Raw genomic sequence first — 72089 nt, 5'->3', positions numbered from 1 at the left:
TTTCACAGCAGCACTAATTTTTTTTTCTTCAAGAAGTTCTCTTGATCTGTCCTATCCACTATTTGCTTGTTAGTTCTGCACCATCATCTGGCTTCTATAAAATCCTGAGACTCACTAAGAACCTTTCCTTCCTCTATAGATTTCCTGTCCCTACATCCTTAGACACCATTCCCTTTGCATCATCTTCTCATTTTCTTTACAAAAGGTTCCTATCCTTCTAACATTATTAACATTATTGAAAGGCTAGGGGTCACATTTGTCTCTGAAGAGACCCTTTTCATACTTTCTCTTCCTGCAGTATAAAAAGTTTTTTTCATCTATTCAGCCCCTAATTCTAGAGATCTGCACTAGCTCACTTTCCCCAAATTCAGAGTTATTTAAGTAGTTTGTGGAAATTTTTGAAGCCTCACAATTCAAACTATTATACCTGCTGAAACATTTTGCAATTTAGACAATGGAGGGTGAATTGTCTAGGATTGAAAGCATTCAGGTGATTTGTTCCTCCAAAGAAGAAGTGATTATTGAGCTTGAATAAAAGCAAAAAAGAAAAAGGAAAGGAAAAATAGACTCTTAATTGCTTAATCACTTTATTTTTCAAATAATTTATTCATCATGATGTAATTTTCTTAAGCAAAGAACTTGAGTTATTTTACAATATATTAATAATCCCTCTGTTGAAATATGTTACCCATTTGGAAAACTCTGGTTACAATTTAAAAGCAGTACAATATACGCTCGCTTTTATTACTTTATTACCATACATTTTTCTCTGATATTATTTTTCTGTGACATAGGGAAGGGTGAAAAGCACCTAATATACTTTTTCTATTACTTAAAAATCTGCAGAACCTGGGGTAAGTCTTCATCAGTTGTTAGCTAATTTGACGTTCATAAGTTCCTAGTTCTTAAGCTGAATCTGTTACTCACAGTCTTGTCTTTTTTTAATTCGTGGTGTATTTGGCTTTAATTCATTTGTTACTTGGGGGGGTGTGAGTTTGTGTGCATGGTTTCTTTCTGCTCCACACTGGTATCATCAAACCGTGATCTTCTGGATCTCAGCCTCTTTTGTTGTTGCTGTTGTTGTTATTGTTGGTGGTGGTGGCCGTGGGGCCTGAACTCTGGGCGCTTGTCCTTCTTCAGTTCTTGACCTCTTCAGCTCTTCAGTTCAAACTCTACCACTTTAGCCACAGCGTCACTTCTGGCTTTTTCTGCTTATGTGGTGCTGAGGAATCGAACCCAGAGCCTCATGCATGCAAGGCAAGCACTCTACCATTGAGCTACTGTCCCATCCCTCATATTATTATTTTAATATATTTTTGCACCATTATCTCCTTCATGTTTTAGAGAGCAAAAGCTGTTCATGTTGTCCATCTTGGCCTCCCAAACACTTAGTAACATACATACACACATACACACATATACATAAATAATTATAAAATACTTTATAACAAAAACAGAATTCAATTTTTTCTAATACATTTATCCACCTAGACTCACAAAACATCTGGTACTCAATCGTTGCTATTGTTTTATTACTCTCCGAAGTTCTCCATCTACAATTATTCTGTGTTCATTTAATAATTGATATGCCATTAAGCGGCACCATTATGTTTCCCCAAATGATTTCTCACATGCTTGAACTATTATTGGTAGTAGATAATGAAGGGGCATACTTACAAACACTGTTATTTGAGTATCAGTCTACCAACTGTCCTTCCTGCTACTGTAGTAGATGAAATTAACTTTGACTCTACAAACTAAAGAAACCCAAGTTAAAGTCCTGTTATCAGAACATTTTCTCAAAGGAATTGTTTTTATGTGAGTTCCAAAGAGGCAAGGACATTTATGAGACCAACCGGAAGCCTCCATAAGAAAGATCAATAAATCCTACTTCTAGAGCTAAGGAGGGATGTAATATTTGCTAATGACTTGTAAACACATTGCATCAAATGGAGTGACAGATGTCTGAGCAAATCCCTTGTGCATGTGACTGGGAGAATATGCTAGAGGGAACCCCAGGCTGCTGCCAGCATCTAGAGTTAATGTCATTTGGTGAGGACACGTTTAAAAACCACACACATCATCATTAGATCTGTTGTGCTAGGCCAGGACAATGCTAACCACGGGTTTGAACTCAACTGCCATCCGCTTGTTACAGCAACCAGATGGAATGCCATAATTAAAAAATCTCACCTCCATTTCTTTGTATAAATGCGCTGCAGTTCCATCTGCATAAGGAAGCATGTTCAGGTTTGACAAGGACTGCATGTGACTCGTGACTCATTATAATGCTTTCTCTTGGACATCCTTTCCACAATCACAGGAAGTCTTATTTCTGCAGAAAGAATGGTCACTATGAGAAGTGATGCTCAGACAGGGGCGTGATACTCAATGAAGAATGTAAGGGGAGGCTAAATTCAGACAGAGCACAGGTCAGAAGGTTGTGGAGCTATGAACCAAGAAACGAATGGAAATCCTTCCTTCCTCATCATCTCTATTTCATTCCCACATCACAACTAGCTCAGTTACCAACAATAGTTGTATTGCTAATTGCACCCAAGACCCAATCCAACTAGAACCTAAGGAGAAAGGAGCTTCTGTTATTGTCCAGCCCTGACTAGATGGTAGGACGTTGAGCAATGTGAACGAAGTAGGCTGATGACTCAAAGGAAGGAAAGGCTAGGACTGGATTAGGTTCAGTATGTGCCATCAATGTTTATCTGATGGTCTAAAAAGATAATTATGTGTGATGACTAATTGTATTGGAAAACTTGCCTGGGCCATGGTGCTTAGACATTTGGGAAAGATTTTTCTGGATGTTTCTACAAAAATATTTTTGGAAGAGATAAACTTCAGATCAGTTCACTTTGAGTAAAGTAGCTTAACTTCTATAATATTGGAACTCATTACCTGAAGACTTTAATAGAAACAAAACTAACCATCCCTGAGCTATTGTCTGCTGATGTATCTTGCAGATGTGGACTTACCAACTCACAGGTATGTGAGCCTTTCCCTTTAAATATCTTTCTCTTTCATATAGACAACACACACACACAGAGTACATATAATTATATATTTATGCACACAAGTGATACATATGCTTATATAAAATAAATTCTCTTGCATGTAATATGTTAATGTACTATTGTATATAATTTAATATTTCATTAGCGTGTATACATACACACATATATGTATATGTGTAATATATGCATACATATTTGTATGTATATGTACATAAACAGATATAAACATACCTGCATACATATATATGAGAAAGACAATATTTGTTCTGTTTTTCTAGAGAATTCTCATAAAATATGTATGTTTGTCGGAAATGTTTTCTGTCCCTCTAGATAAAAAACTAAAATGTGCCAAACTCTGCATTACACATCTCTAACAATGTCCCATAATGAAATCTTGCTTCCTTGGTTTTTGACAACCATAAAGTTATCTTTAGTTTTAACCATGGTTTTCCAAAGGAATTATATCTCAATCTGATAACTCTTTCCCCATCAACTTAATGTCAGATATTGGGTGGACTTGTGGACTACTCTACTGACTTCTTATACTCTTTTGTTGGTAAGTAAGTTGTGTCACAATATCAGGTGATACGTAATTGTTTGATTGCTAGTTGATTCAGCACATAAGTCATGTCTCTGTGAGAAAGTACTGTTCAATATGAATCCCCAATAATTTGGTTTATGGTAACGAATCAGGCAGGTTTGGAAACAAACATATTTTGAACTTTATTTCACTTCTTAACTGAATTGGATAATACTTTCATAGTACAGGGAGAAAATTTCCTCAGGGAAGATTTTTTTCTTGTGATTATAAATGCAACAGAACAGATATAACCCATTTTTCTATTTAACTTAGATTATTAAAATCTTTGTACTACTCTCTTTTAATCTAGAAAAGAAGGTATATTTTGAATTCTGTGTTTAAATATACAAATAGTAACTATTTTAGGTTTTTCCCCCCATATATGCACATCTAGATTCTGCTATTATAGCTGAAAAGTAGCCATTTGCACTCTTAAAACAAATGAGTATAGCTGTACTCTAATAAAACATTATTTACAAAATAAGTGCAAAGGAATACTTACTCTATGATCATACTTTCCTATCCCTTAAGCCTCTCACCTAGATACAAAAATCAAACAACTTAGCTCTTGGTTTCTAAGGTTTGCTGATTTCATTATATATTCATTATATTCATTTTATATATATATATATATATATATATATATATTTGACTATGGTTAACTCTAACCAATCAATAGATCTTTGATCCTATGATTTATATGGTGAGCGTCATTGCCTGGGTTCTACTGTAAAGATATCATACACATAAGCAACTTCAAGAGAATAGATAATTGTATGCTATAATAAAATAATTAAGAGGGGCTGAGAAGGTGGCTCAGTAGTAGAGTGCTTGCCTTGCATGCATGAAGCCCTGGGTTCGATTCCTTATTACCACATAAGCAGAAAAAGCCAGGAGTGGCGCTGTGGCTCAAGTGGTAGAGCACTAGCCTTGAGCTGAAGAGCTGAGGGACAGCGCCCAGGCCCAGAGTTCAGGCCCCACGACTGGCAAAAAAAAAAAAAAAAAATTAAGAACTGCTGGTTTCTGACCATTTATTATCTCTGTTTCTAATATGTTAATTGTTAGCTATGCAATCTAATGTTAAAATATTATAGTACAAATTTTTAAAATCTAGCTCCTGTGAGCAGAAACAAGCTGACAGTAATACATCACTGCTGGAGTTAAGAAGTAACCTAATATCTGGGTCCACACCCAGGAAGCCGTTCCATGGTAACTATGGGATGGAATCATGAAAGACATTAAGTGGAATATTCAGATAACAACAGGAGTGTAGGGGTAGCGTTTTCCTTACACAAAGTTACATTTAGAGTTGTCTACTGAATTTGAAGACATATTCTGAACTGAATACGTGATAATATCATTTTGGTAACAGACTGGCTAGAAAGAGATTTTCTGAATTGACAAGATAATTAGAATTTATAACAGTGTTTCTATGAGAAAATAGCTCTCATGTTCTAAATAACCAACTTAAGGACCTTTTGAGAACACTTTATAATTTGTAGGCTACCTGTTCATAGACAAATACAAATTCACTTAAGAATGGCTAAATTATATTTTACTAAACTAGGATTAAATAGAATACATATTCATGATTTTGCCAAATGAATACACAAACCCATAATTTAGGGTTTATTTTTTTCTTGCAAATGGAAATTAATCCAAGTCAAATATGTGGTGTCCTGTGTCTTCTTCCTTTGCTCTTTGAGCCACCTGCATCATAGCTTGGATTGTTTATCTACTCCCAAAATCTTGCCATTGTATCACTCATAGACCTCATGATACTGTAAAATGGACCCCAAATCGATCCTTTGGAGAGCCAGGAAATTTGACTTTGTAGCTATGACTTCCTGCTGATGGTGTTAAACCAAATGTTCTCACATACATTCCAGTCTACATGATTCTCAAAAAGTGTGGTGGAAATAATCTGTTTAATTACACATATGAGATGCTAGCTTTACAGGAATAAAGACCTGGCCTTCATCTTTGTAGTCAGTAAGTGGCACAGAATTTATAGTGCATTACTACTGTCAGCTGTCCCTTTTTCCAGAAAACTTACTTAAGCCGGGCACCGGTGGCTCACGCCTGTAATCCTAGCTACTCAGGAGGCTGAGATCTGAGGATCGTGGCTCAAAGCCAGCCTGGGCAGGAAAGACTGTGAAACTCCTATCTCCAATAAACCACTAGAAAACTGGAAGTGGTGCTGTAGCTCAAGTGGTAGAGTGCTCGCCTTGAGCTAAAGAGCTGAGGGACAGCACCCAGGCTCAGAGTTCAAGCCCCATGACTGACAAAAAAAAAAAAAACACACACACACACCTTACTTAATCGGTGCTATGCATTGCTTCAGAAATCTTACAGAAAGGCCTATCAAACTAAATGCTTGTTAACATGAAGAAACAGTATCATTCAGAAATGGTAGAATCATATAATCATAAATGTTTCCATTTTCACATCATAACTCATCATCATCAGAGGAAATCTACTCATTTTACAGAAAATAAAAGCCCAGGACATGGAAGGCAACTGGTTAGTTTCCCAACTAGAAACTGGTTCTTGTTTAAAAAAAAGAAAAGAAAACCCCAAAATACTTTTATTTAGTTTTTTGTTGCTTGTTTTTTGTTTTGTTCTTGCAAGGAGGATTTCATTTACTTTATAATTATTATTTGTAAAGTGTAGACTATGATTATAACAATTTGCTTTTTGTTAGTAGAGACAAAGGAATTATTTGAAAATATATGAGCACATTTACAATTTTAAAGTCACTCTAACTTTTCCCCCTTATGCTAATTCTTATAGACCAGTGCTTATAAAATTATACAAAAAGAGCTTTTGATGAGAAGACAAGCCGTAGTCACTGACATACATCTAGGCCAAACATAATACCCACATACAAACTAACTTCTCCATGATCCATGGTGTATTTTTAAATTTTATTTCCTTCAGGTAGTTGTACACAGGAGTTGGCATTGGACAGAGCAGTTCATGAATGCAGTGCTTCTTGATCACTGTTAGGCCTTTCCACGGTCACCCACCCCTTCCCTCGCTTTGCTTACTTTTAGGTTAGGTACTGAAGTTTTGCCAGTTAACAAAGTGATTTATGTATACAGTGCATCTTGATCTGTGTCATCCCTTCAACATTTCCTCCCCTTCTCCCTACTCCTTGTCTTCTTTTTCTCAGTTCTATTGAATCCGCAACTCATTCTTGCCCGCATTCTATTCATTTCCCCCATTCATTCTTCTACCCCTCCACTCCTGACTCCCTCTCCCCTCCCCTCCCCCTCACAAGTACCCATTTCCTAGTACTCGTTTGATGGGCTTTTACTTAGTCTTTCTAAAGAACTATACGATTTGCATTCTCCATAGACTCTGTTAAATTTCATTTTATTTTATTAATCCATTTCTAACCACCTGGGTGCCAACCAGTGTGCTTACTTGTAGATTGATAGGAATATTCTAGCTCCCACTAATGAGGGAAACCATGCGTAGTGTTTTCTTACAATACCCCAGTAATACCATAGAAGACAAAAAAACTAATGGTTACCCCCAAATTATCATCAGTAACTTTTTTTTAAAAGAATAATCTTTCTGAACTCTAGGCCTAATACTCGCTCTATTTCCTTTCTCAGTGGTACACTACTACTTGAGCCATGCTTTCTGTCCTGCTCTCTGTGTTTTTTTTTTTTGAGACAGAGTTCCAAGTACTTTTCTCCTTGAACTGATTTCCAACTGTGATCCTCCAGTTCTAATACTACTCTTTATTAAATGAGAGTGAGGCTGTTGATCCAGACTGCATTTTGAGGAGCCAAGTTGCTGTTGTATAGTCATTGTTGTAGTTCTAGAACATTTCAAGACTTGTGGGTTAGGAAGCCATATTATCACCTGGAGCACTGGATTCAGTTTGATTTGCATATTGTTTGCATAGCCATGCTATTTTTATGTACTTTTAACTGAGGTAATTTATTTGCTTCATTGCTGTCATGGCAGACCTAAGTCATGACCAATTGCTAGTTTATTGAACTGATTTAACATGTCACTATTACTGGAAGAAGAGCTTGCTACCTGTTGTACATTCATTCCCTTGTTAATGAAACAGTCTCCTCCTCTCACCATTTTAAAACTTCCATCTTGAAATCACCCGGTATCCTATGTCACAATGTGTCTCCTGATGCCGAGGTTTGTAATCCACTAAGTGATAACTCTGGAACCCTTTAAGATATAGAAGGCAATCACTCAGAGACGGGTTTTCTTTAATGTATCCTTATTACTGCGCCATGTGACTATCCACTTTTATTAAAAATGAAATTAGTTTTTTTAAATATCTTTACAAAGATATTTTGTACAAAGGAGTTTCAGTTCCTCATGTCATTTTATAAGTACAGCGCATCTTGATCAACATAACCCCTTTCATGATTCCCTCCTGTATTTACTTTCTAATTGAAGTGTGTGGCCTACTATAGCAGCTGTGAGGGAAAATGTCATATTTAGAGTATGCGAGGACTTGAGAGAGAAGATAATAAATTCATCTCAAAAGCTTTCTGCCTTTGAAGAGGTGGTTCATAGCAGATCAACTAATACATAAAAAAGCTTACAGCATTTCAAGATTACAAGTCTGCTAGTGATATTAGGTGTTTTGGGGGGCATAATTGTTCTCACGTCTAAACAACTCTATTAAGCACAAAGACAAGAAGCATCTGTAAAGGCAGCAGAGAGCCAGCCTCTAGTCCCAATGATGGCAATAAAGGGATGGTGTATGTTCTCTGCAGAGTAGATATGCTGTAACGCAGGCAGCACTAGAGTCTGACAGAAGTAATTTATAAAAACAAACATTTGGAGTCAAGAGGAATACATTCATTGCACTGAAAGAACATGACACACACATTTGACTGGTTTTTTCCCCTCCATTCACAAGTCTTTTGATCAAATGAGAGGTGAATTATCATATCCTTTGAGTCCTTGCTGGTGTCAGTCATGAGAGAAAAATATGTCAGCATCTTGATGTGTTTTACAAACTGGAGAGACATTTATGGGATGAAAAGTAGCAAAGGCCCATCAATTCTCTGTGCTAGCATCTAATATCATAGGACACCACGGCAGCTGGCTCTCTCCCACCCTCCTGCTCTCCAAATACAAAGGACTCTTTTCATAAAATATCCCCTGTGTGTGTGTGTGTGTGTGTGTGTGTGTGTGTGTGTGTGTGTGGAAATTAATACTGCAAAGAATTCCTCACATAACTTCAGAGAGGCACTTTAAATGAGCTTGAAAAATAATTGCTCTAATATAAATGTATAAGTAATTTGCTGATCTCAAAACAAATGCCATATAGCAAACTTGGTGTACTATTATTTCAATATTTAAATCTGCTATATAAAAAAAATTGAAGTTCATCCATGACCCAGAATCTGTTGGGATCAACCTAAAGGATCAGCCTATTTAAATGAGGGCATTTAAATAGGTTCATTGCAGTATTGCTTACAGTAATGTAAATATACATGTCCATTTATGTAATATAGTACCATATAGTGGTTAACAAAGAAGTTAAAATATAGAAAAGACATAATGTAATAATGTAAGCCAAGCATGGGTGGTTCATGTCTGTAATCCTAGCAACTCAGGAAGCTGAGTTTGAGGATTGTGGTTCAAAGCCAACCCAGGCTGGAAAGGAGATTCTTATCTCCAATTAACCACCTACAAATCAGAAGTAAAGCTATGGCTTAAAGTGGTAGAGCATTCACCTTGAGCATAAAAGCTCAGAGACAGCACTCAGGCCTTGAGTTCAAGCCTTATGACCAGAAAAAAAAAATGACATAATGTAACTTCTATCACTAACTGATCAAAATAGATTTCATAGCCTTATACACTGTCGTGAAACTACAGCTATAAAATACTATTTATTTGCTGTTTTCTGTTTGTTACTGCTTATATATAATGATGATTTATTTATGGAACCAGTAACAGTGGTTCCTTACAAGATGCACTTGTTCACAATGCACTTGAGCCAGCTAGGAATTAGTCCTTGCAAAAGCATTCATGGTAATGTAGAATTTTAATCCAGAATTTCGTGTGGTGGCTTTACCTATAATCTTGGTAGATGGGAGGTAGAGGTAAGAGGATCATGGTCTAAGGCTAGCCTAGGACTGAAAAAAAGCAAAGGGACTAGAGATATGGTTCAAAAGATAAAATATTTGCCTAACAAGTGAAATGTTCTGAGTTCAATCCCAGCATTAATGACAAGAAGAAAGAAAAGGAAGGAAGGGGGGAGGGAGGGAGGGAGGTTGAAAGAGGGAGAAAGAAATTTAGTCAAGTTCCAGATATCCTTTTTTCCTAGCTACATCATCTTGGACACGTTAAATTACCTGAGATCGATCTTCCTGTACCTAACTTTCCTTATGGGAGAGATGGGAGTTGAAAGTTGGAGGCTTATATCAATTCTTAGATGTAGTATTATATCATCAATTTCAAATATCTCAAAATGGGTAAAATGAACTTCTATAAACAGAAGAACACTTCACATGTAAAGTGTTTATCAGAAGCACTTACTACATGTTGCTTGGTAAGTCTTGAAATCTTCATTTTATTCTTCTGAAAACTAATAAAATACCAGAGTGCAAAATAAAGAGATAACAGACATATTCAGTCCATTGATAGCTTCAGGACTATATTTCAGCAAATGGGCTCTAATGGCTTCCATTCCATATCTATACACAGGTGACCTGTTGTCTAGCCCTGCATTCAGTCAGCATTGGTGGAGTTAATTTCCTCTGGATTGTCTGTTGAAAATCCAAATTCCATCAACATCTGACATGGCTGCTCATGCATGCCACTAGAGACCCCTCAAGAAAATCAGCTTTATTAACTAACTACTAAAAATAGTATATAATCCAGAGCACACAAGAACTGCTACCCAGCACAGCTGTGTTTCCCTTGAACCATTTCAAAGATGCTCCAGAATCAATTAGCTCTACTAGTCTATTGTGTCTTATATTTCTATGGAAAGGTCAGGTTAAATTAATTAAGTTTAAATAACTACCACAGTCTGTGTGACACCACTGTCATCCTTCTAATCTAACAGTGTTCTGGGATGTCTGTGCTCCCTAGAATCACAGGCCCAGCAAAACAGGTCACATATTGGGGGCATCTGCTCTTGAATTGATTTCCTTGTGGATCCAAATTCCAAAGTCCACTGCACTTCTGAGACTCCACTTTAAGCTGCAGTGGATGTTTGAGTCCCAGGATGGCTAAGTGAAGGTTCAGATCCCTGGTAGCAAAGCAGAGTACTTGGCCAAGTGTCCTTGCATTCACACTGACCTTGTTCAGTGAACCTGAGGGTGGTGACATCCGAAGTAATAAACTTTACCTTCTTGCTGGGCAGGTCTCTTGAGGCAGGAGAATAAATCTGATCCCATGGTACTTAAAGCCCCCCAGGGGCTCCCCGTCATGGGGTTTTACTGCAAATGGATCATAGAAATTAAACTGAGCTTTAATTGTGTTAACAGTTGTTCTTAATCCTCCCTGGGAATGGGGAAAGGGTGGAAACAAATGCTTCTCTGCTTAATGGGCAAAGGAAGAAAGTAAACAATGATTCTTTGGAAGATTAGTGATCCAACAGAAAGCAATTAGACAAAGGAGAAACATTTAGACAGAAGCTAATGCTTAGTAGCTTGGAGCAGGTTGAAGAAGTGAAGAATTCTATTTCCACATTAGATGGAATCCTTTCAAAGCTTTTGTACTACTAAACAGGAAGACTGAGTTCTAATGATTCCAAGTAATGAAAAAATAAAATAAACTGAAATTTGAGAAGCTGTGTCCTAACACCTATGTTGTGTTCTACCTACAAATTCATAACTGAAAATGACATTGTGCTTCATATATTCCCAGCCCTGAGCAAAAGGCTTGACATAGTAGGTGCTCAATAAATATCTTGTTAAATATATATTTAATTTGATTAATTGTGTTACTAGAAAATTCTTGGGCAGACAGTTACTCTTTTATTTTTAAGGTGATATACAGAGGAGTGTGCTCCTTAGGTGACTGTAGTCATATAAGCTAGGTAAGGAGTGTCCCCACTTCCCTCATTTTCTCCCATAAATGGTACAGTTCATATCCAACCTAGTGACTAGTGAGTGTCACTGTTGCATTAGTTCACCCTTTGTCCCACCATTTCTGCTCTCCTCTTTACCTTCTCCAAACAGATAACCTTACCTACAAGACAAAAAAGTACAGAAGTCAAAAACAGTGACAAAGGGGGGAACACAAAAAGTAAAATAACCAAAAAACCTCTTGTTACCAATTCTTGGATTTCATTTCAATAAACATCATTTTATATGATCATATACACAAAGCTATTTAGCCTTTGTGATCCTCTCCTAAGAATATGTTCCTTTGGTCTCAATGTGAATGTTTGGAGTTCAGTTTAGTCTATCATGTCCAAGTGTAATGGTTTTTGTCTTTTTACTATGATTCGTGCTGACTTATAGAATTATACGCATATTCTAATTACAAATGAAGGGAAACCATGAAACTATATTGATTTATACCTGGCTTATTTTGCTTAGTATAGTTTTTTCCAAGTCTTTCCAGTTACTCTTTAGTGATCCTGAAATAATCACCCAAGTATTTGTTTATCCCATTTGGCCGGGGTGAATGGAGAAAAAGACTGGGAGGTTCTTCTTTTATATAAGGAAGGGATAGGACAGAAGAAATGGTCAATTGCCAAATTTAGAGTGTGAAGGTCTAGTTTTTTTCTTTTATAAGATCTTGTTTTGACAAATCACATACATTCTTTTATCCTTCTTCAGAACTTCTGTATTTTCGTTAGCATTTATGAGATGCAAGCCACATCTAGTCTTAACATCATAATGTAAAGTGTTGTTTTGTGTAAGTTTTTTTTTGAAACACTATAAGCACCACTTGAAAGTTTACCTATGATAAGGCATCATGCTAGATGTTTTCTTCGGATTTTAATTTCTCTTTTGCCCAGGACTAATATGCTGAAATCACATGTCAATGAGACATGAATGCACAAGTGCAGTTTGGCTTTGTAAATGCTTAGTCTTAACTTCCCACCTTCTCTCTTCTGTGGTGCTGGGGGATCTTGTTTTCTGGCCAGACCAGGCCTTCCAAATATGCCTGCCATGACCTGCAGTTATGATGGCAACAATGAGGGTGGCAGTGACAGAAAAGACACTGCTGCCACGAGTAGAAGAAACTAGATCATGCCACCCAGAGGAAAAGTCTGCCCAAAGGAGAGAGCCACGGGGCAGATTGGGTATCTTCAGAAAATGAGGCAGCAGCATGAGGCCTGGAAAGGTACTGGTGCTTAGAACATTGACGTGAACCGTTCAACATGGTGTTTAGGAATGCAACATTTGGCAACTTCCAGTGGGACAAATTAAAGCCCCCATGTAGTTTAATCATGGGTAGAAAGCGCCTAAGCTACAATGACTAGAGTGAGAGTCAAGGGAAATGGCAGAACTCCTGTGGAAACTCTGGTTTCATTCATAGCTCAGAGGAGTAAGGAAGAAGAACGGATAGGAAATGAGACATCCATTGACATACATGCTGGAAGTGCTAAGCAGAGCAACGAGGGCAGAAAAAGAAAGGAAAGACACTCGAATCAGAAAAGAAATAAGTAGCTTATTCATAGATGACATCTTGTTATAGGTAGAAAAATAATACATGTTCCAGGCAAGAAATTATTAGAAGTAATGAGTAAACTCAGGAAAGTGGCTATGTAAAAAATCCCCATGCAAAACTAAGTGGTGTTTCTCATATTTTTTTTTTAATTTTTATTTTTTATATTTTATTTTATTTTTGTGAACATACTGTACAGAGGGGTTACAATTACATGGGCAGGATAATGCATACATTTCTTACCAAGCATTGCAGCCTCCTCCTTTGTTTACCCTTCACCACCCTTCCCAGCCTCCCCCCCACCCCCTCCCCTCCAATCTTCCTCCCCTCCCTCCCAATGTTGTAAAGCTCGTTTTTGACATGACAACTTGTACTTCTCATTGTTGCAACAGGTCCACCTGAATCCTTAAATGACTTGTTTTTCCCCATCTCCTCCACAAGTTATACTGACATCAAATATAGTGAAAGCAGGGGTTATACTGTGGGGGAGGGACATACAAAGCAACAAAGAGATAATCTTATAAATGCTTAGAAACAAATGCATGAAAGAAAAAAACATTAAAATACATATCTAAGGGTTCATTTTCCTAACATCACATTATCTGACCTTTTCCGCTTGACTCATACATATACTAGATATTGCAAATAAGGGAAACCATGGGACCTATGTTTCTTTGGGCCTGGCTTACTTCACTTAATATAATTTTTTCCAAGTTTTTCCATTTCCTAACAAATGGGGCAATGTCTCTCATATATGTATATATAATATGTATTATATATATAGTATATGTGCTATATACTATATATATTATATAATATATTATATAGTATATAATATATTACATATATTATATAGTATATAGTATATATACACACACACACACACACACACACATATATATATATATATATATATACATAATAAGCAACCTTAAAATTAAGAAGAATCTCAGTTAAATGAGCATCAAATACAATGCAGGATTTTGGAACACGTTTAATTAAGTATCCACTGAGAACTACCAAAGGTTGCCATGAGGAACTGAACAAGTGAATGAAAAAATACCTCCATGTTCATGAGCAGGAAGGCTTTATATTGTTGGGCTGTTATCTAAAGCAGATCCAGGACAATCTCTCTCAGACGCCAAAAGAAAAGTAGAAAATCCCAGGAATGTAGAACTCAGTCCTAAGGTTTATACAGAGCCACAAAAAGACCACAAATAAAGAATAAAGCTTGAGACCTAGCACCTCTTGATTTCCAAAGTTACTACAAAGCTATAGTAACTCAAACGGTATAGTATAGTTATAAAGATAGACATGTGGATCAATGGAAACAATAAAGAGCCTATATAGTGTGATTGGCAAGTGAGTCTACATCAAATAAAAATGTTTCTCTGAAGAAAAGATTCAACCGTGAAAAAGCAACCTAAACATAGTTGTGTTGGTAGCATTAGTACGGCCTTGTTTGTGGTCATTTCGGTAAATGCCTAGAAGGGATTGCTGAGTCATAGGGGAGCTCTATGTTTAGTCTTTTGAAGACCCTCCATACTGCTTTCCAGAGTGGTTGAACAAGTTTACACTCCCACCAAAAGTATAGTAGCATTCCCTTTTGGCCATACCCCCTCCAGCATCTGTTGTTATTAGATTTCTTGATTATAGCCATTCTAACTGGGATGAGGTGACTATGTTTATCACAGCATTATTCACCATAGCTAAGATATGGAACCAACCCAGATGCCCCTCAGTAGATGAATGGATCAAGAAAATGTGGTATCTATACACAATGGAATTCTATGCCTTCATCAGAAAGAATGACATTGCCCCATTTGTTAGGAAATGGAAAGACTTGGAAAAAATTATATTAAGTGAAGTAAGCCAGGCCAAAGAAACATAGGTCTCATGGTTTCCCTTATTTGCAATTACTAGAATATGTCTGAGACAAGCAGAAACGGTCAGATAAGTTGATGTTAGGTGAAATGAACCCCAAGATAAGGACTCTAATATTTTTTTCTTTCTTGCTATTGTTTCTAACATATTTATAAGATATTTCTTTGTTGCTTTCTATGTCCCTACCCCCAGGGTTAACCCATGTTTTCATTGTATTTGATGTTGGGAAGGGGAAGAGCAAAAACAAATCATTTAAATAGGAATACAGGTGGACCCATTGCAACAATGAGATGTACAAGATGTTATGTCGAAAAATGAACTTTACAACTTTGGCCTGGGGAAAGGTGGAGGGAGGATGGGAAGGGATGGGAAGGGGAAACAAAGGAGGAGGCAACAATGCTTGACAAGAAATGTACTCTTTACCTTGCCCATGTAATTGTAACCCCTCTGTTCAGTATTTTCACAATAAAAAAAAGAGAAAGAGAAAAAAAAGAAAATGATACACACACAATTGCATTCTATACTTCCATCAGAAAGAATGACACCGCCCCATTTGTAAGGAAATGGAAGTACTTGGAAAAAATTATATTAAGTGAAATAAGTCAGGCCCAAAGAAACATAGGTCCCATGGTTTCCCTTATGTATAATAATTAGTACACATCTAGGATAATCTCAGCAGATGAGCACAATAGCTCAATAGTTACATATGGGATGATGCTAAGCAAAATGAACTCCAACACATGAACACAAGAGGTTTTTCTTTATTGCTGTTGTTCTCAGTGTACTGCATGATTTCCTTTTTCTTTTGCAGTTTTTCCCCCTATGGTTTATCTCCTGTTGTCACTGTATTTGGTTTTGGTACCCTGGGTATTGTATATATGTTTATCTGAACTAGGGAAGGGAAGGGGAACAACAAATTGGTGAGACAAAGGAGAAAGGGGAACCAATGCAACAGAGATACTGACAAGACGCTATGCTGGAAACGATCTTTATAACGTGAGAGGCGGAGAGAAAGAGAAAGAAAAATGAGGGAGGGGGTAACAAGTTCAACAAGAAATGTACTCATTATCTTATTTATGTAACTGTAACCCCTCTGTACATCACCTTGGCAATGAAATTAAAATTAAAAAAGCAACCTAAAAAGTGGAAGGAAAGAAAACCTTAGATACTGCATATTTGAGAAGTTAATATCTAACCTATTAAAAAAGTATAATTTAATGATAAAAAAGCAGACAAACAACTAACTAATCAAAGAAACAACAAAATCAAATGGATTCCTTTCGAACTAGGAAGTTGGGAGAGATGTAGGAATGGGTGACATTGATTAAGATGTATTGTATTCATACGCTGATAAGTTGAATTGAAACCCCCTGGTATAATTACTTAAAGATAATAAAAATGTTTAAGAGAAATGGGCAAAATCTTGAATAAAAGTTTCTCACAAGATGAAATGCATGACCAACAAGGGTATAAAAAGATACTCATTATCACTTATCAGAATGGAAGGGCAAGTCAAAAATTCAGTGAGCTATCATTTTACAATCATCAGGTTTTTAAATAGGTAAAGAAAAAATACTATTACTAGTAATGATGGAGAAAAATCTGAAGGCTTGTGCACCGTTAGCTGGAGAATAAAATGATGTATCTACCGTGGAACCAATGGGAAAATTTCCCTGACAAAAGAATGAAAAATAGATCAGCATATGATTCAACAATCCCACTCCAGGCAATAGATTCCCCCAAACCGAAATCAGCATTTTGAAGATAGATGTTTATACCCATGTTCATTTCAGCCCTTTTCCTAACACCAAAGACATGGAAACAACCTAAATATTCAGTAAATGAGTAGTAAAAAAAAGTCTAATGCCATGTACACTAAAGTGCCACTCAGCCATAAGAATGAAGTTCTGTAAAGATGCTACAAGATTGAAAACATAATTTTAATTCAAATAAACGTACCAAAAAAACAAATATTTTTACATAAATTATCTAAAACAGTCACTGTTATCAAAGCAGAAAGTAAAATGATTGTCAGAAGCCAAGGGTAGAGAAAAGTGGGTAGTTGCTAATCAACAAATAAAATGTAAAGTTTGACCACAAAATATGTTGAAACTTTGAAGCATTAAAACTCTGAACAATAAAACTCTGAACATTAAACTTTCAGTGAATAAGAAGACATGGTGTCATGTTCAAACGGTAGAATGATTGCGTAGAAAGTACAGGCCCTTGAGCTCAAACCAGTATCTCTCTCTCTCTCTCTCTCTCTGTCTCTCTCTCTCTCTCTCTCTCTCTCTCACACACACACACACACACACACACACACACACACACACACACACTGCATACTCAAGCGTTGAAGAGAGAAATTTTATAACCTGTATTTTACCATGCTAAAATATAAATGACAATTCTAAGTACTGAGAAGCATTACAGAGAACAGCATAGCATGTGAGAAGAGAAAGAACAGAGAGGTGACCTTAGATCTGCCACTTCCTAGCTCTATGCCTTTGAATAATTCTTTTCAACTCTATGATATTTGTTTTCCTATAAACAAACTTCAAAAATTTCTACTTTGTGTTGTCATTGTGATATCCAGTGCCATGATTGTGATATAGTATGTGCCATAATATGATAGATATATGTGTGTGCATATATAGGCTAAGCAGGCAATAACACATTGTATGTTATATGAACACCCAAATGTGTGTCTCAACCATTACATTATTGTCCTATCATCTATCTATCTACCCATAATACATATTCTTTTTCATTCCAAAAGCATTTAACATTGATAAATCCATTTGATGCAAAGGAATATAAACTTTATAAGAGAGAATCAGACTAAATTATATGTTACAGTGACCTTGATTCGACCTAGACATCTATCTTCTAGCAGGAAATCTATCAATTGGCAGGAAACAAGTAATTTGTGTTATTCTGTCTTGGATGCACATTAGAGCCATTCAACTGCAAATGCATGCTAAAATTGACTTGGGGGGAGAGCATGCCCTCTGATATTTATATTAACATCAGTGCTATACACTCAATTCTCCAAATTATATGGATCCAATTACATCTTTAGAACAAATGTGTTACCAAGACAGTAGTGGCTGAAAAACTTTTTGCAGCTGGGCTGTTGTTTATTGATGCTCTTGTCCTTTTGGACGTTTAGATTTGCAAGCTCTGCAAAATCTATTTCCCTCTGGCCATTTGGTCACCAGCAAATAACAATCATTTCATTTTTATCACAGAATGTGTAAAGTAAGGTTTTTGAGGCCTTGCAACAATTTAATATCACGAATGATATATAAAATCACCCTATTTGAAATTTCTACATTAAGCTGTATGCTTTTTAAATTCTAAAGATTGTGTTGATATTGCTGAAGACCAACAACATATTCTTATTGATGTATCTAGGTTGGCTTCACCATTTCCAAGAGACCTCATTCTTTCAAGAAGCCTAGGTTGACTTACCATTGGACACAGTGTTAGGAATATGCTTATAGTGAAAGTTCTTACCCTAAAGAATTTGCAACTCTATACAACATAAAATATGGAAAATAACAACTATAAACATGTTCAAATTAAAATAAGCATGCAAGCCTGCATTGTGAAAAGTAGTTATTCCCATACATATTGAATGATACCTCGATGTGAGTGCATTTCTATTCTGCATTTATCATGTGTATGTGTACATATTTATACCATTAATGATCGGGTCTAATTCTAAGGTACATATACACCAGTAGATTCAAAGAGGATGCCATGTTGCTGTAATTGTTCTGAAAGTTGTCACCAGGGATAGGCAGGGCTCCAGGACTTGGTGGATTCTTGGTGAGGGGTGGATGCGCAGAGGCAGGTCCATACCCCATAGCAAGTTTTATTAACAGCATTAATGAAAGTACACTCTCAACTTGGCAACCCAGGGAGCAATCAAGTGCCCTGGACACAGTTTTTCTGGGTCTTTAGTATAATCTCTTCATAGGTATGTAAATCGGATGTACATAATTCTTGAGCTGTCCTGGAATAGGAGCTAGGTTTTCCAGGAAGGGAAAGGGAGAGAGGAGGTGATCACCTTTCAATGTATGTTCAGAACCAAGGTGGTAAGGCTGTGCAGTGTAAGCCACTAACTTACTTACACTATTAAGGTCTTTGCCTGATCTTCGTACAGACTTCATACAGAAATGGTACAAAATGCCACAGGCTAGGGATCACAGAACTACCAGAGTGGCAATGTCATTGGGGTGTTACACCAGGATGGGGTGGAACTTAAGACTAGGTTGGAGCACTGAAAGCTCTCACTCATTTCTTGTGGATGACTAACTAGATACTATCTCCTTGCTTAAAACCCTCTCAGTGAAGGTGTAATGACTAAAGAGCCTTAACAGTGTAGCTCTTTTCTGTGCTAGTCATTCTCATTTCTCTGACAAGCATGTGAGTAGAATATCTTTAGAAGCCATGCACCATTGGCTCATGCCTATATCCTAGCTACTCAGAAGGCTATGATCTGATTTGGATCTAGCCCAAACAGAAAATCAGAGGGATCCCTCATTTACCAAGCAAAAAGCCAGAAGCGGGGATGTGGTAGTGGTGGTGCACCAGCCATGAGCATCAAAGTATAGTGCCAGGCCCTGAGTTAAAGATTCAATACTGGTCTACACACACACACACACACACACACACACACACACACACACACACACAGAGAGAGAGACAGAGAAAACATTAAAAGAGGAAGCACATATTTGAGCGTATAGTTTCTAAGGGATTAAGTCATAGTCAGTTGTCTCTGGCTTTCTACATCTGTAGCAAGGTGGTACTCTGGTGGCAGCAGAGTATAGCAGAAGCTGTTCACTTTGACTTAGTCAGGAAGTGGGTCAGGGATGAGGTTCCAAAACCCCCCTAGGCCACAGCCACAATGACCTAGTTTCTTCACCTAAACCACACTACCTTCAAGTTTCCCGAATTTCCCCAAAATAGCACCAACATTTGGGGACCAAATGTTCAACACATATGTCTGTGTGGGACATTTTGTATTTAAACCATAAAAAGAATATTGGAAAAGACCTCTGAAGAAGATGAAATTGTTAGCCTTCTAAATTTAACATGACAAGTGTGGGCAAAGGACCTGGCACAAGAGACCGCCATTGGTTTAAACACTAGACATGGCCCAGTATTGTTAAAATCCAACAGCAGCAGAGTTTGTACTGAGGATGAAGTCTCAGCAGTGAGGAGGAGTTTCAGGCAGATTAGCATAAGGTCCTGCAAGCTCATTGTAGGAATGGGCTTGTTAGAGTTCATCAAAGACTTGTCAAGCTGTTTTATGTATTAAGTAATATTTTTCTGTCCACTCTTTGGAGACAGAACAATCAGAATAAAAGAAAACCTATTAACAGGCACAGATATTGTTCAGAAAAAGAATGGCAGTAGTGGATGTGGTACCCAATCAGCTTCTAATTGTAGGTTGCAAAAGAAGGCATACACATCAACATTATTAAAGAAGTAGTGTTGTCCTGGAAAATGTTAACAGCTAAAATCATTCAGTTAAGTGAATAATTCATGCTTGGACATTTGTGATTCTGAGTATAGCCAACTTTGTCAATAGCGACAAGTTCATGTGTGTAGCCATTGCCCTACTAGTAAAGACACTCTTGACTATAAATATTATACAGATATCAGGATTCCTAAAGTTAGTCTTTGGAGGCATAGCTCAGCTGGTAGATGGCTAGTCAATGAGTGAAAGCAGCAAGTGCTGAGTTTGAGTCCCAGTCTTGGACCTAAAAAAAAAAAGAAGAAAAGAAGGAAAAAGCGAAATGAACCCCAAGAACAGACGTTTTTATCTTTGTTGCTGTTGTTTTTAATGTACTTATAATGTACTATGGGATTTTTTGTTTCTCTTTTATGTATGTATGTATATATATATATATATATATATATATATACATTTCTAATTTGGGGAGGGGAAGGGAAATAACAAAATGCTGAATTAAGGATATAGGTTGACCCATTGAAGCAATGAGATGTACAAGACACTATGTTGAAAATGAACTTTACAACATTGGGGGAGAGGGAGGAGATGGAGAGGTGGGAGGGAAGGGATGGTAGGGGAAAAGCAAAGAATGCGGTAACAATGCTTGATAGGAAATGTACTCATTACCTTACTCATGTAACTGTAACCCCCTGTACAGTATCTTTACAACAAAAATATATATTACAAAAGAAAAAGAACTCCTAAAGTTAGAAATAAGATAAATATTGCTGTTTCTTACCCAAATCATGTATTTTCCTTGTGCTAGTAGTAGGACTTGAACTCAGGGCCTGGGTGCTGTCCCTTTGTTCCTTCACTCAAGGCTGGCACTCTTTGATTTGAGCCTCATATTCTACTTATGGCTATTAGAGATAAAAGTCTGAAAGCCTCTATTGCCCATACTGGCTTTGAACCATGATTCTGAGATCTCAGATTCCTGAGTAGCTAGGATTGCAGGCATGAGCCACTAGCACCTGGTTCTGAGACATATATATGTACATTGTGTATAATTAGCAACAAGGGTATTTTTATTCAACCATCGCTCAATAGCCACACTGGGTATAAGGGTATACCTACCTTAAATTGAGTTTTATTCTTCATTTGTTGACACCAGAGTGAGGGCTTTCCCTTTGCCTCAGTGCCCAAACTGAAAACAGAATTATTGTATGATCTAAAACTTCTAGGAATCCAAAGGAATTTGAACCAATATATAGAAATCCATCTGTACTTCCATGATTTCAGCATTTTTCATAGTATCCAGAACAAGGAATCAACTAAGAAGAGTTCATCAGTGGATAAGTTGGTAAAGGAAACAAATGGAGCCGGAGCACATTTTGCTAAGTGACATGAGATAGAAACAGAAAGAGAAATCTGGCACGTACTCCTCCTTCACACTTGGAGGCTAAACAAGTTGATCCCAGACTAATGAGCACAATGATGAGTGGAAGCTGGTGGAAGAGGAGTTGGAGGAATAGACAAAGGACAGATACTGGATATCAAATGCATTTAGCCAGGAGGAAGAATCACTAATCTTCTATAGCACAGGGTAACTACTGTACACAACAGTGTTATAAATCGTTTAAATGGATGTGTTTGAAAATTCCCATCCCCATTAAATATGTTAGATGTTTAGGAGATAGAAATGCTAAATTGCTCCATTTGAACACTGTAAAGATACACTACACGATCGCACAATGACCTAAAATGTGTACAGTTATTACGCATCACTTAGAAGGAGCAAGAGAAAGTGTAACCCATTCATACAATGAAAGGGAATTCTGTCATGCGCAACAACATGGATGAAACTGGATCATTAACTAACCTAAGTCAGGTACAGAAAAGCCAATACATACGGTCTCACTTATATGTAGAATTTTAAAAGATCAATCACAGAAAAATAGAAAGTAAACATGGAACACCCAGGTCTGTAGGAGAGGTGAGGGGGAGGGGGTTATGGAAAGGAAAGATGTTGATCTGAAGATACAAAGTTTAATTTAGATGACCAGCTAACAGTATCACATTTCAAAATGGCTACAAGAGTTTTGAAACATTCTCACCACAAAAATAGATAATTTGGTGAGTCTGCGGATATAATGATTAACTCATTGAGATGTTTTTATCATGCATACATGCATGAAACTTCACAATATACTCATAAATACATAAAACTATTTGTCAATCAAAAGTAAATGTGAAATTTAATAAAGTAATTACTGGAGGCCTGAATGCCCAGACTTTCAAATTAATGCTGATGGAAAGGGGCTAAAACTTCATCCATAGCTTGATAGCATTTGGGTTATAGTGAAAAAAAAAAGTGAACTTTTTGTTGAACAAAACAACCTCAGCAATTTAAGTGTTCTTTAATTCTGCAGTTATAATTCCTATAGTATATATCTCTTCAGATTCTTCCAATCATGAAACACATACATACATACATACACACATACATACGCACACATACACACACACACACACACACACACACACACACACACACACACACACACATATATATATAAATATATATATACACACACTATGTGAAATGGATATTATGTGTACAGAGGAGGGATTTTTAAAGTCCATAACAGGATATAAAAATATCTATCTCCTTGAATTTTGTCATCCTTATTAACTTTTACCAATTTGAGGTTAATCTGTCTTCATTTAAGTAGAAGAAAATTTTTCTCTATTGCTAATTTGCAATTCTATATTTAAGAGATACTCACCTACTTTATTGAGCTTCATTTCAACAAGAAGCTTATTTAAATATAATCTTAGATTGACTTCAGGCTTAATTTCCTTTCTTACAAAACAAAACTCAAATCCTCACTCAAGGCACATGATAATAGCAAGTTACTCTACGACATAAAATAGTTATTTTTCTTCTCATATAGTAGTAAAACCTAGCCACATCATGCTGTTCTGTTAATTCCCACAATGATTGCTGCATTCCTGAGGACATGGAATTCTTTGCAAGCCAGTATTTAGCTAGTCAATTATGCATGATTATGCCAGAATATAGTTTAACAGTGCTTAGTCCAGTGAGTAGATTTTTGCTGACCTTCTGTTCTCTGATGAGTTTCTTCCATCTTGTCAGCAATAAGGTGACTTTTCAAATTCAACATACATGTCTTCACACAGGGTCGGGGATCATGTATGACAGGCTATTACAGTTGAAAAAGTTTGTGATCATTTGTATGAGAGATTATAGTACAGAAGAATAAATACAATAATTCAAATCCCTATTTTGATAACTGTGCATTAGGGAAGTTGGCAGTAAAATACATCTGCTTCTAAAGAAGAATTTTGAGTCATTCTAGTATTACATTAGTGTACACCATATCACCGCCCTGTCAAAATATGCCAACCTGTTAGCACTGAGAAATGGTGTGTAAACAGAAGGATGGAGTAATCCCTTTCTGTTGGCTTAATCTATGTGTTAATGAGGTTGTATAATGTGGCTCTGTGTCCCTCAAAGAAGCATTATGCAGCACACAACTTTTGCAGGAGGGAAGATGTGCATTTTAGGATGAAAAAAAATAATGAACTCTGAGTGAAATGGAGACAAAATAAATTTTGCTTTTTTCCATAATTCCTGTCAGCTGGTGCCAGAGCATTATAATGTTCCCTGTTTTAAGCAATCTACAGACTATGAGAGAGCATAAAGTTTCACCTCCAAAAATAAAGTCTAATTCAGGAAGGCAAAATTAGACTCTAGTGTCCCTGTAACAGATAGATATCATGTCCACAGCATAATAGGAATGCAGTCAGGAAAGCCTTACTGTGATCGAGAGAACTCTGCTCTATGCAGGTGAAGACATACTATATATCCAGTCACGTGTTTGCAAGCCAGAAAATGGGTTTTCTTTCTATTTGATTTACATGCGGGAAATAATATGCTTTGTCTTTTCATGATACTTTTCCATAACGATTTAAGATTAATGGCAGTGTTTTGAGAATTTACATAAGTGATCTTTTTTTCCTGATAGGGTTGTGAAACAATCCCTGAAAATGGGTACATTCAAAAGGAAACAGAAAGATGGAGAAAAAGAAGAAAGGAGAAAGTAAGATGCAAGTTTACTAGTAATATAAAGAAATGGAAGCCAGGCGCCAGTGGCTCACGCCTGTAATCCTATATACTCAGGAGGCTGAGATCTGAGGATTGTGGTTCATAGCCAGTCCAGGCAGGAAAGTCTGTGAGAATCTTATTTCCAGTTAACTACTAGCAAACTGAAAGTTCAAGAGGTAGAGTGCTAGCGTTGAGTTGAAGAACTGAGGGACAGCACTCAGGCCCAGAGTTCAAACCCATGACCGACAAAAAAAAAAAAAAGAAAAGAAAGGAAGAAAGGGAAGAAATAAATGACTATATTATTAATACACTGAAAATTGAAAAATATACACTGAAGATAATTCTACTATTAAAAATAATGATGAGGGGCTGGGAAAGTGGCTCAGTGGTAGAGCGCTTGCCTTGCATGCATGAGGCCCTGGGTTCGATTCCTCAGCTCCACATAAGCAAAAAGAAAAAAAAGCCAGAAATGGTGCTGTAGCTCAAGTGGTAGAGTGCTAGCCTTGAGTTGAAGAGCTGAGGGACAGCGCCCAGGCCAAGAGTTCAGGCCCCATGACCGGACCCAAAAAAAAATGATGAGAGGAATTGGCAGACAAATACAATCATAATAATACTTGTATATATGTTAAAAATGGAAATAGGTAACTGGAGGCAATGGATAAGTTTGGGAGAGATGGGGAGAAATTTAGAAGAGGTAACATGGATCAAGACACATTGTATTCATAAACTAACACATTAAATTGAAATCCCTTTGTATAGCTACTTTAAAACAGGCACAGGTGGCTCATGTCTGTAATCCTAGTTATTCAGGAGGTTGAGATCTGAGGGCTGCAGTTCAGAAACCAACTCAGGCAGGAAATTTTGAGACTCATCTCCAATTAACCACCAAAAGAAGGGGAAGTGGAGCTGTGGCTCAACTAGTGGAGTAATAGCCTTGAGCACAAAAGGTCAGGGACAGCACCCAAGGTTTGAGCTCAAGCCCCGAGACTGGTAACAACAACAACAACAATAACCATAACAATGAAGTAAATAAATAAGAAAATGAGTGTGAGTCCATGGAATACGGATACCTAGGGAGAACATTGTTAAAATTCCACTCCTGGCAGTCTTCTTTCTGCTATGTTGAGTGCTGTAGCTTTGCATAGGTATAAGCCAAAGAACCTTCTGAATTTTTGTTGTTCAGTGGTACTGCTTTGAACCCAAAGTCTCACACTTAATAGTAAGTTGGCACTCTGTCATTTGAATCACACCCTCAACACAAATTTGTGTTGGCTATTTTTGAGATAGATATTATTTTCTGCATGGGCACACATCTGTATTGCTTTCTGCTATCGTTAGTATAACAGACATTAGCCACTATGCCAGAATCCTTTCATTGAGATGGGGTTTCACAGACTTTTCTGCCCCAGCTGGCCTATAAGTGAGATCCTCTCATTCTCACCCTCCCACATGGCCTAGGTTGACAAGCACATATCACTTTGCCCAGTTAGGGGTTTGAAGGGGTCTGGCAAATGTTTCTGCCTGAACTGGCCTCAAACCAAGATCCTACAATTTCAGTCTCACAAGTAGCTATTACAGGTTCAGGTTTGAATCACCAGTGAGTGCCTAACTCAAAGAATTTTTATCTTGCATGAGATGCCATGGTCCAAAAGCAAACAGAAGCACTACAGAAAAAATAAATTTCCAAAATTATGCAAAGCAAAGGGAAAACGCATATATAACATTTCAACAAAGAACATAATGCATTAGAAGTCACCATATGCTAATAAACATTAATAGTATTATATAAGCCAATATTGTATCACATTTAGCTTATCATTTGCAGCTGCACTGTCCAATGTGATGGTCATGAATCACTGTTTAAATTTAAATTACAATTAAACATACTTTATACTGTTACTGTAAAGGTGATGTACAGAGGGTTTACACTTACATAAGTCAGGTAATAAGTACATTTCTTTTGAATAGTTTCACCTCTTCCTAAGTTTTCTCCCAGTTTTTTCTGCCCTTCCACTGCCCCCTTTACAAGCTGTATAGTTCATTTTCATCATAGTGTCTAGGGAGTATCACTACTGCATTTGTTCACCCTTTATTTGTTCACCTTTTCTGTGCTGCCCCTTACCCTCCCAAGATCAATAAACTTACACACAAGACAAAAGGTATAGAAACCAAAACAGCAACAAAGGAGACAACAGATAAACAAGAAGAAATCAAAATAACAAAAAACCCTCTTGTTTCCATTTCTTGGAGTTAATTTCAATAAGCATCATTTTATATGATGGCATGCATATAGTTATTAAGCCCTTCTGATCCTTACCTAAAAATATCCTTCTTTGGTCTCACTGTGTGAATGTTTAGAGTCCTGTATAATTTATCCTGTCCAAGTGTAATTTTTTGTCTTTTACAATCCAGTGTGTTTACGTGTAGATTTATAGGCACAGTGTAGTAACAACAAATGAGGGGAAACCAAGCAACCTGTTACTTTGGGTCTGGCTTACTTCACAATATAATTTTTTTCTAACGCATTCTATTTCCTTACAAATGGTGCAATGTCATTCGTTCTGATGGAAGCAAAGGATTCCACATTTTCTTTATTCACTGAGATGTATCTTGGTTGATTCCATATCTTTGATATGGTAAACAATGCTGCAATGAACATGATTTGCTGATATCTAAACATAATTTAAAGTTCGGTTTGTGAACTGATCTAGCCACATTTTAAGTATTCAGAAATCACATGTAGTGAATGTATTAGTAAGAATAAATCTAGAATATCATTGTTATTTCAGAAATATCTATTGAGTGCCTTTGCCCTACGTTTTAAGTCTTTTAATTTTGGACTAAAACATTAACTTTCGACACTAGGTGAAAGACTAAAAGGCATTAAAATAAGCCAATAAACTTTCAAATAATTTAAATGTGGACATCAAATTGGGTGTAACTCAAGTGGAATTTTTGTAAACACTTTAGGGCTAGAAATTACTTAAGTAGAGTCAATACACATTACTCTTAGATGTGATCCAAATGGAATCTTAAAGTCTTGGCACAGTAGGTCATGTTTATAAGTAGCTCCAGCTACTCAGGAAGTCAGACTCCCTTCTCAACAAATAAACCAGGCATAGTGGCATACACCTTTATTCCAGCTATGGTAGAAAGTGTAAATCAAAAAACTGAAAAACATAAAGACAAAAAGAACTTACCAAAGCAAAAAGAAATGGCAATTTGGCTCAAGTAGTAAAAGCAAAGAGATGAAACATTTTGAGAGATATAGAAAGCTTTTATGATTATTGTGATGCTCACATGCAATGAGCAAGAAAGGCTATGTGGAAATACAGATTGCGAAAACAGCAGTTGCCTAGCTCATGGATTAATTCTCAACATGGGCAGACAAAACAATCACCTGAAGGTCTAGTAAGACTCAACACTCACCCCTAGAGGCTGCCAATTCACTGATGCTAGTGTCTTCTAGATGCCCCAAAGTCATCTGCTGAGAGGTGGGGCCTGATGGGAGAAACTAAAGTCAGGAGGGCTCACTTTCCTGAATGGCCAATGGCTGCACTGGGCTCCCCGTTCTGCTCTTCCAACACTCAGTACTGTACCATTTAAGGATACATCCAGGGTCCAGACCCAGTACTCTATAATGCCTTGATCTTGGCCTTCCCAACATCTAAGTCTATGAGAAATAAATTTCTGTTCTTTTTAACATATTCAATCTCAGATGCTCTGTGATAGCAGTGCCAACAGATGAAGACAATTGATTCACAGTCTGGTCTTTGGGATCTTTAGAGGCTCCCAACTGATCCTAACAGGCAGCAAAGTTTGAGCAACGTTGATGTGGAATCCCTGCCCCTTACCTTAAGTCTAAGGATATAAGGACCTGGAAGTCATATTTTATTCAATATCTACATGATTCTAATGATTGATTTAAAGGACATGATGATAAAGGCACAGTGGTAAATTCTGTATTTGTTATAATGGGGAGAGGGGCGGGCACAAAGCAAAACAGAACATATAACTTCTGCTTTTGCCAAAGAAAAATAAGGAAGTCGATCTAAGAATGGTACTGGCAATATGGGTTTCCTGGTGGGCAGAGTTCATATAGCCCTTTTGGCTCCTGGGCCAGAGGAGACGTCTCTGCTAAGGTTGCAGCCTGCAGTAAACAACATCTGCATGGGGTCGCAGTTCAGTGGCAGGCAGTGCCTGCTAGTGTTGCAGCTTCCCTGCTGGCTGCTGCTGTGGCTGGCTGTCCATGCATATCTCTATCTCCCTTGCTGGCAGAATCTAAAGGTTTTATACCCTGGGCTATGCTCTGATTGGTTGCCTCTAAAATAATTACTCAACTTTATTGGTTGGGTTTCACAATACTCTGATTGGTTGTCAATTCCTTATCTGATTCCTTCTGCAAACCTTCTCCTCCAAGGTCAAGGGAAGGTTCTCAAAGATAGAAGGGCTCAGGGAGGGGCAAAGGGACAAGGTATTTTAAGATAATACCTCTTTTGCATTTGGTTTTGGCTTGCTCTAGGCCAAGATACTGTCCAAAGGCCCTGGGTCTTAACTAATCTACCCTTTCACCAGGACTAGGTAAACCAGAAGCACCACCTAGAATTGTTATAAGGGAGACATAGGATACATCTAATTCACCATGTGAGAAACTCAGAACCTTGAACCCAGCAGTTTGTAGTTTAAGGAGTCTTGCTCCAGTTAAATTTGGTACAAACTCAAGATTCAAGACCATGGCTGGAGATACACAGTGATGCTCCCGTAAATTTAAACATTGCTTTTCTTTTAATATCATAGCAGTAAAATGTAAATAAAATAGTGTTGCTCCATTTTCCTATTTTAAAAATTACCAGTGTGAATACTTATCACTGCTCTAGTGTTATGAACACATCCACTTGAAAGTCTACTACAATATTCTATTTGCAATTTTAAGTGATGACATGGCCTGCTTTCACTTCCTCGGCTACAGTTTAACAACTTGAACATCAATGATGGAGTCTAGTGAGAATCCTTTGCCCTGTTAGTGCATCTGCCTGCTGAAAAAAAGAATAGATTCTTTATAAGCTGAGAATTAAATATTTCTATTTGCAATTAATTTCCAGGTTGTCTTGCTGTAGTAGAGAGAAATTTGGAATGAAGGAAGTGGTCCATTATTTGATGCTTGGATTCCAGGTATCATGCAAAATAATTTTAGAGAAGTAAAATTTGTTCTTTAAATGAAAGCTTAAAATCTTTCGTCTTATTACAGTTTACCTAGCAGGGTTTCTCTCTTTCCACCAACGCAAAGCAAGTTCTCAGGGAAGACATGCTGAATCATTTTTAAATTTCATTCTGTTATATTGAGGAATGCACATTACCAGTGTTGTTGAAGACCTGCAAGTTTGCTTTAATAAATTGACAACAATGCTGGTGATATTCATACTGTAACCCTCCCCTGAGCCCATGAAGTAACATACTCCTGTGAGTGACCAACCAGGCTCATTCCTAAGATCCTAGCTACTCAGAGGCTGAGATCTAGAAACCAACATTTGAAGCCAGATCAGGCAGGAAACTCTGTGAGATATATCTCCTTAATCACCAAACAAAACAAAAAAAAAGTGGTAGTGTGGCTCAACTGTATTAGCCTTGGCAAAAGAGCTCAAGAACAGCCACAGACCCTGAGTTCAAGTCTCAGGATAAGCATGCACACACACACACACACACACACACACACACACACACACACACACACACACACATATAAGTGATCATGTTAAGTTCTTTAAGAAGGACATTTTCCATCCATAGATGATGCAAAACAAAGAGTTCAGTCAGACTGATGTCTGATAAATCGTAACTTCTAAACTGAAGTGGCGTGGCATGGGTTTTTTGAGATTCCACTATGTATTGATTACAACTATTTGTAAATTTGTAGAGAAGATACATGATATTTCTGAAAGATCCTGGAAGCCCATATGTGTGTGTATGTGTGTGTGTGTGTGTGTGTGTGTGTGTGTGTGTGTGTGTACATATAAAATGCTCTACTTGCTTGGATAGCCTAACCTCACAATTAAGGACTTGGAAAAGCAGCAACTCTATACACTTAATAAAAATAAATAGAGCAAGTCCTCTTGACCCTTTGGTCATTAGCAAGACAAACTCTGAAGGCTTCATTTCACCTGCCACTTGTATTTACATAACCTGCTGTTCTGAGTTATTGGCATAATAAAGAATGATATTTTATTAGGACATTTTCAGTCTTGAACATTAAGCCTATCAGAAAGAAGATACAACAAATTGAGTCAAACAAAGTGATGGGAATAAAAGGATAAATGAAATCAATAGGTTTATAGTTTCAAGCATACTCACAGCCAAAAGGAAAATTTTAGGGATATAGCAATAATAACATCAGTGAATGATAAAAGACATGGCTGCAAACATCATGGTGAATCTCATTAATTTGTACAATTATCAATGTTAATAATTATCAAACTATATAGTTCTGTTGAAAATTACTCACAATTTCTTATTTTACTTGTATTTTAAAATAAGCAATCAGCATGTGCCAAATATTATAAGTGATATATACATCATGTAAATATATGTATATACATTAGCCTGCTTAATCCTTAAAAGCATGCATCTTATCCAGAATTTAAAAATAGAGAAACTGAGGCTCATAACATGTAAACAACTTTCTAGTCACGCAGATAGAATGAGAAAAGGAAGGACTTAAGAGAGTTAAGGCATAGCTGTGGATAATCACTTAGATCAGTCATCCTAGCTACAAAGGAGGTTGAGTTTGGGAAGATTCTGAGGCTGATTCCTTGTTGAATACCTTACTTCTATGATTCAATAGCTTCTCCTTAGTTTGTCTTAGTTCACATTATTACAGTTCTCCAACTCTTGAGCTAAATATGATTTGGTAAATACCGGCTTGTTTAGGGAAATACAGGTTTAAATATAATTTGACGAAAATTCCATGTGCTAACGACTCATACTAGTTTTGTTATAAAAAGTGGAGAATGAAGGATCTGGTAAGGTGGCTCAGTGGTAGAGTGCTTGCCTTGCGTGCATGAGGCCATGGGTTCGATTCCTCAGCACCACATAAGCAGAAAAAGCCAGAAGTGGCACTATGCCTCAAGTGGTAGAGAGCTAACCTTGAGCTGAAGAGCTGAGGGACAGCGCCCAGGCCCAGAGTTCAGGCCCCATGTCCAGCCAAAAAAAAAAAAAAAAAAAAGTGAAGAATGAAGACAAATAATATGAGTTTTTTGACATTTATTCATCTTTCCGTGCACTCAACAAATAAAATCTGTAATAAGCAAGAAAAGAGAAATGCGTTACAAATATCATCAAGTGTTGACATTTACTTTTCAAAAGAATGTCAACAATTTTGGATATCTAGCTTCAAACAATTGAATTGACTGAGCCATATGATAAAATCCAGAAAAAAAAGACATTGAACTATCAGTATACCCCTTTATTTGTTAATGAAGTTTCTAATCCAATATCAATGAGTTATTTTACTTTTATAAGAACTCTAATATGCTTTCCTGTTAAGATTTTATACTACTGGGCTCTGGGATTTTGAAGACAGTGGACTCAATATTTATATGTGTATTTTCAAATATCTATACCCCTGTACAGACATACTATTTACATATATTTTCACATATTTGTACATGAGGTGAAATAAAAGTCAAGAAAGGAAGGAAAAGTCAGATTTTTAGAATGAACTGAGTAGAGTGCGGTGGAGAATAGCGTTAGTCTGCCTTTATTAGACTCAGGAAATCCCAGAATCAACAGAGACCAGTTGTAATTAAACTAATAGTTCAGTTTAACTAGGAGTCAGGTGTGTCTGAGGCTGTTTGGTATCTTGGCACAGCAATCTCAAATCTGTAGTGGCAGATGTAGGGCTAGGCAAACAGGAACAAGGTCTTCCAAGAGGGAACTTGGGCAAGGCAGCTGTTTGTAAGAATATCTTTTCCGGGAGGTCAAGATGATGGCCTCCAAGGCCTGTTGATTCCGTCTAATTTAATTACTCATCTTTAGCTTGAGTCACTTTGCTGAAATCCCATCCTCACAGCGAGATAAAGCTATGAAAAAAATTTCTTGCTCAAATGTACTTCTTAATTAGATGATCTAAGCATCTCACATTCCATGCTGACTCATATCCGTGGGTTATTTTGTTTTGTTTTGTTTTTGGTTGCTGCTTGTTTGTTTTCTTGCTTTCAGAATCAAAGGTTGTCCACAGTGTATAATTTTCAGGCTCCTACCTAACCTGAACTTCATAAAAGGTAGGGATGCCCTGCCTTTAGTACTTGGATTTTATTAATGATGCTTTCTGCTAGAATGATTTCCATTTGTGTACTTATTTATCTCTTTGTTTACTTATGATCTGTTCTGTTTACTTATCGAATTATTTTATTTGCTTTATAACTAGTTTCCAAGGAGTAGTTACAAGGAGTTTCAATCCAACATGTCAGTTTACAAGTACTATGCATCTTGATCAGTGTCATACCTGTTGTCATTCTTACCCACCTTTCCCAGTTGCACCCTAACCCTCAATTTTACTATATATATTTACATATATTACCCTACCAATCTTCTACTCGCCTCCCCCTGACCTCATTCCCTATAATACCATCTGAAATGCTAGCTTCCTTGTATTCATTTTGTTAGACTGTTACTTGTTCACATGAGTTACACCATTGGGATACTTCCGAGCAAATACTGTACTTTAGTTAACACATCTGTGTATATACACATTTGACCCTGCATGTAGTTGCCTATATATTGATAAATTAGGCCTGCCTGTGAGTTAAAGGTTTTTACATTTTTAACTCTTAGGCTCTCTCAATTTTTAGAAGACTGGTTACCAATATAGAAGAGAGTTAATGTTTCTTAATATTAAGTTTGGTGCTGAGTTACTTTCACCATATTTACTTTCTTTTCTATACATTTGAAGTAAATGAAAAATACAGAGTGTACTTATAATCCTGTAAAGAAATAATTAACTCCTATGACTTCATGGACTAACTATAGAGTTAGAAATTTAATTGTAACATGCTGTCTCCAAGAAATTGCATGGTTTTCCTGAAGTGTAACTTGTTTTTTATCATACAGCTGCTAGAACTTCTCTTCATATCTCACTGGTCATTACTACCTGTGCCTACACACCTAAGAAATGCTACACATTTATTGATGTAGGACCAGTGACCTCCTCTCACTGTGGGGAGGAATAGGATCACCTTGATCCATTTTGAGATTGTGTCTCTGAATCCTAATTCACAGCTCATAGAATGGAAGAAAGAATGGTATCTAAAGAGTCAATGAGATTTATTTCACTTAACATCATCTTATATGGTCATATGTTCATAGTTTTTTACCTTTTCTTCTTGTCCTAGACTTATACTAGATATTGTAAATAAGGGAAACCATGGGACCTATGTTTCTTTGGGCCTGGCTTACTTCACTTAATATAATTTTTTCCAAGAACCCCAAGATAGGGACACAACTTGTTTTTACTTGCTTGCTTGTTTTTAATGTATTTAAACTGTACTGTGTGATATTTTTGTTTCTTTTGTATGTTTTTTCCTTGTTTTTTCCCCCTGTTTTCACTGTATTTGATTCCGGCACCCTGCATCTTGTATATACATTTTTCTAATTTGGGAAGGTGAAGGGAAATAACAAAATGCTGAAATAAGGATATAAGTTGACCCATTGTAACAATGAGATGTACAAGAAACTATGTTGAAAACGAATTTTACAACTTGGTTGGGGGAGGTGGGGAGGGAAGGGATGGTAGGGGGCAAACAAAGGAGGAGGTAACAATGCTGGATAGGAAATGTACTCATTACCTTACTCATATAACTGTAACCCCTCTGTACACTATTTTTACAATTACAAAACATTAAAAAAAGTCAATGAGAATATTCACTGCATATTCCTGGTCTACTGAAGGGACCTATATGTATGACTACGGATAGAATTTTTCAAGTATATGCATCTGGACTTCCCAGCCAGCTAAAGTTTCCCAAGCAATTCTGCTTGATCACTGATTTCATTGTCAACTGCTTCAAATCAATGACTTATTGGCCATGTTCTCCCTAGATATATTTTTAACTAATTGGATGTATCTAAATTTCCACAAGAGAAAGAGTGCTAGTTTTCAAGGTCCTATAAAAAGTCACCCAAGTTCAGAACATTAAGAGATAGGAGGAAAGGCAGTTAGATAAATACAGGCTCATGAGCAGCAAGAGATGCCTGAAGAGAAAATTTTCCCTGACATATGAACACAGCAAAATCACTCTTAATTTTCCAGTTTATGATGACAGACTGCACCACTACAGTTGAAACACCTGTACTACGGCAGGAAAAAAAAAGAGCTTATTTTGAAAGCAACCTGCTTCTTTGGTTACCCCCAAAACAATAGCTAAGAACAGGAGGCTGTGCTATTAGTGAGGTGGTCAACCTTATTGGTCATTGGCTTGGCTGGATGAATTAATGTATTTTATTTTGACCTTGAACTGATTGGGTTTAAACTTCCCCTTGCCTGCTCCATGCTGGATATTTTAAGCATTGCAAGGTATCTGGAGGTACCTTAATCAAAGCTTTGACATAAATCAGCCATAAAAATAAGCCCTGGAAGATAAGTCTGTGACTAAAAGAAATCAGGACAAGAACAGACAGCAAATCTAAGTGGCTGCCCTTTTTCGTTTGATTTAATGAGAATCTGCATAAAGACTCTGGATGGGGTTTGCTGCTGACAGACGTTTGAGTTCCTCTCACCTGGCTGTCCCTGGAATTGCAGGAGTATTGCCTTGGGTACCTCAGGCTGAAATTAATGTGGTTTTTTTAAACTTGAATTTATATATATATATATATATATATATATATATATATATATATATGTATGTTTATATATGTAGTCTTGGCTTTGAAAACCATTAATGAGATTTTATTGAATCTGACGATGGAAATGTTAAACTCAATACAGTCAGGAAGCTTTGTTTGTTCTCAGTTCCCAGGAGCATTGCCATATTGGTGATGTAGATGACTCCCTTTAAAATTGATACCGATGTGGTAACATCTGTCTTTACCCAACTTATGAAAAAGGTCAGGAGATTTTAACTGGAAAAAAATTCAACTTAGAAAAAGTAGGTTATATTTTTGTACTTCTAGATATTTCACTTGTTTAGCAAAAGAATATGCTAATCTGTAAATGTATAGGTTATGTGAAGGTTGACAAACTATAGTTTGGAGACCCAAAGCCTTTAACCACATGTCTTTGCCAATAAAAGTTCAATTGGAATACAATACCACATATGGTTGTTTTGGGGACGTGATGGCAGAATGGAGCATTTATGACAAAGATTATATCACGCAGAACGTAAAGCATTAGTATCTGACACTTCCAGAAAAATTGTATCAAGCCTTCAGTACAAATCTCTTTCACAAGAATGTATTCCTGGTGGTGTTTACATACTATTTCAACATTCATTTAGTCTCCTAATTTTTAACTCAAAAAAAGAGTCATCTAATTTAGTTGAAAGTTTCTGCCTTGCAAAATGTGTATTCCCGGCTGCACCATTGCTTTCCTCTTTTTTTTTTTTTTTAAGTTTTGGTACTTTTCAAGTCAAACTCTGTCTGAAATTATTTCCCCATTTCAGCAGGATGCAGAGCGTGACATCCTTGGTGTCCCAGGGAAGTGCCACATAAATAATGCATGAATCTTCAGGAAAGATCTGAGCCTTTGAATACACAATTACACTTTGGGTTGAAAATGGAAAGTGCCACGTTTGGAAGCAACTTGAAGTTTCCCAAAATATTTGTTTGCAGTTCTAATTTCAATAATTAACATACAGATTAAAACATTTTCTTTCTTATCGTTTCATTCCAGCAGGGAGGTCAGCACCTCACAGCTATGGCAGAAAAGAAAGAAAAAAGAAAGAAAGAAAAAAATAAAGACTGTCTTCTTTTCCTTCCCAAGTCAAAGCCAGCAATACTGTAGTTCCTTTCTTCAAGACAGACCATTGGTGGGAAGCCAGATCTGCAGGCTGTTGGAATTGATGGCCTGTACCTTGACATGTCAGAGGCTGCTTGCTCTCTTTTTTTTTTTCTGAAGGCTGAGTTCTGTGGGCCTCTAAAGAGAGCTAAGGAAGAGAAGCATAAGGTTTTTTTCATTTACCTGATCATGAAAACACAGCTTCTGTGCTCACCAGTCTTTTCCTATTTCTTTCTTTCCAAACCCAACTACTTTAAGAGGGAGGATAACTCCACACACGCAATGGCAAACTCCAAATTCTGGGCCTTCCATAGGCTGTGTTTTTCTCCAGTTTTTGGTGCCAGTCCTGAGTCTTGACCTTAGGGCCTAGGCTCTGTTCCTGAGATTCTTTTGCTCAAGGCTAGATCTCTACTACTTGAGCCATGGCTCCACATCTGGCTTTTTTTTGGTAGTTTAATGGAGATAAGAGTTTCACCATCTTTCTGCTTGGGCTAGCTTTGAACTGAGGCTTTTTACCCTAGTTTTCCAGAGAGAAAGTGAGCTATAGAAATCCCTGGCACCTAAGACTTAATAATTTATTTGGGGGGGGCTTCATCTGTTACCTGCCTTTCCTTTCTGCTCACAGAAATAACACATTTTAGTTCCCAGCAGCAATGCTACTCAAAAGAATCCCTTCCTGTAACTTTAGATATAAAAGTGGCTTTAAATTTGCCTCTTCCCCCTGCCACTACTCTTTGTAAGGCACTGTTGCCTATGGTGTCTGTCCTTTTGGCTTTGTATCAAATCACTTCCTAGATCACTTGAACATGGAGTATACAAGCAAGGAAAACAAACCACAGGACTTTTAGAGAGAAGCCTCCTCCTCTTGTTCATTGTCATTGTAGGAGAGTAGCACAACTAGGAATGCCACCTAGATAAATGGAGAATTACATAGAAAATTCGGGGACATGTATATCCCACCATGCATGTTACCTTTGTTTGTGCTGTTACATCAAAAGTGCCATCAGCCAGGTAGCTTATAAACAACATACCTGCATTTCTCATTGTTCTGAAGGCTCCAGAGGTTCAATATAAGATAGCCACTGAAGACCCATTCTTCATACACATGCCCCTGGCTGCCATCTCCGGGGATAAAAGGACATTTGTTTGTTTTTTAAATAAGGACACTGGTCTGATTTCATGAGGACTCAACTTACCAACCTAATCATCTCCTAAAGAGCCTGTTTAACCAATTCTATTGCACTGGGGATGAAGATACAATCTATAAATTCTGAGGGGATACAAGTATTCAGGTCGTAGTAGATGTGAGCATTTTAACTTGACCAAAGTGTCAACAGTAGATACAACCCTTCCTTTGCAGTCAATGTTAGACATTTTGAAGCTACTTTCTTACCCGAACTCCTCTAGGAATTTCTTCGCATAAGTTAGCTTTCTATTGCTGGACGTTTATGATGAATATCTTTAAGGAGGAAAGGCTGATTTTGAATCAAGGTCAATTGACTCTGCTGCTTAGGGGCCTGGGTTGAGTCGAACTGAGTGGTAGAGACAAGATGGTAACCAGGGAGGAGTCTGGGGTGAGCAAGATATGGGAGGGACTTGGAAGAAAGGTGCCAGAGTTCCAGTGACATCACTTCCTCCCATTGGCTCCGCCTCTTCCGTTTCAACACCTATCCATAGTACCACAGGCTGGAGCCAAACTTTTAGCACAGGAAGTTTTGAGAGACATTGAAGATGCAAATCTTCACGTCTCGTCTGTGTTTGATTTAGGTTTTTATGCCCCTTGACTTTTATTAGAGTTCCTGAGATAAACAGCCATTTGGATTCTATTTCTAGCTTTCCACTGAAGTAGTATTTTAGGAAGACTGCCTTGTGTTTGTTCCATGGCTGTTTATTAAATTCCTATGCTCTGCACTGGTTGCTCTCCAGCACCATCTTGCCCAGCTCTGTGCCTTGGCAAGTTGATCTTTGACATGGATTTCTGTGTTCTACCATCCTCTATCTTCCATTGGGTCTGGCCAGTGGACATTGTGAAAAGGAGGTCAGAGCAGTAGGTAGGAGAGGCCTGGATTTCAAGGATACTACTATTGTGCTTTTGGCAGTGGCTGGGCCCTGATCTTTCTCTCCCTCCAGGCAACCTCCTCCAAGGTGTCAGCCAGCCCTGAACTCCGTCCCTTCCTCTGAGGACCTCATTCATTTCTTTATTTTTTTTTCACTAGGTGTTCCCTAGAGGGAAAAAAAATTCCTCTAGAAACTGATCAACACAATTTATATTCTAGGCATGGTTCTCGGTATGGGAATAAACTGTAAACAAACTTTCATAAGATGTGTAAACGCGATTGGAAAACAAAACAAGAAACACAGGGAGCTGACTGAAGTTAAATAAGAAGGTGGTGCCATGAAATGGGATGCTTAATTCATGCTACGCAGATAGATGACCTTGTGCAAGGACAAGGAGCATTGATTAGGGCAGAGACCCAGAGACTACAGCTTTAAATACTGTGGTTAGGAAAGGCCTCCTTGAAAAATTGCCACGTGATCTTCTGGATTTCTTTTGTGAATAGAATAGAACCCTTATTGGATAGCATAATGTAAGAACTCTAGCCATTCATCCGACAAGTTTCAAATTGGAATGGCCTCTTCTGAGTGTATTCTCTCTCTCTCTCTCTCTCTCTCTCTCTCTCTCTCTCTCTCTCTCTCTCTCTCCCTCTCTCCCTTTCTCTCTCCCTCCTTCTCTCTCTCCCTCCGTCTTTCTCCCTAGGAAATTTTTAAATAGTTCTTGGATTACTTTGTAAGTTTCTTTAGTCATGTTTTAAGGACATTATCATGCATTTGTCCAATAGCTCCATTTTGAGCATCTGTGAGCTTATTTTCATCTGTTTCTCAGATGTCTAGGGCAAGAGGAAAACCAGAACAACTAGTTAGAATGCCCTTCAGCAATCCAGGCAGAACAAGAGAGTGGCTTGAATTGGGTGGCAGTGTTGGAAGTCAGGTGAGTGATCAGATTTTGAATCTCTTGTGAATGTAAAGTCAATAAAAATCCTGAAGATCTGTAAGTAGAGAAAAATGGGTGGAGAGTATCAAATTCCAATATTTCTGGACTGAGTAGAAGAAAAAAATCAAGCTATAATCACAGCAATTTTATTATCACTATCATTATTAATCATTATCAACACCATCATCATCATCATCATTATTCTAGATGTTTGTTCTGAAGGCATCTCCATTTAAATATGGACAATAATTCAGAAGTAACACATATAATGAGCAATTTCTGATCTCTCCAAAAGTCGTTTCACCCACGGGGAAGTGCAATGGCTGGGACAGTGCTCCATGTCTGTCAGACCTAGTGACACTCAGAAGCAAAATAGGAAGGTCACAGGCATAAAGTAAGAACTTAGTGTGAAAATAACCAAAGCTAAGGCTAAAGGTGAGGCATAAGTGGTAGAGCATTTGCCTTGAAAGAATGAAGACCTGCCAAATACATATTATAGAACTGGCTTGAAAACATCTGGCAGAATGCTTAAAACTCCTTGTTTCTGCTTAGCTTTCTTCATGGTCTTCAGGTACAGGAGAAGCTACATATACCAAACAGTCTTTGTTGTTTTGACCTTGGCACATGGAGAGGGAGATGGTCAAGTAAACCTCTTAAAAATAAAAAATGATCATTGTGAGTTTCAGCCAATAGTGCTTCCCTGTCATAGAGTAAGCAGTTAACGGTTGCTGAATGAACTTCCAAATCAGACTTGGAAAGAAATTTCAGTTTGGGGTTATTTTATTTTCCTAAGTTAAGCATATCACTGTTTTTCACTTCCATGTTAATTAATTCAGTCAGTTATTAGTTCATCTAATTAATAGGTCAGCTAGTTAATCAGTCAACAAATATTTCTTCACATCTGATTATGTGCTAGAAATCATGCTATGTCCTGGGAATAGAAATGGAGAATCTTCAATCATGAGTAAATATTTTCTTGATAAATAATCATACAACAATATATTTCATCAAAAAGGATGCTAGTATAGGTAGAGCCAAAGCTTAGAAAGGCAAGAATATGTTTGCAAATGTAAGGCTCAGCACAAAAAAAATACAAAAACAGAAATTCTGCTTTGTGGGAACTTACTAAGAATGTTAAATATAGACCTCCACTATGACCTAGCTGTACTACTCCTAGGCATCTACCCTGCGTAACAGGAACCAGCATACAAGGACACATGTACCTCCATGTTCATTGCAGCACTGTTCACAATAGCCAAGATATGGAAACAACCCAGATGCCCTACTACAGATGAATGGATTCAAAAATTGTGGTACCTGTATACAATGGAAGATTATGCAGCCATTAGAAAGAACAAAATAATGGCATTCGCAGGGAAATGGATGGAACTAGAGCAAATCATTTTGGGCAAGGTGAGCCAAGAGCAGAGAGACAAACAGCACATGGTCTCCCTGATATGTGGATGTTAAATCCAAAATAGGAGGAGATATGACAAAGTAAACAGGACTCAAGAAACAAAGGACCTCCACTCAATTTGTCGTATCATTTCTAAATGACTCCATGCTCTTGACCACACATATGGAATATATATATAAATATAAATGTGTATATTTATATATATATGCACATCTGTGGGAAGCTAGTAGGAGGGCACAGAATCAGAGGGAAACAGAGGAAAATATACAACAGAGGGGCCCATCAGCTATACTGGACATTGATGAAAATGAACTAAGCAACTCAAGGGCAGCGATGGGAGGGAGAGAATGAGAGGGAGAGAGGGAACAGCTTACATTAAGCAAAAGGAAAGAAATGTACATATCACTCTATGTGGAAGAGATAGTTGTCTTGTCAAAGCTCATAGAATTCGCAAACATGATAGACCATGATAATGACAATTTGCCTTGTGGAGGTTAAAGTGTGCTTGTGACTTTAATTAAGTATTACTATTCCACAATACTGGGAAATTTGTGCAATTTATGTAATCACATAATCTCAATAAAAATTATTTAAAAATATAAAGAAGAATTTCAACCTGGCTGCAGAAGAGCATTAACACAAACACAAGGCCTTTTTAAGCACAGGGAAGTCCTGTACAATTGCTCAGGAGCCGGTCCTGCACAGGAGAATTATCTGATTATTTCTACTACCTTAGGATATTTTTGGAAAGGCTTTGAGAATTCCATCTTGGCACAAAAAGCAGAATGAACACTTGGCAATTTATTTCCAGTGGTAAAAAGGCAAATATGGTAGCTGCAAAATGATGAATTAATTGATAAATGATAAATTCATGATAACTAATGAATGAAAATCAATCATATAATATTTAGAAATTAATTTCTGTTACTTTGCTTCTATGCAAAGTAACAGAGATAAATAGCACTATAATGTCTCCAGTTTACATTATTAAACTTTAAATTACCCCAAAATGTTTAAATCCTAAGTGCCCACCTGCATGACTATTTTTTAATGAATTAATTAGTCATTATTTTTTGCAGTACTAGGGCTGTCCAATTAGGACCTCATTTGGCAGATGCAGTAGTGCTCGTCCAGGCTCCCAGTCCTGTTTTTCACTGATTACTTTTAGAAAAGGATCTCACTTCCTTATGCGACACCTATCTGAGCCTCCACCTACTTATTTTGGGCTTGGTCATCTTCCCTGGGATAACATGTCTCCATGTCCAGCACTCCTGTGGAAACACACTCTCACACTGTTCTGTCAGGTGTTTGCTTGGAACCTCTATCTTCCCAATCCCAGCCTTGTGTGTAGTTTGGGATCACAAGCCTTTGCCACTCCACAGAGCTATGGGTTGAGAAGGGGGAATGTCTTATGAACGTGTCTGTCCGGGCTGTCCTTAGTCATTTCCCCCATTCCCAGCCAGCCAATTAGGTGAGCTTACATTGTGACCCACTGGCATCTGACTAGTTCATCATCAGTGACTCTCCCACTGTGCTCCGTCGCTGCTGGTAACCCAATTCCTCAGACAATCATTCCAATTTCAGTTATTATGCTTGTTCTGTTACTTCCCTTGAACTTCATGTAAATGGAATGATATGTGTAGCAGTTATTGTTCTTTGGTTTTGCATGTTAAGTGAGAACCTGCACATTTATCTTATCATTTGATACTTAGAGTGATCTCATAAGGAGATTATTTTGGGGCTCTCCTTTTAACAGAAGGGGAAATGAGCACTCACGGTGATGGAAGGACATTTGTCCCATGGTAAACAAATGAAATGTGCTAAAATTCTTTTCTTCCAATGCTGACTTAAAATTACCTTTATAGTTTTTCCTAGTCCCTTTTTAAAAAATTTACCCCTCTGAGATTTTTATTTGATTTTACTTTTTTTCATTGCTATTTTCTTTTTTTATTTTTTTTTCTCTCAACTGCCTAATTGGATATTTATAATGCAGCAAAATAACTCTAGAATTCATAAGAACAGGACTACAACCATCACAAATTTTAACTCAAACCTACTTGAACACTATGAATATTTCACCACTAATGATGAAGACTTCTGTCACCATCACACTACACTATAAGAAGGGAAAAAAAAACAAATCGCTTAAATAGGGATACAGGTGGACCCATTGCAACAATGAGATGTACAAGTTGTTATATCCAAAACGAACTTTACAACTTTGGTGGGGGAGGGAGGAGGGTTGGGTGGGGAGGGAGGGAGGGGGGGAGGATGGGAAGGGATGGGAAGGGGAAACAATGCTTGATAAGAAATGTACTCATTATCTTGTAACCCCTCTGTACAGTATTTTCACAATAAAAAAATGAAGGCAGATTCCCTTACTGAATTTGACATTTTATTTTTTAATATACATTTTATTGTAAAGATACTGTACAAAGGGGTTATACTTACATGAGTAAGGTAATGAGTGAAATTTGGCATGTTAGAGAATATTAATTTAGAGAGAAAATGATTTAACTTTTTATTAAATCATCAATAAGAAAACACTTTTTAGAAATAAGACTTTTCCTACTCTGAGGCAGAAACTCATTTAGTAGCACAAGCTGGCATGGAACTTGAACTTCCTACCTCAATCCTCTAGTGTAGAGATAACAGGTATGTGCTATCAAGTCTGGTCAAAACAACAACAAAAAATTTCCAGACCTTTTCGTAAAAATAACTAAAGGAGCCGGGTGCCAGGGGCTCACACCTGTAATCCTAGCTAGAAGAAGAAATTAAAACTGAATTAAATTGTTCCACAATATTCCTGGACTTGAGTATTTAACATAATTTCTTCATAGTCCCATTGTATTTCATGATGACTTAAGGTATTATGGGAAGCACATTTTGTTTTGAATACAAGTTTTTTCATGTCCCACTATTTTCAATAACCTAGCTATTGTTCTATACCACTTTCATTAACATTCAGCTATTTTATAGTGACCTTTGTTGAAGCACTTCTTCCATTCATAAACTATTTTCTTATCCCCTATTCTCTTCTCAGTCAATTCTTAGTAATTACAGAATCATCTTGTCCTAAATAGTAGTGTAGAAATAGTAGAACTAACTGCTCTTCTCAGGACAGTAATTACTGCCTAATCTTGTCCTATTCTGAAAAGCAACATTGCTTCAGAATCCTTCTGAGTAAAGAATCCCCTACCAATTACCCATTTAGTATCATATTCATTTCGTTTCTGACTTCGATGCTTTGAAAGTAGAAGCAATGTGAAATCAATAAAGCCACGGGTCTAGAGGTGACAATTTTCAAACGAATGCTGTCTCTGGAAGTCACTTAGGGGATCTCTTTTATGACTAAGACTTAGGATCGGTGTTGAAATATCCCGAGGGAAAGCACTGTGCGATTAATTGAACTTGTTGAAATTTCTGCCTTCTCTAAATTGTCTTTCAGTCAGAGATTCCTTAGAGATGTTACAGCTACATGTGAGACATCCCAAATGTATCCTGTAGTTTTAGGAAATAATAAACTCATATTGGAAAGGGGGCAATTTTACTTATTCAACAAGATCAAAATGGCTTCTAAAACTGATGTTTAAGGCTGGCTGGCAGTGGCTTACGCCTGTAATCCTAACTACTCAAGAGGCTCTGAGATCTGAGGATCCCAGTTCAAGGCCAGCTGGGGCAGGAAAGTCAGGGAGACTCTTATCTCCAATTAACCACCAGAAAATCAGAAGTGGCACTATGGCTCAAGTGGTAGAACACTTACCTGGAGCTGAAAAGCTCAGGGACAGCTGCCAGGCCCAGAGTTCAAGCACACCACCAACAACAAAAAACAAAACACAACAAAACCCCTGAGGTTTAGAACCATTACTTTGGTATTCATTTATTCAAACATCCATACATTCAGAAAATATGTTTAAGCAACGAATAAGCTAGTTCTAGCCATTTTAGGAGAGGGGGAAAACTACAGGATGAGTGTCTTGAGTGTCACTGTCAGGCAGTGACAGATGATAGAGAGGTAATAAAAGGAGACGCCACAGCAATATTTATTGTGAACAACGAAGAAACCTTAGCCAAGGTGAGAAATTAATAAAGAATGTTAATTTCTGGACTCTCATGGTGGAGGAGAGTAGAACAAGGCAAGAGAAGAAAGACTGTCTGGTCTCATAAAATTGAGTGTGCAGTAAATTCTAATTAGCCCTTGGGAGGGAAAAGTAAAAACAAATCTTATTTTGTAGTGACAAAAAACATCACGGTTCAGCTGGGCACTGGTGGTTCACCCCTATCTTCTCAGGAGACTGAGAGGAGGATTGAGGTTTGAGCCCAGCTCAAGCAGAAAAGCCTAAAATACTCTAGGTCCAAAATAACCAGCTGAGAGTTCCTAGACTATCATACGGCACGTGAGACCTTTCTTTATAAAATCATCTGTGAATCTACCATGCCTGAAGCAGAGGAGGCTGCAGGGCTCACTGGGTTCTTGGTCTTGGGATTACTGCCTTATGCTTCTTTCTATGCAACGTTAGACTATAACAGATTATAGTTATCCAATTTCCTAGTTATCTCTAATAACTTGCAACTTGGAATAAATCAGTCTATATTATCTACATGCTTGATACAGTGAGTACCAAATTTTTCTATTTAGCCTACATTCAAGGTTTTATAAAGGGTATATTGATCATACAAACGTCAGTGTTTCTGTAGATATATAAATTAATTTAGTCATGTTTATTGTCCTCTGAGCTTCTTACTTCCTGCAAATTTGCCCGGACACAAAACAATCTCTGTATTCAGATCTTACTCTGTTTTTCTCTCTGAAGTCTATGAGACAAAACAAATGAAATATGTCTTTTTCATTCTGGCTTACTTCACTTAACACTTCAGACAACTTCTTTTTAGCTGATGGAATTGGTAAAAAGTTACAAATTGCCATTGTTTGCAGTTGTTTAATCTTACAATAAAAGATTTCATCCTCCACTTAAATAATGTTCAAGGGAAATATAAAATAAGGGCCCAGTCTCACTACTGAGTAGATGGAGATCCATTTTTTCCAGCATCAGTGATCAGAAGGACTGTCCTTCCCCTACTGTGTTTATTCTGGACATCCGTGTTCAAATCAGTTAATTATGAGTCGATTTAGAGAGATCCCAAAAGAGCTGACTATTTTGTCCCATTTGTGTTCCATTCTGCTTCTATGCTCAAACCCTTCTGTTTCAATTACTGAAAGTATGTAATAGCATTTTGAAATCATAAAACATGAGTCCATGAACACTGCTCTTTCTTAATATTAATTTAGCCAGTATTTTTAATAATAATATCCATTAGTATTTAGATATAGTTTACTTAAATCTGTATATTGCTTTGGGTAATCTAAACATTTCAACAATAAGTCTTTCAAAACCCCAGCCAAGGATGTGTTCTCATTATTTTATGTCTTCTTCCATCTCTTCTAACAATATTTTAAGATTTTCTATGAGTATGTTTGTAACCTCCACCCTTCAGATTGTTCACCTAAGTGTGTTTTATTTTCATATTGTTAAAAATGGCATTACCTTTTCTGAATATCTTTTTATAGCTTGTTAGTAATATGTAGAAATCAAACTGACTTTTGTATGTTCATTTTGTAGTCCACAATATACTAAAGTCATTTATTAATGTATTTGTGTGTGTGTGTTTGTGTTTGGGGGGGGGGTTCCTGTATATAATCAGATGCAATTTAACTCTTGAGCTTCTTGTTTGGGTAGCATTTGATTCTTTTTCAAAGTTTAATGAATATGAAAAGTAAATCTAGAACTATATTGAATAAGTGGTGACAATATTGGTTATTTTTGCCTTATTATTGATACTTATTGAAAAGGTTTCAATATTCAACATAAATATCATGCTAGCTCTTGGTCTTTCATGTATGACCTTTATTATGTTGAAACAATTTCTTTCTCTTCCAAGCATTTTAGAATTTTTTTAGGTGAAAGTGTGTTGAGTTTTATATCTGTTTCTGAATCCTAATGAAATAATCACATGATTTTTATTCTTAGTTCTACTAACATGGAGTATTCATTAATTTTGTATGACACCATCCTTGTAGCCCAGGGATATGTCCTCTTGGGTTGTATTTCAGTGTAGTTTTGAATTTTGCTTGGGACCCTTTTGTTGAGGAGTTTTGTGATGATCAGGGTAACTGGCCTTTAGTTTTCCTTTCTTCTGGCAGTTTTGTCTGACTTTTGAATCAATTTAATAATGCCCTCATAAAATCAATTTGGAAGTTTCAAATTTCCTGGGATACATTGAGAAGGATTTTATGTTAGTTCTATTTTTGTATATTTGGTGAAATTAGCTAGTGAGATCATCTGGGCTTTTCTTCATTGGAAAATGTTTGATTCCTCTCACTAGACTAATCACTAGATGGCTAGATTAATTTCACTCTCACTAAATTACTCTCGTTCCTTACTAAACACAAGTCTTCCAGATATTCTGTCTTCTTGGAAATTATCCATTTTTCCAGGTATTCAATTGGTTGAGTAAATGCTCTCAGTAGTCTCATGATCTTTATATTTCTGTTGCATAATGGTGAAGCCTCCTCTTTTTTTCTTAATTTTATTCATTTGCATTGTCACGCCCTTTTTCTTCATTGGCTAGTTAATTTTTTCAGAAGAACAGCTCTTGTTTTTATTGATTGGTTTCTATTGACTTTATTTATTCTATTTCAAGTACTTCTGCTCTCATATTTATGATTTCCTGCTATATACTTCAAAAAGCCAATTTGTGGGTATCAACCCAAAATAACTGCAGTCAGCATCTTAAAGAGATATTAACACTATCTTCTTCATGAGAGCACTATTCTTTAGCTAAAATAGGAGTAACCTAAATGCTTACCAATGGATGAACTGATAGAAAAATTTTATATATATATATACAATAAAATTATTCATCCTTTAAAAAGCAGAAATATCAGCAGTGTGCTACAGTATGTATAAACTTTGAGAGGTCAAGCTAAATTATGTATATATATAATACAAGGTATTAAAAATAGTCAAGGTTGCAGATACAGAAAGTAGGATGGTGTTTACTAGTAGCTTAGAAAAGGAAAAATGGAAAATTGTTCCTCAATAAAGTTTCAGTTGTGAAAGACTGAAAAGTTCTAGAGAAATCTGCCGTGCAAAATTCTACCTATACTCTACATATATGATGCTGTACTAGGTATTGAAAAACTTGTTAAGTATCTTCTCTCCTGTTAAGCCTTCTACCACAATGCAAAAACATGATGATGATGATGATAATGATGATAATGATGATGATGATGATGATGATGATGATGATGAATAATAATAGTAAAGAACAAGAGGGAATTTTCTGGAGTAATATAATGTCTGAAAGCCTGAGTGTTGTACTTGTGTAACTCTATGCCTTCAGTAATACCCATAATAACTTCTTATTAAGTAAAGGAAGGCAGTCCCTCAAAGTCAAACGTCACATTACTTTTTCTCATTTGTGGAGTCTAAGGGAAAACAAAACACAACAACAAGGTCATGAAAGTGAAATCGTGACCACAAGAGAAGCAAATGGAAAAGAGAATGGAGGAAGGAACAAAGGAAAGAATAGAATGTATGATCAAAGTACATTTAATACAAGTATGAGCGAGTCATGGTGAAACCCTTTATTATGTACAATTTAATTTACCCCAGTAAAAAAGTAATGATATTATGGACTTAAATAATGTGTTTATTATTTTTACGTAGTACATCAATGAAAATGACAAACACAGATGCAACTGAGGGAGGTAGCTATAAAACATTATTTATAATAATGTTTAATTTCATCTTTCTAAGCTTCAGGGTGGCTTAGTGATAGACCAAGAGAAACAGTGCCTGCTGCAAATCTTAGCCACAGGCCACAGACAATAGTGACCTTGAGCTCCTTGAAAACTAAGATATAATGGAAAAATTCCAGATAAAATGGATGGTTCATTAGTAGTGTACTTGATCCTCACACCCTGATGGATTGATGGCTTAGCAGAGATTATGTGAGAAACTGGAGGTAAAGCAAAAGCAAGAATCCATATGTCAAGCCCTGCTCCAGACTTCTTCGTGCAGCAGCACACCAAGCCGAGCGTTTTCAGCCCAAGCTATTTCAAAATTCAAATCTCACATCAGCTGCCAAAGATTTCACCTCTGGAAATCCAGCTGATCATGCTATTCTCACCCTCAGAAACATGGAAGAATTTATATTTTTATGACTCACTCCCTAGGGACCGTGAGTGCATAAAAAGGTGAGACATTGAAGTTGTTCACTTGTTTTGAGACATCTTATTATCCATATTCAAAGCAGTTCCTGCTGGAGTTCCTTCGCTTCAAGGATTTTGAGACTATGAAGGAGTTTATGACCTATTATGGTCATTTCAAGAAATAAAATAAGCCAGGCACTGATGGCTCATGACTGTATACCTAGCTATCCAGAAGGCTGAGCTTTTAGGATTGCCTAGACACTGTTACCACCAGGCAAATTTAAATCTGCAGTTTACCCTTTTATTTTAATTTCCAGGAGACCTGGAATTTTATTACAGACATTTGTAACCTGTGGTAGGGCTTTCTTGAACTTGTCTAGAAAGTAAATATCTACTAATAGTATTTTCAATATTCTACATTCTTACATGATTCTCTTGAAGAAAAAGTTTTGTAAGGTAAAACTGAGACCTGTGTAAATATTAGTTTATATTATCCCTGTCCATTTTTTATTTGTTTTGTTTTGTTTTATATTGTATTTGGGGGTTCTGCCATGGCTTGAAAGTACATCAACACATGTTTTAAAGTGTTAGAGGACCAAGAGTACTATAAGTAAAATCAACGTTTATAAAACCAATTCTGAAGTCCATCAAGATCTCTTAAATTATAGTGGTATATGTTATACTCTGCAATTTATGCTTGTGGAGCTGAATGAGGCAGCTATAGTAAAAATGATCCTGGTCACCCTTCAAAGCTAAATGAAAGAAAAAACCACTTGTGTCCTATGTTTCTTTGGGTCTGACTTATTTCACTTAATATAATTTTTTCCAAGTCTTTCCATTTCCTAACAAATGGGGCGATGTCATTCTTTCTGATGGAGGCATAGAATTCCATTATATATATATATATATAAAACACATTTTCTTGATCCATTCATCTACTGAGGGGCATCTACGTTGGTTCCATATCTTAGCTATGGTAAATAATGCTGCAATAAACATAGTCGTGCTGGTAGCTTTAGTATGGTCTTGTTTGAAATCATTTGGGTAAATGCCCAAAAGTGGGATTGCTGGGTCATAGGGGAGCTCTATGTGGAGTCTTTTGAGGAACCTCCATACTGCTTTCCAAAGTGGTTGAACAAGTTTACACTCCCACCAACAATGCAGTAGGATTCCCTTCTGTCCACATCCCCTCCAACATCTGTTGTTATTAGAGTTCTTGATTATAGCCATTCTAACTGGGGTGAGGTGGAATCTCAATATGGTTTTGATTTACATTTCTCTTATGGCTAGAGAGGTTGAGCATTTCTCCATGTGTCTATTTGCCATTCTATGTAGGAAAACGCACTTTACAATTGAGGCGGTATAGGGGATGTAGTTGTGGAGATGGGAAGGAAGGGATGGGAGGGGAAAAACAAAGGAGGAGGCAACAATGCTTGGTAAGAAATGTACTCATTGTAACCTCTCTGTACAGTACTTTCACAATAGAAAAAACTTATTTTTTAAAAAGCTAAATGAAAATACCAATTAGCATGTAAACAGCTTAATTAGAGTGCAGGCGTAAGGATGGTGACATCTCTCCATATTTCAGATGTTGAATGTCTTACACTTGGATGGATTTGGTAAATGATACAATGAAAGCTCAACAGCTTCCATTCCTTTTTTGTAGCTTCCAACTACATAAAGCCTTTCCCATGTGATTTTTTTAAAAGGAAGACATAATGCTTATAATACTCAACTTGGTATGTGGCACGGAACAACTTCAACCTCCAGGTTGCCCATCAGAAATACCAAGAGAGCACATCCATATTGCCCAGTCAGCTGAGAAGCTGGACTAGACAGAGCAAGTGATCCTCCTCTTGCATAGATTTTCACTAGTGAGAATAAAGCTCTTGTGGAACTGTATTTTGAGGTAAAACAATGGAGAATGATATTGTACCATTCATAAGGAAAATGGAAAGACTTGGAAAAAAATGTATTCAGCAAAACAAGCCATACACAAAGAAACATAGGTTGCATAGTTTAACTCATAACTAGAATGTGCCTATAAATCTGTAAGTAAACACACTGGATGGCAAAAGATAGAGGATATTCTTAGGATAGGATCACAGAGGCTCAATAGCTATGTGCCTATGATCATATAAAATGGGGCTTATCCAAATGAAATGGAAATAAGAGGTTTGTTTGTTTTTACTTTGTCTTCTTTGTTGCTGTTTTTGTTTTCTATACCTTTTGTCTCGTATGTAAATTTTATCTGTTTTGGGGAGGGTAAGGAGAAGAACAGAAATGGTGAACAAACACACTCGTTGAAAATGAACTATACACTTTGTGGGAATATTGAGAGGGAAAACTGGGAGAAAATGAGGAAAGGGGAAACACTTTCAAAAAAGAAATGTGCTTATTACCTGACTTATGTAACTGTAACCCCTCAGTACAAGAACAATAAAAAAGAAGTAGGAAAAACATAACCCACAGCAGAAATAATTCAAAAGCCACCTTTCTTGGTCAGTGGCCTTGTTTTATAAAACAGGTTAAAATTAGAAAATGTAGTGCAAATAGTTTGAGATGTAGACTAAGTCTCTCCAAAATCCCTCATCTCTGGACTGCTCTCATGCTAGATATAATCTTTTTAAATTCCATTCCAAATACTTATTGGATTCCTTTTAAAAATTATTCTTAAGAAATCACACAAAGGGGTTTCTATCCAATATGTCACTTTGGGCATAAAATGCATCTTAACTAATGTCACGCCTTTCATCATTCTCCTCAATCTCTTCCAACCATGCCCATCCCCCCCTCCCGCATTTATTTAGTTCCATTTTCACATACATCATTGAATACTATGACTGCATTTGTCCACCATTCCCCTGTCCATTCATCTCCCCTTGACTTCCAACATGTCTTCCCACAACCCTGTCAACAGTACATATTTCAGTTTCCTGGGAAATATACTCATTTCATTAAGTTCATTCAAAAGTGTTGCACAATTGGAATTATCCCCTGTATGTAACATACTTTAGTTAACATCTTTTAAATACTTTTTTTAATTGTAAAAATACTGTACAGAAGGGTTACAGTTACATGAGTAAGGTAATGAGTACATTTCCTGTCAAGCATTGTTACCTCCTTCTTTGTTTTTCCCCTACCATCCCTTCCCTCCTTACCTCCATAACGTTTTATATAAATGTTGATAACCCTGTGTATGGCCACAGATATATTTAGAATTTAGATCTATCTTCCACAGATGAGAGGAAATATGCTCATAGTCTTTCTGAGCCTGACGTACTTCTCTTAACATCATCTTCCCAGATTCATCCATTGCCCTGCAAAGGACATAATCATTTTTTTTTCTGAATGTATCTTATCTCCCTGCTGGAGCTCCTTTAGCCCATATCTGTTTCAAACTGATTCCTCCAGCAGGAAAAAAGTGATGCGTTTGGTGGAGATTGTGATCACTAGAGTAAAAGTTAGAATGGTTCCCTCTTGCCTGGAAGAGACCAATCTACTTAGTTATATATGTGACTCTTGGAAGTATTTCTTCCTATTAGAATGTATGTCAAATAACTTTCTCACTAAAACTTTACCATCTTCTGCATATTATTTCTTGTTAAATGCTACATTGCCATGTTGGTGACTTTCTTGACTAGACCCATCTTAAAATCTAAACTAAGAGCTACGGGGACTATGATTGAGCTTCTGAATTTCCTCATTCGCTGTTTCCCCTTTCTAGAATCTAGTATTCTCCCATGCCTTCTGCCCACTCAGACCTTTCCAGATTAGGGCTCTCTCTGCTGCTGAGCTTTTTCTGAAATGGAAACTTGATCACTCTCAATTTACCCAGAAACTCTTCCTCAGGGTAAACAAGATTTTCCAATAAAATCCAACCCCATTTCTAAAGAATCTGTTCTTCAAAGATGTGGACTCTAAACTGTTTCAGGGCACTCTGTAGAAGTGGAATTTGAAAGACAACAGATTTCCAAAAGTACCTTGACAGTGTCTGACAGAAAACTGTTTATTTGACATTAATCAGGGAAACCAAAATGGCCTTGTTTTGAATCCTGTCTTTGGAAAAGGCCTTATCAAAATAATCCTCCTGCATCAGCTGAACTGCTGTTTGACAGAGAATCAACTATAGAGGTAACCAAACCTGAAAGTCCTGTATTTCTGCACTGTGTTGGCATTCAAGTGATAGATTCACTGTATAATTGAGTTAAATGAAAAAGGCATTCATTCCACCTACAAAATTTTAAAATCAGAAGAAAGGTCTTTGGATATAAAATTCACATTTTTATACCAGTATATAAACAACCAGCCTACAAGCCTAACTACAAGATTGATATAAAAAGATAATAATTGCTGGGCACTTGTGGCTCCCACCTATAATCCTAACTACTCAGCTGCCTGAGATCTGAGTGAGGAGCATGGTTGAAGCCAGCCTGGACAGGAAAGTCCATGAGAAAAAGCTTCAAGTGGCACTGTGGCTCAAGTGGTAGAGTGCTTACCTTGAGCAAAAAGAGCTCAGGGAAGTGTCCAGGCCCAGAGTTCAAGCCCCAAGACCAGAATAAAGATAATAATTATCACTATGCGTGTGTGTGTGTGTGTGTGTGTGTGTGTGTGTGTGTGTGTGTGTGTGTACATGGACCCATGTGCTCATAACCAGGAGCTTGAACTCGACCTCTGCTTTCTTGTTAAGAAATGGTGCTTTACCATTTAAGTCAAACCTCCAGCCTGGTGTTTTGCTGGTTAGTTGGAGGTAGAATCTTATCTCACAGACTTTTTTGAGTGGTCTGGCTTCAAACTGAGATCCTCCAGATATGTCTGCTATTACTGGTCAATGTAGATATTCATGGTTCCTGTATAATGACCAACCTGTTAACTTGGTTAATTCTAATACATTCCTAAATATTCATCAGGAGACTTACTACATCACTGAAGCTAAATAGATCATTTCAGGTAAATCTTTTACCTGAAGATCCATTATCTATCTTGTCAGTCTTCCTGAGAAGGTCTCAATCATGGAAGTTATCTACTTCCTCATACTTTCCTTTACACAGTGAATTCTTGGAAGCCCGCCGGGGCTATATACTTAATCTCAGCACTTCCAAAATGAAGGGTAGATACAGTAGTTGACATAAAGGAATGGTTAAACTTTTCTAGATCAATGCAAAAAAAAATGATCCAGCTGCCTTCCAAAAGTTAACATTCTAATAAGAAATGGTAAAATATTTATTCAGAAAACAACATTACCTAGCAACTACTAGAAACTGTAAAACTGAAACAGCGCATTCGGCTTCTGAGTTATCATATCCTGAATACATGTACACATGGAAATTAGCCATTGACAAAACTATTTCTGAAAGTTCACAAATTAGCTCATAAAGACAGTATGAACTTTTTAGGACTCTGTCTAGAGAAATCATCACACTTGCTAAAGTTTGAGCAATACGGTATTAATTAGACAAAAGAAAGGGATGAAATGTCTACATGCACCTTTCTGGGAATGTGAAGCACACTGCCTTTAATAGAGAGCACATAGCATTAAGTAAAAAAAGGATCCTACATACTTGCAGCTTTCTCCATTCTGCTTTAATTTTAAAGTGTTTGATAGCTGTAATTGTTTGTATTTGCTCGTTTTGATGAAGGTTATGTGAGACACATCTTTCCCTGTGGCTAGCATCTTAAAGCTTCTCACGGATTCCATGCCTGGAACCATGTAACTTTTATATAAGGAATTTGTTTCAGACCAATGGACTTATAGCCTTCAAAAGCTTTGGAAAACAAATCCTGAAATATTTAGGATAGGCACAGGCAGGAATAATGATGATAGGATTCAAACTGAGAGATGCATACTCACTGATCATATAACCAATGTGCTTGGTAATTCCTAACTCTCTGGTATGCAAGGCCTGGAGACCATGTCTGGACAGGGATAATGTGGAAAGGATGAAGTTCAGAGCCAGGCCAAACATTTCATTGCTGGTGTTTCCTTCTCTGGGTTCACTTTCCCAGCACCACAGCCTCCAGGAAATGTTCCAAATTATGTCTGTTCGGTCAACGAGGTCTTGGAGCGACAGCAAAGAGTTGCAGAGTAGAGACTTAGGGGCAAGAGATAAATCCTTGGCTGCTGCCATTTGCTGTTCTCTTAGTTATCACAGAACAATCTAGCTCATTTTGACCAGTAAAGTTTCTTCTATTTGAGTGTATCATTTCTGATAGGACTCATAATTGTTCCTTGGATCTGGAAATAGACTTACGCAAGCGGAAGGATTTAGAATGGCAGTAGCCAGGCATCAAAGAACGGTTATGTGGGTTTAGTCGTGTTACATGATAAATTTGTAATGGATCATGAACTTAATGGTGAAATCAAAACTTTTTACTACAGTTGTTCAAGTTACTAAGTGATCCTAAAGAATATGAACTTTAATGTTGTAGTTGGCTAATTATTTCTTGTTTTGCATTCTCTATTAATAAAGAGCATGTTAATGATCAGTTTCCAGGAAAAACCATAGTGTTTTATGACTAAGCATCTGTTGTTAAATTTAAAAAGACTAGTGGTAGCTTCCTGTCTTTGCACTTGGTGTTCATCTGACTCTAAACGAATGACTATATCCATGGTCACAGTTACCTCAACTATGTGTTAGGAGTAAAAATAAGAATAAGACGCACCCCCATAGACTATTAGGAAATTTGATGGAAAACTTCTTAGTATGTTACAATGTTTATTATTGATTTTTTTGGTATTGTTACTATTACTAGCAGATAATGTTCACCTAAAATAAAGCATGTTTTCTCACATCTTGTCTCTGAATCCAGAATGATCTTAAAAATGGGTAGCACTAATAATTATGGTTACAGAACAGTAAACTGAAGAACAAGATATCTTAGCTTTGTAAGCAGGCTGTTATTAATACAGTTAGCAGTCTCTGCACAGGGCTCCGTGGAGCATTGTGGATAGACAGGGCCAGTTTGTCACTCTTGAGAAACTCCCTAACCTCATAGAATCTCCCTTTCTCATCAGTTCAACAACTGAAGCTCAGAGCCCCAAATGTTTTCCAACTACCTTTGAAAATTTCTATCCAGCATCTCTGAGTTGGTATGATTTTTCAAACAGTAAGAGTGACTTCATTGTTTACAAAGGCCTGATTATCATCACAAGTTGTGAAAGCTCTTCTTAAACACAAGCTGAGTGCAACCATGACCAAAGCATGACATTTCTTTTGTATCTACAATCTACACCATGCAGTATTACACCTTCCTTTTACCAAATTCTCCCAGTATCCATCTGGAGAGTTTTCACAGACACGATATTGGACCTTCTCAGTAGCTCATTGTGCTGTGTTACTGAAAGTAATTAGCAACCTCTCTAGCCTTTTCCCTCCTGCTTTATTCTAGTGGGCACCATTCTGCTTTTCACTCATAAAGGCAATTTACTTATCTCCCATGTATTAGAGAAATTATGAAGCTTTTTTTCTCTTCATAGCTAGCTACTTCACTTAGCATTACATCTTCCAGTTCCATTCACATTGCCACATATTACAGAATTTCATCACTTTTATGGCTGGAAAATATTCTATTATGCATACCACATTTTCTTTCTTTGTTTATCTGTCATTGATGGATACCATAGGTTGACTCCATATATTGGCTATGGTGAATGGTGTTACCATAAACAGGACAGCACTTGAATGTCCTTGATGTGATGTTTTCCTTCCCTTTGTGTTTGTTCCTAAGGAGTTTCCATTTGGTTTTCCATAATGGCTGCAGTAATTGAAGTCCCACCAACAATGTATAAATTCCCTTTTCCGGAACTCTCATCAGCATTTGCTAAGATTTTTTTTTTTTAATTTTCTCATGATACTCATTCCAACGGCAGTGAGGTGATATCTCACGATAGTTTTTATATTAATTTCCATGATAGTCCATTAGTGATGCTGATTTTTTATTTTCATTTACTTTCTGGCCATATGTGTGTGTATATTGAAAATGTCTATTCAGATCAATTTTCCATTTTCAATCAGATATTTGGTACTGTATCATTTGAGTTATGTAATTAATTCTGTATATTAAACCCTTGTCAGATGAATCGTTTGCAAATATTTTCTTCTGCAAGTTGACTCTGTTCTTTGTTTTTTCCTTTGCTGTGTAGAAGATTTCTCAATGCAATCCCATTTGTTTATTTTTGTTTTCTTTGTTTTGTTTTTATTGTGAAAATACAGTACAGAGGGGGTACAATTACATAGGCAAGGTAATGAGTATGTTTCTTATCAAGCATTGTTTCTTGTTTCCTAGCTTTTTTGTATTTATCCATAGTATTCATTTCTATCAGTTTCCTAAAGTATTTCCTCTATGTTTTCTTTTAACAATGTCATGATTCACAGAAACACACACAGTCTTAAAATTCACACAAAGCCAGAAGAGACTCCAGACAAGCCTAAGCCAGCCTGAGTATCAAGAACAAAGTTGAAAGCATTACAGTACCTGCTTTCAAATATACTGTAAAGCACTACTAACTAAAAAGCTACCAATTAAGGCACTACCAACTAAAACACTACCACGATACTGACTTAATAAAAGAAAGAAGGTTCATAGGTCATCCAGGAAGAAATCTGTAAGTGTTTTGTGTTTTGTTGTTTGTTTACAACTGATTTACACTAAAAGAACCAAGGACACACACACAGAGAAGAAAGGATAGTTTCTTCCATAATGACATCAGAGAAACGAAATCCTTGTGCAGAAGAGACTGCTCCTCCCTCTCACTACATACAGACATTTACTCAAAGTGGATCAACTACTTGAATATAAGACCCGAGACTGTGAAACTGAAGAAGAAAACTAAAGTGCTTTTCCAACAAGTCTCATTGCATCCCCGACTTGTGAATATCTCATATTGAGACCAGCCAACAAGTGGAGAGAAGACTGTGAAGAGCTAAATCATTTTGATTTTCATCCAAATACTTAAGATATCCTGGGCTTTGATCTAAGACCCTTGTCTGTTTTATAGCTAGTAAAGATCTTCTCCCAGTCTGTGGGCTTTCTATTGATCTTTCTAGCTATGTCCTTTGCCATGCAGAAACTCTGCAACTTGATGTGATCCCATTTATCCAGCCTTTCTTTGATTCGTTGTGTTTCTGGATCTTCATTTAGGAACTCTCAATTTGTGCCAAGGAGTCCTGACGTATCCCCTATCCCTTCCTGTAATATTTTCAGAGTGTCTGCTTTTACCTCCAGGTCTTTGATCCATTTGGAGTTGATTCTGGTGCAAGATGGTATATAAGGATCTAACTTCAATTTTCTATAAGTGTATAGCCAATTCTGCCAGCACCATTTGTTGAAGAGGTCACCTTTTTCCCATCTGATAATTTTGGCTCCTTTGTCAAAGATTAGGTGAACATAGGTCTGGGGGATCATGTCTGGGTCATTCATTCTATTCCATTTGGTCCTCAGGCCTGTTCCTGTGCCAGTACCAAGCTGTTTCGATTACTGTAGCTTTGTAATAGAGTTTGAAGGTTGGTATTGCTATTCCTCCAGCACTGTTCTTCCTGCTGAGGATTGTTTTTGCTATTCAGGGTCTTCTACTATTCCATATGAATTTTAGCTGAAACAAGGACAAAGGATGACTCATTGAAACAAGATACTCACAAGACACTGTGTCAGAAATGAGCTTTACAACTTCAGGTAGGGAGAAGGAATGGGGGAGGGAAGGGATACTGGAAGCAAAACGAAGGAGTAACAATGTTTGACAGGAAAGGTACTCCTTACCTTACTCATGGAACTGTAACTCCTCTGTAAAACATCTTTACAATATTTTTTAAATATTTGGGCTTATGACCAGATTAGGCAACTATGATCAAAGGGACCAAAGCTGTTTACTGTGTTCATGACACCTGCAAACTGAGACTGGTGTTTACCTTTGTAAAAAGAATAATATCTCATGATAATATAATAATAATGTCTAATAATATATAATATAATGTATAGTATATTACATATTATCACATATGATAATATAATATATAATAATATGGAATTATTATTATTGCCTGTTGGTCAAGTTTTATGGGGATCATCATATCCATGTTTTTCTATTTACATGTTGTCTGTAACTACTTCATAATAACAGCAGAGGTGAGTAGTTCTGATAGAATCTGTAGATAAACCCACATTGTTTAACATCCAGTTCTTTCTGAAAATGGTCGAGGGGGCAGATTTGAGCATTTTTCTTTTTAGGTCATATAATGTGTTACTTCCTTCTGTGGTGCTGGTGAGCCCATAAATAAACATGTTCAGCTGACTCCACCTCACCCGAATGTCTGCAAATCTTGCTGCTTTAAAAGAAGTGTCAGCGTGTTTATATCCTAAGTTTGTTTAGAAAAAGAGATGTGGGAAGAGAGACAGAGAAAGTGAGAGCAAGCAGGAGATCACAGATTAAATATAATGAGAGTTGAAGTGAAAAATATGACTCTACTCTCTGAAATTATGTTTCTCTCTAGATCTCTTTGTTTAAAGATCAAAGTGAGTTGTAGAAAGCTGGAATAACAAATTAGAAGCAGCCTTTGCCCAAAAAGAAAATTTGTTCTCTTCAATTTATTATGCATCATTTTTAAAGTTTCATAGAACTTACTGTGACAGTACACTTAACAAAAATAATTATATATGCAAGAATTGACATTATGTTTCCTTACCTACCTATCATTGCCAGATTTGTGTGTGTGTGTGTGTGTGTGTGTGTGTGTGTGTGTGTGTGTGTGTGTGTGTAATGAGGCTTGAACTCAGATATCATGTTCTTGTTCAGCTCTTTTACCTAAGGCTGGTACTCTACCGGAGCCACATCTCCAGTTCTGGCATTTGCTTGTTAATTGGATATAAGGATCCCTTGGATTTGTCTGCTGATCCGGCTTCGATTGTCAGTCCTTAGATCTCATCTTCCTGTGTAGCTAGAATTAAAGGCATGAGCCACTAGTGTTCAGCTAATTCACATATTTCCAGACATCCATTGACTATCTTTTTTATAAACCTACTCAAATGATAATCTTGAAACATATTATTTTCTAAAGTTATATTCAAAATTTATTAACATTTTTAGAGAGACATTATGGAATATATTCTCAGGGTGCCACATTATAAGGACCATTAATTTGGGATAAATTATTAATTAATACGTGACCTACTGTTAGTCTTGGAAGAGCAAATTTGCTTTTCTGGAAATAACATCACACTACATAGTACATAATGCATCACACTATGGTTGGAAGAATAGTTCTTTTCTTGTCCTATAGCAATGTATTTTCAACTATAACTTTAGATTCAATAAGAACCTTTCCAAAGAACATATAAATCTTCCCCCTTTATGCTGCATGCCTGTTTCTTCATGGTCTTCAGCTTTTCCAGTTAGATCATATGCTAATTCTAGATGCCTTTTGCCTTAGTGAACATATATACTTGGTTTAGGTATTTTTAATATAGTCTTACTCTGATCCACCCTGAAAATCCCATTGTGTTTCCAAATTGCTGAAAGGACTAGGATTATTTGAACAGGAAACAGTATCCCACTGGATCATTTTTAAGGCAACACATGTTCCTGTAACAACTTCCAAGAGTGAAAATGTATAACAATGAAAGCATTATGTACTGTGTTCTATATTCAACTATATTTATTTACATAGCTCAAGAGTTACATCTCTTTTGTCTCTAGATCAATTCTCACTTTTGATACATGTTAGTATCTTTAGTAGATTTGAATGAAATAAGAAATAAATTCTAAGGATATGTGTTGAAGGCCGTGGTCCTTTGCCAATGATTAGCATCTATTAGAGCCAAAGTTGTGCCTCCTTACTAAATCAATGCATCACTTAGGATATGTGTAAGGAACTGAGACGTTAGCTCAGAATGGTATTTCAAAAGCATCCATAAAGGGAACAAGGGTGAGCAAATGCCGTCTTTGTAGTCATTGAACACTGTGTAAAAATTGGACTAAGTAAACTGAGGGGAGAGATGGAAAGGGGGAAAGTTTGGAAGAAATGACTAGAATGGTGACATCCATAAAGAATCATAAGTTATAACCTAATTTATAGAATTTGCAACCTCTTACTGTACACCTACTTAGTAATAAAATAAAATTTTTAAAGAGTGAAGAAAAAGCAAAGTCTTTCATTGCCTCACTTAACTGTGAGTGCACAGGTAGAATGTAGTCACTGAAGGCCCACTCCACTGGGAAAAATGACAAAGAGCCATTACTCCATTCTACAGTCCAACGGGCCACTGTCCTCTGGAAACACCACAGGATGCCCCAACATTATCATTGCCCTTTCCTCATTTTGGCTGAAATGAAGAGGACACTTCTATGGTCTTTCCTAGCTAAGTAAAACAATATTTTCTGTCAGGCTTTCACCACAGGGGTTCTTTCTGTGTCATTGGTATATCATTTCTAAACCAACCCTTTCTACAAAAAGACTGCATTTGGATGCTTCAATGTAAGCATAGAAGGTTCGTGGTAAGATTCGTGAACCACATGATTAACTATAACTTGAGTGCTTCAGATAAGTGGGAGAAAGAAATCAATGGCAGGTTACAAAAGATTGTTCACCTATGTAGAATGGTGAGTCTTTGCCCATCCCTCTCTCCTCTCTTGACTCTGTTATGTTGTTATAACCACCTCAGAGTCACAGAGAGATGAAATATTCAATATGCTAATTTGTAACTTTGGTTACATTCAAGAAAAAAATCGCCATAATTATTCTTCATTTTTATTGAATATTTCTCAATGGAGGAAAATGAATAAGGTAAGAGATGGTTTATTCACATAACAAGTATTGTAAAGTATAGCAAAAAGGAAAAGTTTAAAAACGAGAAGGCAAACTTAAGTAGAAGAAACATTACTTTAACAACATAGTTACAAACCTTTATAAGCTGATTTCTAATGTTGATATGTTCACAAATAAATTTGGAATGAAGATGAAAAGATATAAAGATCTAGTCCTTTTTGGGAATTGAACCTGGAGATGTGCCTATGGTAGGCAGGCATTCTAACTCTCTGAACTATACCCCCTCATGGCCTTGAAATAGCACATTCTAATGACACACATGTATAATTTGAAATCAAACCTATCACTCATTTCTCATAAGATGTTTAAGTATAAATGTATATAATCAACTTTTGGTTCAAGCAGAAAAATCATGTAATTTTAGAGAAAAAAGTCATTGCTATTTCATGTGATGAAATCTACAAAACTTACAATTAGCCTTATTCAGTTTTCTGACTCCAGTGTTATAACTTCTGTCTTTAGAGAACTCCTGTGTACAGTCTGAGCTGGCAGAAGGCAAAGCAATCTACCACCACATTTATAAGAACACTGCAGGGGTTTTCAGTTCCTGTTACCTAAGGTTGGGTTCGCAGAAAGGGGCAACTGAAATCGGACTGAAGCACAGTAAATACTTTTTTTGAATGAATGAACAGGAGCATGGGATGGATGACCTTTAAAGTGAATTTGGAAAGGTCTGAAATGAGCTTTAACCTCCTTAGCTTAGTACAAAGTTGAGGTTTTCTTATATCTGGTCCAGGCCTCATTCATTAAGCACCTGATCACAGAGATAACCTTCAGTGAATCTGTTAACTTACTGAAGGACTGAAAAAAAAAGTAAAAGTGAATAAAAGAAAATAAATGAATACCTACTATGTTCCTGACATCACGTGTGTTTTCTTTTCTCCAGTAGCATTTGGTAAGGGAAAAGAATTCCTGTTCCTTTTACCTAGGAGTGAGGTTGATAAAGGTAGTCTCCTGGAATAGATAATTTCTGTAGGAAAGGATAGAACACGGAGACAGGACATTCCAGGTGGCAAAGAGGAATTTTTAAGTAAAATATTTCCACTGAGTTATTGAATTGGGTTTCTAAAAACAACCTGGAGGTTTATTTGTTTTGAAAAGAAATGTCAAGAAAACATTTCCTTTCATGCTCCAAGTCTCCAAGTCTCAATGCGTACATAAATTCTGAAGTCCTAGAATCTACCTTGTTCAGTTTTCTTTACTTTATTCTTGAAACCCAAATAGATTTTTTAACAGAATATTTTATTCAGTAACCTTTAAAGCCAACTTTAACGTGGCATCCTTCAATAAACTTGAGTGAATAAGTTGAATCAATAGCATAAATGTCTTCCTTCAAATGTATTCCAGGAGTTTAGTCTATCCCAAGGCAATAGTAAATGTGGACCTGTCTCTTTCTGTGTGTTTTTCCCAGGAGTACAAGGTTTCTTTCTACACCACGACCAAAGTTTCCAGACACTAACATTTGCTAAGGAAAAGAAATCATAGCATGAAACACCTACTCAGAATTTGACAAGCACATTCTGCATCTCTGCGAATCACGATAGCATGAGCAAGATGTTTGCCAGAGTTCAGCTTCATTGTGGACAGGCGAGGAACAGGAAATAAAGAATGAAATCATTTCCCGAACACTAAGAACAGCTAAGCAAATAGAGTTTTAGTTACAGAATCAAGTCAACATCAGACAAATATCACTACAAATTATACCTAGAGGCTTTTTCCACTGTAGCCAAGGAAGTACTAAGATAATTATAAGTAGTTTTATTTCAGAGGAATATACTACAGGGCATAGGATACCTTAGAGATGGTTATAGACCCAATAACATTGCTGAAATAACAGATCAATGCAATCACATCAACCAAACAACTTGCAAACACAGTAAAACAAACATCCATCAAGTCAACTGGTTGACCATATAAACTAGAAAACATTCCTAGAATATGCATGTTCCCCATGCCTGCATATAGTCTGCGAGGCAAATACACACATGTCTTTCTCTAGGGAAATTAATTAGAGGCCTAAATTCAAGTCTTTTTGAACTTAATCTAGAATATATTCCGATAACTTTTGGGCATCTCTACCACAAAAGTCTTAGTCCATGATTCCGTTACACCTGCTTGGTCTACCTTGACTCTTCCTCCTAGCCTGCAGCTTGGTCCTTCCCAGTTCATACTTCTTGACAGCCAATTAACTTCTGTTTGGATGAATCATAGCATAACTTCTCATTGCTAAAGTCTTCTCTTTGGCTATCTCTTCTAAGTCTGTACAATGAAAGTTTCTAACCATGAACCACAAAAAAAGCATCTTTTCTGGGCATGCTTTTGTCTCTGGCCATGGCTTTGGCCACTCTTTCTCTAAGCCATAAAATGATCACTGTATGCCCTCCCACCCAAACACCCAAGATTTTTAACAATGCTGGCTAGGTCTTTCTACTTTCTTATCCTTCCAACCTGCAACCTAGAAAGCTCTTTTCATTATTGAAATACTAAGTCCTTTAACTTAAAAGCTTTTCTTAGATCATCTTTGATTTCTTTTTCTCCAATTATGCAGATTAAACCCAGGTTCTTGTTGCATGCTAAGTGGATGTATAACCGCTTGAAGTATTCTCTGAGACATTTAGGTTTATTTTTGTTATTGCTATTTGGTTTTTGTTTATTGATTTATTTTTGGGGGGTCCAGTCGTGGGGCCTGAACGCTGGGCCTGGGCGCTGTCCCTCAGCTCTTCAGCTCAACGCTAGCGCTTTACCACTTGAGCCACAGCGCCACTTCCGGCTTTTTTCTTTTTTGCTTATGTGGTGCTGAGGAATCGAACCCAGGGCCTCAGGCATGCAAGGCAAGCGCTCTACCACTGAGCCACCTTTCTAGCCCTGGCTGTTGTTTATTTTTTTTTTGTCGGTCGTGGGACTTGAACTCTGGGCCTGGGCGCTGTCCCTCAGCTCTTCAGCTCAAGGCGAGCGCTCTACCACTAGAGCTACAGCGCCACTTCCGGTGGTTTATTGGAGATAGGAGTCTCACGGTCTCTCCTGCCCGGGCTGGCTTTGAACTGAGATTCTCAGATCTCAGCCTCCTGAGTAGCTAGGATTACAGGCGTGAGCCACCAGCGCCCGGCTGTTGTTTATTTTTGAGACAGCGTCTCGCCACTACCTTTGTCCAGTCTGGCCCCAAACTCAAGATCCTTCTGATGCCACATTTTGAATAGCTGGGTTTGCAGGTTTGTATCACTACATTCAGTCCCATCTCTGATTTTAAAAAGGCACTCTGTATCTGATTGTTCATTCTCATATTTCCCCTTTGTTTTCTTTATAAAACATAATTCCTGAAATTATACTTTTTGTTGATTTGCTGTTTATATATTTACTGTCTTCTCTTGGAAAGGCAAGCTTAATGAGAGTAGTCATTGGGTTGGTAGATAGAATAGTGTCCCTGGTAAAGATAATAAAGCTGAGTCCTTGCAATTTGTAAAAATGCTACTCTGTGTGGCAGAAGGGAGTTTGAAGATGTGATCGAGTTCAGGATCTGTAGACGAATGGATTAGTTAAACTAGCCAAGGAAGCCCAAATGTATTCCTGAGGATCCTTGTAATAGGGAGTCAAGAGGATCAATATCAATAATAGAAGATCTGAAGAATGAACCAGAAATTAGAGTGAGGTGCCTTGAACCTGAAGAGAAAGAGGGTGAATGAGCCAAGGAATGTACATGGTCTTTGGAAATGGGGAAAAACACAGAACCAAGATCTCTCATGGAATTCAAAAAGAAGTGGCTTTCAGGATGCTTTAAATACAGGCTAGTGAACCTCATCTTAGACATCTAACTTCCAGAACTTTAAGAAAATAAATTTGTGTTAAGCCACCAAGTCTGTGGTGATTTCTTAAGGTGTTAATGGATAAGTAATAATGCTGGTTATCAGCTGAATCTCATCTATGTCTGTATCTGTATACACCTTGAAGGAAGTTGTATTGCTGTGAAAATTACCTGACAACTTAAGAGAAGAAAGACTTAAACCTTTTGGAGGTTTATATCCATGGTCACTTGGTGCTATGTTTCTGGGCTGATTGTGAAGCAGAAAAAATCATTGCAGAGGGAAAGTTTGGCACTGTATCTTCTTCATCTATGGAGAACAGGAAGTAGACATGAATAGGAACAGGAAGGGTCCAGGACAAGACGTAATCCCCAAGGACATGGCCCTATGAAATTCCTCCAATCAGGCGGGATATTCCATCAGTTCCTAATCATTTATCCAAAACTTGAATCTGTAAATAGATGAAGCAGTTCATTAATTTAGAGCTCGCATGATGTACTAGTCTCTGGAAATACCCTCAAAGACAGAAGTGTGTTCTCTCAATCTCCTAGGTATTTATTAATCATGTTGATACTCAAGAGTCACCATCACAGTTGTCAGTAGTTACAGAGCACGTGCAAATCACAGGCCAAATTCCTTTCCAGGAAGACTTGAAAGCTAAATGGTTTTATGCCACCTCTGAAGAAGACAATATTATAAATTCCATTTGTGTGTGTGTGTATGTGTGTGTGTGTGTGTATGTGTACATGTGCACATGCATGTGCCAATCCTGGGGCTTGAACTATGGGCCTGGAAACTGTTCCTTAAGCTTTTTTTCCCCTTTCTTAGTTTCTTTCTTTTTTTACTTTACTCAAGGCTAGCCCTCTATTACTTGTCCTGAACGGTCACTTCCAGCTTTTGATTGGAGTAGTCCATTGGAGATAAGAGCCTCACAGACTTTCCTGTCCAGGCTGGCATCAAATCACGATGTTCAGATCTCAGCCTCCTGAATAGCTAGGATTACAGGCATAAACCACCAATGACTATCTCAACATTTATTTTTATAGCCTTATTTTCTATTTCTATTTTTATTTATTTATTTTTTGTCAGTTATGGGGCTTGAACTCTGGGCTTGGACTTTGTCCCTGTGTTCTTCAGCTCAAGGCGAGCACTCTACCGCTTGAGTCACAGTGCCACTTCCAGTTTTCAAAGTGGTTTATTGGAGATAAAAGTCTCATGGATTCCTGCCCAGGCTGGGTTTGAACTGTGATCCTCAGATTTCAGCCTCCTCAGTAGCTAGAATTACAGGTGTGAGCCACCGCCTCCCGGCTCTTATTTTTTATTTATTATTTCTCACAAGCAACAGAGTATTCTAAAATATATGTCAATTAGACACACAGAAGACTCTTAGAACATGACTTGTGCCAATTGCCAGGTTTACAGACAGCTGCCTCTGAGCCCCTGGCACTGAGACATACCATGTCCATAATGCATATACATGACTGCATAACAACACTTTCCTGGCACCGTGAATGTATTAGCTCTAGGAGAATTTGTCTAGAAAATACGGCTCTGGTTCTGTAGAAATTATAAATAGACCTGGTGTGCATGCATTTGTTTCCTTAAAAAAATACATAGTGTTCATTCATGGTATACATTTATGATTAATTTATTGACATAGTATTCCTAGGGGTTAGTTGTAAGCACTGTATAGAGAATGGAAAAAATGTGAACCAAAAGAACATGCATAAATTCTAAGTTGAGCATTCCTTAACATCCAGTATGACTGTATTACAATGGCATTTATCCAGATAAACTAGGTGAAGATTAATTGTACTCAACATGTTGGATCATTTTCCAATGTTCTCTGAATGGTAAAATATATATATATATATATATATATATATATATACTACAAATTTGGTATTTTCTTTTCCTGATTTATGTGTTTAACATAGTGAAAGCAAACTTGAGAAGGAGCAGATCTTGCATTTGGAGGAAAAGCCAAGTGTCCCACACATTTTTTAAGAATTTTGAGGTTTGTTTGAGTTGTAACTCTTGGGAGAATCATGCTTTTTGTAATTTGTCATCGTTTAGCACTACAAGAGTATTGAGAAACTTCAAGCTCAAGCCACTTTGGTATATTAATAAAAGAGAGCATTGGTATGATTATTAACCTTCCTTTGAAATCTAGGTGAAACAAGATCTCCTAGTATGTGACTTTGTGCAATATGGCTTGTCCCCATCCAGTACAGCATCTGGTATCTTGACCCTGTAGGAAACTTATTCATTGCTTGTCCACAAGTGACAAAAGATCTCTTAAAGTGTTTGAAGAAAACATTAACTCACAGCTCAGTAAAATCCATAAAAATAATCCAGTTAAATATATGTGTGTACTCAATAGTACAGTTAAAGATACATTCATGTAAAATAGATGCTACTCAAGAGGGTTGTGATATTTATTTGAAGTCTCCTCATAAAGGTCATTCAAATCTTGAGGTAAAAGTACCTTCAGATTTTTGATGGTGGAGACAGAGTCTGAAAGTATCAGATATGTAACAATAGGTCAGGCAGTTTGTTATACACACAGCCCTAATTGAACCCTCACAGTTATATGATATTCAAATCACTGGGGGTGTTTTTGTTTGTTTTTTGTCTGCTTGTTTCTGGGGAAGGATATCACTCTGTAGCCAAGGCCAAATCTGCCTCCTGAATAGGGAGACTAAGATGGGTCTTACTGAAACCTTTGTCTTATAGGTATGAAAACAGCAGCATTGAACGCAGAAGGAGGAGGCGCATGGAGTGATTGAACTCATTCTTTTTGTTACTGTCTTTCCCTTACTCCATTTTTTTTATTTAAAAATCACTTTATTGTTATTGTAACAGTGATGTACAAGTAGATTGCAATTATGTGCATCAGGTAATGAGTACATTTTATTTCCTAGAGTGAATTCCCTTTCCTCACTCTCTTTCAGTCCCTCCCTTCTGCCTCCACCCAGGGGTTGTATAGTTCACTTCCATCAGTATCCAGCGAGCTCCACAGATGTACTTTTTCACCCTTTTTCACTTCAGCTCTTCCCTCCCCCTGCTCTTAAAGAGATACATGTGGATACACCATAAACTGCAATACTTCCAAAGACTGGAAACATGATAAAAAAGACTAGGATATGATAAAGTATACAGGATTCTAGATATTCCCAGTGAGCTCAAAAGAGTATACTCTTCGGAGAGAAACACAAAGAAGCAGTGCCTACATGCCTTCATAATGCCTACATGCCTCTTCATATTTATATAAAATTATATATATATATATATATATATATATATCTCAAAATGGACTCCAAGAAAGGAAATAAGACATTTCTACTGCTTCGAAGATGTTGCTCTGAGAGGAGTTAGTATTTGAATTGCTGCAGCCACTTTGTCACCATGAGAATAAAACAACGCTAATGAATTGAGAAATAAAGAGTGAAAGTGAATATTCAGAATATAAACAGATCCTGCATGGAGGGGGGAGGGAGAGAAAATGTGGAGGATGAATATTTTCATATATGTATGTATGTGTGTATGCATATATATAGATATATAGATATATGAAAATAGAACAATGAGGCTTGTTGAACTTGTTTTAAAGGGGGAATTGTTTTAAATAGGGAATTGAGAGCGATGGAAAGGTAAGTCTGATCAGGAAACATTATAGGCAAACCTGGGTAAGTCAAAAATGATATCCCCCTTTTAATTAATAGGTGCTAATAAAAAATATTAAGAGTAAAAACAAAGAACCGAAAGTTGGATTTCATTCAAGAGGCTGGTTGAACCCAAAACAACCCTGGGATGGTCTTTGGTTCTTTGCAAACAATATAAAATGTTCAGCCAATTTTAGTTTCATAATAGACCTTTTAAATCTGAAAGCAGTTTCACCGAAATAGAGACACAAAGCACAAAAACAAGAAGTTGGAGAAGATGACTAAAATGGCATGCTCGTGTGGCAAAATGGTTCTTGTCAAACATGCTGTTTGTTAGGAAAGAAGCCAAACATGGACAAGACACAAGCACCATGGAGCATGTGGGGTATCTACTGGAACCCTAAGATCTTTCTGAAATCCCAGCAGGGAGTATTTGACATTTTAGGATATGCTTTGGGAGTGAAAGACATGTTTGCAATGATACATGCGTTCACCAAAATATTTACAAGAAAAGATTTAAACAAAAGAAAGTTGTTGCTTGTGGATGACAATTGTGATGCCAAGACTCATGAACTTAGAAATGTTCTTTTTGATTGGATCAATAGTTAAATGCTCTGATAGTCTCTGCTACTCTATTAAGACATATGGATTTCCTATGATGCCTTTGTGCATAACATTTTTAACAAAGTAAGTCTATATGAGCTTCCATGTTATCATATTAAAGTTACAATCAGCTCTGCTGTATGAGATGAGCAATCTGATACTTCCCTTCCCTCTGTATGATGGAAAAACCATCAAAGGGTCTTCCCAGCTGGGGCTGTTTGGACAGTTACTTTTGTAGGTAATAACAAATTGTTATGCAGCATGGTTCTGTGGTGGATGCCCACCAGCAAATTGTGGGAGCAATTGCCAAATCATGGGTTCTCAGATTAGTCAACTCTAAATTCCTTGACCATCTGGTAGATATATTTCAGATTTCAATTGATGTGAAATCAAAGGTAAATTATAGTTTGCTTGTTTTTTGTTTGAACTCTGGGCCTCTGCATTGTCTCTCAGATCTTCAGGCTCTACCACTTGAGCCACAGTGCCACTTGTGGATTTTTGGTGGTTTATTGGAGATAAGAGTCTCACAGTCTTTCCTGCCCAGGCTGGCTTTGAACTGGGACCCTCAAATCTCAACCTCCTGAGTAGTTGGATAACAGGTGTGAGCCACCATTGCCGGCTCAAATTATACTTAACTTTTCCACTGTTATCCTTCATAGATTATTATTATTTTTAACACTCTATCATCCAAATTGACCAAGTTACCAACGAAAATCAGCTCAGTGTTGAGTTTCTGCTTAGTTTTTCCTGTCATCCTTTTGTAAACTTTTAAAAGAAAATCCACGCTCTAGATAGATATAAAGGTATATCCATATGTATGATGAAGATTATATCATAGGCATACAGACATACACACATATGAATGTATGACTCAGGCTGTTGAATTACACCTATAATTCTAGTAGTCAGACTAAATCTGAGAAATTTGGTTCAAAACAAGTAGCAAAGTCTAGTGGTTCAGTGGATTGTGACACATGAGTCTGGAAGGAAGAGGGGTTTTAATTAATCACCTTTGTCATCTCTTTTCAATTTCAGATTTTCACAGAAGGCCATATTGTACTTAGGATGGCTAACAGAAATGCTCCATTTTACAATAATAAAGTAAACATTACATAGGAAAATGCTCTCTTATCCAGTTTAATTTTGTTTTTGTGCATCATTAAGTAATAAATAATGGAATAATGGAATGATCTCTGAACAAACTGACAACATTAACTGGGGTTTAAGGGGTATCTCTGTATGATCCATTAACATAAGTTGACTTTCAATACAACTACACATTGGGGACCCTTTGGGAGTTATAAAGGCAGAATTCTCTGCATCTATTGACAAGGTTATCTAACTACATGGCGTAATCTTCTCTGATCACATGTAGGTATTATGTGCTCCATTTACATTTCTGTGTTCTTTGGAAAACATACCCTGTGTGGCTACGGAGCTTTCTGCTCTGATCTTCCTATTGAATTCTGTTTCACATTTTCAGTTTTCTGTTTCACTTCTGGGATATTGCTATTGACTGTGTACAAAATTATCTCCTTGGGCCAGAAAATTCATCTGAACACAGCAATGCTTGACTTCATCCCCAGAGAGAGCTTGTAATGTCTGATGAAAAAGAACTGAATTAAAAGAAAATGTTTGCACATACTGTTGACACAGAGTGGGAAAGGGGGCTCGGAGGACACAATACAAATTGGACATATAATGAATGCAAAGTTCAGCAAAGCAATGTGTAGAATATAAAGAGCAATGTCCAACACAGTGACAATTTGGCTATTACAATCTAAGCCTAAAATTGCTTCAAATGATAGATTATTATAATTTAATAAAATTATTATGAAAAAGTAAGTACATAAAGACTGGAGCTAAAATTTCTACCTAGT

The sequence above is a fragment of the Dipodomys spectabilis genome, unplaced genomic scaffold, assembly GCF_019054845.1.
Source record: "Dipodomys spectabilis isolate Male_0828 unplaced genomic scaffold, ASM1905484v1 ptg000054l, whole genome shotgun sequence".
NCBI classification, from domain to species: domain Eukaryota; kingdom Metazoa; phylum Chordata; class Mammalia; order Rodentia; family Heteromyidae; genus Dipodomys; species Dipodomys spectabilis.
This window is presented reverse-complemented; position numbering follows the sequence as displayed.